The 69,667-nt window shown below is 42.5% G+C and overlaps 6 protein-coding genes across 8 annotated transcripts in view; 2 read left to right on the top strand and 4 right to left on the bottom strand.

Moving 5' to 3' along the window:
* Positions 1–295: 295 nt before the first annotated feature.
* nes (nestin) lies at positions 296–11,068 on the bottom strand. Its single transcript, XM_086114367.1, has 4 exons — positions 10,143–11,068; positions 9,046–9,170; positions 6,890–6,966; positions 296–6,191 (listed from the first exon to the last, which is right to left on the bottom strand). The coding sequence occupies exons 1-4, from the start codon at positions 10,941–10,943 to the stop codon at positions 1,315–1,317; spliced, it is 5,880 nt and encodes a 1,959-aa protein (XP_085970493.1). The 5' UTR covers positions 10,944–11,068; the 3' UTR covers positions 296–1,314.
* A 1,026-nt stretch (positions 11,069–12,094) lies between these two features.
* Positions 12,095–23,541, top strand: capn7 (calpain 7). Its single transcript, XM_086114083.1, has 21 exons — positions 12,095–12,440; positions 12,558–12,666; positions 15,598–15,764; positions 15,975–16,042; positions 16,169–16,396; positions 16,545–16,631; positions 16,724–16,850; positions 16,922–17,007; positions 17,177–17,270; positions 17,348–17,494; positions 17,591–17,697; positions 18,182–18,302; positions 18,373–18,517; positions 18,630–18,729; positions 18,812–18,947; positions 19,080–19,155; positions 19,805–19,950; positions 20,906–20,968; positions 21,097–21,227; positions 21,580–21,672; positions 22,392–23,541. Exons 1-21 carry the CDS (start codon positions 12,339–12,341, stop codon positions 22,534–22,536), a joined length of 2,478 nt encoding a protein of 825 aa, XP_085970209.1. The 5' UTR covers positions 12,095–12,338; the 3' UTR covers positions 22,537–23,541.
* A 6,849-nt stretch (positions 23,542–30,390) lies between these two features.
* Positions 30,391–40,141, bottom strand: sh3bp5b (SH3-domain binding protein 5b (BTK-associated)). The gene is made up of 9 exons (XM_086114306.1): positions 39,874–40,141; positions 38,139–38,201; positions 37,027–37,155; positions 32,940–33,104; positions 32,429–32,559; positions 31,771–31,813; positions 31,467–31,692; positions 30,908–31,222; positions 30,391–30,795 (listed from the first exon to the last, which is right to left on the bottom strand). The coding sequence occupies exons 1-9, from the start codon at positions 39,937–39,939 to the stop codon at positions 30,572–30,574; spliced, it is 1,362 nt and encodes a 453-aa protein (XP_085970432.1). The 5' UTR covers positions 39,940–40,141; the 3' UTR covers positions 30,391–30,571.
* A 2,660-nt stretch (positions 40,142–42,801) lies between these two features.
* mettl6 (methyltransferase 6, methylcytidine) lies at positions 42,802–51,896 on the bottom strand. 3 transcript variants are annotated; one of them, XM_086113015.1, is made up of 6 exons: positions 51,650–51,896; positions 46,083–46,392; positions 45,241–45,375; positions 44,789–44,956; positions 44,236–44,377; positions 42,802–43,073 (listed from the first exon to the last, which is right to left on the bottom strand). In XM_086113015.1, the coding sequence occupies exons 1-6, from the start codon at positions 51,682–51,684 to the stop codon at positions 42,931–42,933; spliced, it is 933 nt and encodes a 310-aa protein (XP_085969141.1). In that variant the 5' UTR covers positions 51,685–51,896; the 3' UTR covers positions 42,802–42,930. The 3 variants fall into 3 exon arrangements, with proteins under 3 accessions (XP_085969141.1, XP_085969140.1, XP_085969142.1); XM_086113014.1 differs by having other exon boundaries at positions 44,789–44,959; positions 51,650–51,893; XM_086113016.1 differs by lacking the exon at positions 51,650–51,896 and adding an exon at positions 47,737–48,178 and having other exon boundaries at positions 44,789–44,959.
* Positions 47,450–51,100, top strand: eaf1 (ELL associated factor 1). The gene is made up of 6 exons (XM_086113017.1): positions 47,450–47,821; positions 48,366–48,460; positions 48,555–48,691; positions 49,285–49,457; positions 49,587–49,829; positions 50,070–51,100. Exons 1-6 carry the CDS (start codon positions 47,719–47,721, stop codon positions 50,117–50,119), a joined length of 801 nt encoding a protein of 266 aa, XP_085969143.1. The 5' UTR covers positions 47,450–47,718; the 3' UTR covers positions 50,120–51,100.
* A 619-nt stretch (positions 51,897–52,515) lies between the features above and the next one.
* Positions 52,516–69,667, bottom strand: part of bmper (BMP binding endothelial regulator) — a 25,383-nt gene continuing 8,231 nt past the window's right edge. Inside the window, exons 3-16 of the mRNA XM_086113013.1 lie at positions 64,984–65,083; positions 60,516–60,598; positions 60,343–60,433; positions 60,166–60,248; positions 59,672–59,771; positions 59,486–59,595; positions 58,831–58,965; positions 58,208–58,312; positions 57,793–57,838; positions 57,557–57,708; positions 57,098–57,299; positions 55,905–56,250; positions 54,847–54,977; positions 52,516–53,918 (exon numbers count right to left, since the gene is read on the bottom strand). Of these exons, the coding sequence (XP_085969139.1) occupies positions 53,737–53,918; positions 54,847–54,977; positions 55,905–56,250; positions 57,098–57,299; positions 57,557–57,708; positions 57,793–57,838; positions 58,208–58,312; positions 58,831–58,965; positions 59,486–59,595; positions 59,672–59,771; positions 60,166–60,248; positions 60,343–60,433; positions 60,516–60,598; positions 64,984–65,083 (1,866 nt within the window). The 3' untranslated portion in view covers positions 52,516–53,736. The remainder of the gene's footprint in view (positions 53,919–54,846; positions 54,978–55,904; positions 56,251–57,097; positions 57,300–57,556; positions 57,709–57,792; positions 57,839–58,207; positions 58,313–58,830; positions 58,966–59,485; positions 59,596–59,671; positions 59,772–60,165; positions 60,249–60,342; positions 60,434–60,515; positions 60,599–64,983; positions 65,084–69,667) is intronic.

Here is a 69,667-nt window from a genome sequence, read left to right on the forward strand (position 1 = left end):
ATCAAGTGATAAAAAGGCCAACTGGTCAACCACCATAAGCATGTTTGTCTCACGTCTGTCGAGTTGTGCCTTACGAAATATGGATAAGCGGTTTGAAAAATGGCTGGATGGGCAGAAAATTCAATGTAAAAATGCTCACTATGTTGACAACATGAATAATTCCAAGTGTACTGTATTAAGACACATTTATGAGTGGGGGGGGGCACATTTTCATTAAGTCTGAGCTAACCCTCAATAAAATGTGTTGTACTAGAATGCTAATTAATTGCGATAAGACAAAAGAACACGCCGAGTATCTTGTCATTAAGTTTATTAGATTTAAATGTACTGCTAACTAAACAGTAAAATCAGTCGATCAATCGTTGAAGCAAAACAAACAGCAGGACAGATTTGTTGGTCAAAAAAAACAAACATTTTTGTCCGCATGTTTTTTTTTTTCCCCCCATGTCAATCGGTCATTAGCATGATCTGGTCTTATTGATCACTGCAAAGAAGTGAAACGTGACCAGCTCAATTGGATCAATAAGAGCTGATCAATGGTTCACCTTCCACTCAGAGGCCTGAAAAACCAAGATTAGCACGGAAGGAAAGAGGAGATGCTGCAAACATCCAGCAAAGTGGACTCATAGATTCAAATTGACACAGTGGTGGTGGTGGCCGTGGCAAGCTAACGGGTGTTTTTTTCAAAAAAGGTTCATTTTCTTGCATGAAACACATTCACAAACATGTGGCGCTATAACCACTGTTAGCCCCCCCCCTTTCTTAGTGCAATCTTAAACATTTTATTTTTAGTTCAGTGAACCCCCATTTTTGGGGGGGGGGGGCGTCAATTTGCGGGGATGCCTTAGGTGAAACGTTTGCTGTATAGGTTAACCCCTACCACATGCATTTTAAGTTTAAACTCTTTGAAAAACATTCAAGACTAGTTTAAGATGCTTCCCTGTCGCTCTCAGTTGTTAGCTTTCTGCAAAACCAGCGTATGAAGCAACATCGTATCAAACATTGTAACCTTAAACACAAAAATAGTCAACCAAAAACATTTCATTTTGTCTGACGAAAGCCTGCTAGTTTACCGCTAACAATAAAATTCGGAACGCTATGCAGAGGCTAACGGAAAAGAGCATAGATGTTATGGTCATCGTAAACCTTAAAACAACTGCTATTTTAACACACACAGAGCAGCAACACATCGGAAGTAATCGTTCATCTATTTTCACAGGCATGTATTCTGTCTTCTCCGAACTCTCACACCAACTATTATTGGTGATTTCTTGGGGTCCTTCTCTGAAATGCTACATTTTCAGAAACACCAGATTATTCATCCCCAGATGACCAGGATTCACCCTCAACTTCCGATTCCTCAGAATGCACTGACACCCCGGTCACATGCTCCTCCTTCTTAGCGGCGCAATCACGGGCAGAACTCCCATTGACTGCCTTCCCCCAGTCCAACTCACGACCAAAGTCCATGTCATGAATCCCAGACATTACCGTGGGGATGTCATCTGATCCATAAGCGGCGGGCACTTCCATGGACGACGCCCACAAGTCCCGCTTGTCTTTGACATTTGTTTTGCGGAATTCGGTCAAGGAGTCCTTCACAGCAAAGATGCCCTCCTCAGTTGCAGTCTCTGGGGAGATCGCAACAGGTTTCTCGTCAAATTTGGGGGCGCCCTCGCCATCGCCTGCTTCTTCATAACCATGAGTCAGACCACATTCTTCTTCATTTTTTGGATGTCTGATGTTAACGTCCTCGCTGGCGCTCTCCGGGACATTCCATTTGTCAGCTGGAAGGGCAGCCCAGAGGTTCTGCTTGTCTTTGTCACTGGTTTTCTGGAATTCCGACAAGGAGTCCTTCATGGCAAAGATGACAGATTCTTCGGGTGCAGTCTTCAGGAAAATCTCAACGGGTTTCTCGCCAAATGTGGCGGCACCTTCACCATCACCAACTTCATCACGAAGATGACTCACAAGAGATTCTGCTTCATCTTTTGAATGTCTACTGTCAACATCCTCACTCGTGTTCTCCAGGATGTTCCATTTGTCTGCCAGAATGCTGGCATCGTCTTCTCCCACAGAATAAGTATACTGCTGGAGGAGACCTTTTTGGTTTTGAGATTCACACTGTGGCTTCTCCAGAAGCTCTTCTTCATCTTCTTCTAAAAAGTCGAGCCCACTAAGGACCTCGCTAAAGGTTTCCTCAGCATGTGTCACCATGGAAACATGAGAGTCAAACTCATCCTTTCTTTTCTCTGGAGCTTCTAGGGAATGTTGAATATCTTGTCTCAGCTTGTCTTCATCTTGGAGATTTCCGCTGACTGGAAAGTTTATCTTGACAGCATCTTGTTGGTTCAAGGTTATATCCAGAACTCCTTCCAAATAGTCATCTGGAGAGTCCAATTGAGGTGGGACAAACTCCCTGAGGTCCAAATCGTCTTCTACTTGGGCATCAGGATCCACGCTGGATGGCACGTTCAGCATGTTGGCTTCTTCTTCTTCCGTGTTCATTATTTCATCCTGAACTTTCTCTCCATCATCTGGAGAGTCCCACTGAGGCTGCACCAAGTTCAGACTGCGTTCCACTTGGACTTCAGATTCCATGCAGGACTGAAGGTACACTTTCTGTGCTTCTTCTTGTTTCAATATTTCATCTTGAACCTCCTTCACATGGTCATCCGGTGAGTCCACCTGAGGAGGGATGAAATCACTGAGGTCCAGATTGCCTTCTACTGGGGCATCAGGATCCATGTAGGATGGCGAGCTCACTTTGTCAGCCTCTTCTTGTTCTGTGGGCATTATTTCATCCTGGACTTTTTCTTCATCATCTGGAGAGTCCAACTGAGGCTGCACCAAGTTCAGATTGTGTTCCACCTGGACATCCGATTCTGTACAGGAAAGCAAGGGCACTTTCTGTGTCTCCTCTTGTCCCAGCGTTCCATGCTGAACCTCCTTCTCTTCTATCCTTATTTTCTCGTCGTAATCTGGAGTGTTCAACTGAGGCGAGATCGAGTCCTCAGGGTCCAGATCATCATCTATTTGGACATCAGGATCCATGCAGGATGGCAACTTCCCTTTGTCGGCCTCTTTGAGTTCTACACTCATTATTTCATTCTCGACCTTCTCCTTATCATCCATAGTCTCCATCTGAGGCGGGACCAAACTCCTGATATCCTGGTTATGGTCCACTTGGATGGCAGATTCTATGGTAACTTCTTGTTCCATGGTGATTATTCGTTCTTGGACCTCCCTCTCTTCCACCTTTTCCTTGGCATCCTCAGTTACAGAGTCCAACTGAGTGTGCACGGAATCCCCATGGACCTGGTCACACTCTACTTTGAGTTCAGTTTTCTTGATGAATTCTTCTTCCATCTTCATCATTCCATCCTGGACCTTCACCACTTCCACCTCCCCCAACGTTTGAGGCTGCACAGAATCCCTAAAGTCCAGTTTGCTTTCCACTTGGACATCAGATTCTGGGATTGTTTCTTGTTCCTTTGCTGTCAATTCATCCTGGACCTCCTTCTCTTCCATCCCTTTTTCCTCGTCGTCATCTGGAGTGTCCAACTGAGGTGGGATCGAGTCCTGACGGTGCTGATCATCTTCTACTTGGACATCAGAATCCATGCCGGATGGCAGGATCCCTATGCCAGCCTCTTCATATTCCATGGTCATCATTTCATCCTGGACCTTCTTCTCATGATCCATAGTGTCCACCTGAGGTGAGACCAAATTCCTGATATCCTGGTTACATTCCACTTGGGTGTCAGATTCCATGATGACTTCTTGTTCTGTGGTCATTATACGATCTTGGACCTCACGCTCTTCCACCTTTCCTTTGGCATCATCGTTCGGAGAGTCTAGCTGAGGCTGCGCAGAATCCCTTAGAACCTGGTTGCTTTCCATTTTGAGTTCAGTTTCCTTGATGAGTTCTTCTCCCATCTTCATCATTCTATTCTGGACCTCCACCACTTCCACCCCCTCCAGAGTCTGAGGCTGAACAGAATCCCTAAGATCCAGGTTGCTTTCCACTTGGACATCAGATTCTGGGATTGCTTCTTGTTCCTTTGTCATCATTCCATCGTGGATCTCCTCCTCTTCCATCTCCTGCCACCTCTGAGGCTGCATGGAATCCCTAGAGTCCAGGTTGTGTGTCACTTGGATGTCCGTCATGACTTCTTGTTTCCGGATTACTTTTCTTTGAGCCTCCTCCTCATCCTCAGGAAGCACCGCTTGGCTCTCATTGGCTGCCTCTTCAGCAAAGTGGCAAGCGTAGCTATCAATGGAGAGGTTTTCCAATTCCTGCTCCACCAGTCGATCCGTCTCGAGCTCCACATCATCGACAGCTGCCGGTACTTCTTCATGCAAATGGTCCTCACTGATTTTCAAGGTTGATTTTTCCAATCCAGAAGCTTCCTGAGAATGTTTTATGTCATTTTCTACCAGCACTCCATGTACTTCCTCACAAAGATCCTCCATGGTTCCAAAGTTTTGGGCCTTGCTTTCGCTCCAGGCAGGTTCACCTACCTCTCCAGTCTGTCCGTCTTGCTCACCGTCGCTGGACTCACTCTCGTCCACGTGTGACGCTTGTGTGTTGGCATCCGTCTCGTCACTGGTGTACCGGATGAGTGGACGCACATCCGCCAGTGTGTTCTCTTGAGCATAGCTGTCACTCTCTAGCTCTGTTCGCCATGACACCGAGACATTTTGGGAGTCCTCGTCCTCTTCATTTAAGTCTTTATCGTCAGAAGGTTGAGAACTTTCTTCACGTTGAAGCCACATCTCATCATCTTGCTTCTTCATTTCACCTCTACTTAGCTCAGACCTTCTTGTTAAGATGTCCTCCTCTGGTTCCGCAAACTGACTTTCTGCTTCTGGTTTGGGTTCACTTGACTCAACATGGATCTTCTTTTCTATCACGCTGTCCCATGTGTCCATCTCTTCTCCATCCGGATACAACATGTCTACTGCTTCTGTCGCAGTCGTGCCCAAGGTGGAGTAGCTTATTTCCTGTTTGATCTCACTCACATCTATGGGGTTGAACTCATTTTCAGAAGACGGACTGCTGGTCCTGGATTCCAGGGTGGTTTCCAGTAATGCTTCTGTTCCAGAACTTGACCTTTGCTCCTGCTCATCTTCCACCGTGCACGGCTCAACCGCAGCTCTTGCAGCAAAACTGAAGATCTCCTCTGTCATTGTCAGAAGTTCTGTTTTTGATTTGTGGGTGCTTGAGTGGTGCAGAGTGATCTCTTTCGGGAGAAGTTGAGCTTCTGACTGGAGCTGGAAGCCGACGGCTGTTTCTTCCTCCACCGGGACACAAGGCGGCAGTTCCTGTTTGTATACAGCCGAGGAACTGATGGTCTCCTCTGTTATTCCCAGAATGTCCACTTCCTGAGTGCCAGATGGCTGCTGATGGATCTCCTCGGTGCGTGGTGGAGCTTCAGACTGAATCTCGAAGGCGACAGTTGCTTTTTCCTCCAGAACACATGGTGACTGTTTCTGATCATTTCCAGCTGTGGAACTGAATGTCTTCTCTGTCATGCCCAGCAGGTCTGATGTAGGTTCCTGGGCGCTTGATTGGTACTCGGTAATCTCCGTAGTGAGTGGCAGACCTACCGGCTGCAGCTGAAAGCCGTTACCTGCTCTTTCCTCCACAGGAAACGATGGCTGCTGTTCCTGATTCCATGGAGCCGAGGAACTGAAGGTTTTCGCTGTCATTCCCAGAAGTTCTGATTTTGGTTCCTGGGTGCTTGATTGGCAGTGACTGATCTTATTCTTCTCTTCTATGATTCTTGACTCTAGCCCTTCACTCACTGGTGATCCTGACTGGACCTGAAAGCCGAAAGACGCTTTATCCGCGCTTTTCCCACCATATTCCTCTTCTGCACGTTCAGCAGGATGTTGCTCATGTTCATCCCCAACAGGAGAAGATAGGGGCTCTGCATATGTCACTTTCTCGTCCACTTCCTGTGCTCTGAACTTTTCCACTGCTCCATCATTCAGTATTTTGGGATAAAGACTTTCTTGCTTGGCCACCATTGTTGCTGTTTCTTCGCCCTCGCGAGCTTGGCTGATGGTTACGGGCTTGCTCCTCAAGGGCGTCGTTGAAGTTATCGGTGCTCTCCTGACTGACGCGACGGTGTTACAGCGAGCAGGTAGTTGGTAATTCCCTCGTGAAGGCTTCACAGGCATGTCTGTGGGAGAGAAGATGCAGTCAATATACTACGGACTATGTTGCTCTTAAATAAATAAAATAAGACCTTACAACTAAGATGTAATTGCATTGCTGTCCAGCTCAATTCCATGGATGTGAGCCATCATTAAAAGCCAGCTCCTCTACAGAGCCCCCACGCTAATGGACACTATTGATTGCCATTTCCTTTCTTACGGTAAAGCCAAGAGGCCATGTGGTGCCTCCTGTTTCATGAATGTCCTCTGCTGCTTCTTGGATTACAACCAACCCCCACATGAAACCCCGAATTTGAATAAAATGGAGGAGCTTGAAGTGAAGGGCTATTAGTTCAATTGATATAATGTTCGGGATGATTTTGCATTTGGGCTCTCACAAGTCGAGATTTCATTGTCAAAGTACATCTTTATGTAGCACTTTACTTAATTAATGCTGCCAAATAATGAGGTCACAATGGATGCTGTACTAAAACACAACCATTTGACTTGTCCCAGCCAAACAGCGACAGGAAAAATTTAGTAAATAACTTTAAAAAAATGTAAAAATAAAAAATTAGATAGCATATTGTAGTCTTGCTATTCACTCTTAATTTTATGAAAACATAGCATATTGTAGTCTTGCTATTCACTCTTAATTTTATGAAAACACCGTCCACTTAGATCCTGCTGTAGACATGTGATGATGACATCCTGGCATTTGTACCTTTCAGTGTAATGTTTCTGGAGTCTTTCAGAAGAGAGACATCGTCTCGCCGCAGGCTCTCGCCATCCAGCAGAGCTCTGCAAAGACAACAGAATAAAAAAGATGCTCAGCTTGGACACAAGAAGCTCTGCAAGGGTGGAGGAAGGAAAGACGAGAGTGTGCAGTCCTTGTTATGGTAATGAAGGAAAGGCTCCTGCTATTGATGACACACGCGCATGCACACACACACAAAAACGCTCTAAAAGGGTCCTCATGAGTAACTGCGATGCGCACTGTGGTATATTTCTATTTTAATTAAAACAAAACCAAATTATTTTTTTTATTTGTATTTATTTGTCTGCATGTTTAAAAGTGATAAACTCACTAAATAAATTGTCGTGCCATGAGATAAAAGAGGCCCGACACGTCGACAGATACTGTAATTTAACAATACTCACGAGCAAGTATTATTTGTCCTCTGCAAAGAACATCTATCAGTGCAGAGGAGTTGTGACCTTCCTTGTTTGTCCATCTGTATCAGTATGTCTGTGATATACTGCCCCCAGGTGGCCGTTGCATGAACACCGGAAGTAGCATCACGATGTCCATTGAAGTGAAGTTAAAAAAATTGAGAAAAAACGTTTAATTCTTCATTTTCTATTTAAAAATATCACCCTGTATATTTTCAAAAAGTACAATATTATAATGTGTTATTTGTATTATTTCTAAACTTTTCGGTGGGGGGAGTTTGTGGCTGGAACAGATTCATGGCATTCCGATTCACTTAAAGGGGGACAGTTGATTTGCGATCAATCCATCACTGTATTCTGAAAAGCACATTTACATTTTTCCTGGATCAATTTTTTTCCCCACAAATGAAAAGGGTAATATAAGCTTTTCCTCAAAATATTAACTTTTTAAATTAGTATTTGTACATGCTTTGCACGATTTTACACTTTGAATGGTCTTTGTAGTGTATTTGACCTACTTTAGGTTTGTTTGTTTGTTTGTTTGTTTTTTGGGAGGGTGTGTGCCAGTTTTATCGGGTTCTTAATCTCAAAGGTCTGATGATTGAGTCATATGCAAATAGTGTTAAATATCATATATCTGTTCCCTGTTGTGATTCTAGAATCCCACAGCTCATAAATGTATGAGCAGTGTGGGTCAATACATGGGGGGGAAGTAGGTGGGCTGGGGTGTTGGATGATGGATTTGGGGATTTTATGATGTGACGGGGCACTGAGGGTGGGGGTTGCACTTTCATGCTCCACAATGGACTGAGGTCATTGGCTGCAGCAGGGCAACTCAGGCTGCTGCTTCAAGGACGTGCCCTTTGGAGTCCCAAACAGCTGCAGCCTTGAATGTCATTTGGCTGGGGAAGATCCAGTTTGGATTGGAGTGACTCGATCACACTTGATCACACGGCCTGGCTTTATACATGTGTCATATCTATTACCGGTGACAAGGCAAACCTCCTCTGGCACGCAGATCAAGTAAAGGTCCCCAATGCTAAAAGTGAACCAGTTGATTTATTGTGTTGTTGGCTTGTTTTGCGAGAGCAGGATACACCCTGGACTGGTTAGCGGTCTATCATCGGGTATATAAAATACAGTGGATATAAAAAGTCTACACACCCTTGTTCGAATGCCAGAAATTACCAATTGAGATATCTTTTCCACCATTAATGTGGGTCTTAACCTGTGCAACTCAATTGAAAGTTTTTTTTCCAAATATTTTCAAGAGGGGAAGGAATGGTCAATAACTTAATAATGTGGTTGCACAAGTGTGCACACCCTGTTACGACCGCAAATGTTGTTGTGTTCAGAATTACCAAATCGCATTTAAATTCATGTGAAGTGGAAGTCAGCACTCACAAGCCACCAATGTTTGTGCCTCTGATTAACCTCAAATTCAGTTTAGAAGTTCTCGAAGCATTTTCCGGAGATTTTATGTTGGGTTTTTTTTGTTGCTTTCTAGCAAAAGCCTAAATAATTTTTGCTAACACTGACTGCTATTTGTCTTATTATTTGACTGCTAAAATTCCACACTAAAAAGTGCTCGCTGAAATGAGTAATGTTGACTTTCCAGTTTTCCCAGCATTTGTTGGGATGTTGACTGTGTTGGACGTGAGATCTTCTCAGGCATTTGGAGGATTTCGTTAGGTATTTATTTTCTACCTGTAGGTGACCACCTCCAGGCCCCGCGACATCTTCTGCTGTAGCAGACCTCGGTTCTCCTGCACCAAACGATCAAGTTGATGGCCCAGATGCTCTTTCTCCTTCTCCAGGCACTCCCAGTGCTCCTGTACACACGACACCAAGTGACAAGATGAGATGGGGGGGTGGGGGGTGGGGGGGGGGGTGCCTACACTTGGTTTCAATGATTAGATGACTCCTGCTGGTCACTTGTTAGACAGTCAGGCGTCCGTGTGCGTTATTCGATTGTTCTTTGGGCTTCCTGAAGAGGAAGAGGACAGCTGGCAATAACTCACAAGTCGGCACAATAGGATACTCTGCCCACTTCGTGGACAGGAAGTATAAACATAGCAGCTGATCATATGTGGGTCCATTTCTTGGTGTGGCATTTAAACCCACTGAAGGAATTCCAGTGATCTTAATGACTAAATATGAGGGTCATTTGAATTGACAGTCAGTAGAAAATTGACAAAAAGGCCAGCAAAACAGTCACAGTAAAACATTTTATTTTAAAAATGAATTGCTCGGCCCCCACTGAAGACAGAAATGCAATCGACTTTCACAACTGGTCAGTGAAGTGCAGTACTGTATTCTTATTCGGTTTTTGCAGGGGGATAAAGAATATATGCATGTGCGCATGGTTATATTTTGTGTCTACACGTTGACGCACCTTGTGTGTTCAAAATCAAACGTGATCACAACGATGAGAAATACTATTTGTTAGCCCATCTATGTCATTTTGCATTGTCTGTTAGCATTAAGCTAGTAGAAGGCAAAGCTGTGTTGTTGTAAATATACATGTATGTGTCATTGATTTAAGTTTAGTTTGATATGAAACTTGAACTAAGAGAGGAATTAAACAGCATCAAGTCTTGTTTTTGTAAAAGTCAAGTCACTTGTATGGCAAGGCACCACTGTATTTGAATTTATTGAGATGCACCTGTATATAGTTACTGGATACTCAATGCACACTTTATCAGATACACCATGCGAATGACATCTAATACAAAACTTTAGCTTTTGCAAATGCTCTTTTGACCTTTTATGAAACAACATTTAGATTATTGTGGTTGCTTCACCTGAAGTGTGTTTATGTGTTGTCTGTGTTCTTCCCTTTGCTGCTCTGCTGTCTCCTCCAGCTGCCTCCTAACATCCCCTTCGGAGAGCCGGTCTCTCTCCAGGGCCCTCAGATGGGCCTGGTACTCATTCTTGTGGTGCTCCGCCTGGCCCAAACGGGCTGCTGTCTCCCTCAGGCTCTCCTCCAGTTGGTCTAGCTGTGCCTGGTAGGCTTCCGCCGTCTCATGCCATGCCCTGGAGGCCTGCTGGCTGAGCTCCTGCTCCAGCTGAAGGAGGTCCAGATTTGGAGTGGTGTGTGGTGGTATCGAATGGCTCAGCATGGTTTCCAAGTGGGCCACATCTGCCTCGTGGTTCCGAACCAGGTGATCCATTTCCTCCTCCAATTGCTTGATTCTCTCCCTGAGCCACCTTTGAGCCCCGTGTTCCTCCTCCAGCTCTTTCCTGCTCACCTCCATTTTCGCCTTGACCTCCGCTTGGGCCAATGCCTCCTTCTGACAGTGCCGCTCTACCATCTGGATCTCCTCACTCAATTTGCAGACCTCCATCTCGGTGTACACCCGCTCCCTCCAGACCTTTTCCAGCTCCGCTCTGGCCCGATGGAGATCTTCTTTCAAACTCTTCTCCCTCACGGAGGCTCCGTGATGGCCGTGCCGCTGAGCTTGGATCTCTTGGGACAGCATCGTGTTCTCCTCTTCCAGGAGCTTGACCCGGCCCAGATAGCTCTGCAGGCGGCGGTTGAGGTCCAGCATTTGGTGCTTCTCCTGGGCCATGTGACGGTAGTGTGCAGTGGGGTGCTGGTCCATTGCGGGAGGGATGCAAGTGGTGGACACTCAGAGTGGACCTGACAAGTGAAGCTGCTGCGAGGCCGTGGGAGCTCTTAAAGGAGGAAGACAAGGAGGGTGTGTGAGTGTGTGTGTGTGTGTGTTTGTGTGTGTGCGTGTGTGTGTGTGTGTGTGTGTGTGCGTGTGTGTGTGTGCGCGTGTGCGTGTGTGTGTTTGTGTGTGTGCGTGTGGAAGGAGGAGACTAGAGGATGAAAGGGAGGAGCGGACCAAGGGGCTTTGGTTGGTGGGTATGGGGCAGTGGGGTGGTGGACGGGGTGAAGTCATCTCTCATGTTAACTCTTTCACTGCTGTGATTGAGAAGAGCGATGAGAGAATAAACTTGTCCTCGTTTCTTCTTGGCCCTGGCAATGTGAAAAGGCATCCGATAAGTAAGCTGTTTGAAGGGGTGGGACTTAGAATCGAAATTGTCTTTACTGATTTAGATTTTATTTATTAAACATTGGACTTTCTCGAGAGTTAATTTCATTTGTCGAACGAGATTGAATTGATTTAGTCAAGATGGCGCCCGAGTAGGCAGCCGTCGGCAAGTGCTCTCATGAGCCTTGCTTTTTTTTTGTTTTGTCACTTTGTGTTTGCTGTTACGTCGTGTGGACCTGATGTGGACTCCACTGTGAGACTAATAAAGGTTTTCTTATCTTAAATGTAATTTGTTAGGTGATCCCCTCCTTTCCTACTCTACCTGAATGCCACATTTAGTTCGATTGCAGAGTTGTGATCCCGGGAAATGCTCATAAATGACGGAAAGTGGCGATGAAGATTCCCACAAACAGAAAAGCGGCCCGAATATCAGCGCGTCTACCCTCGGCAAACCACCTGCTGTAAAAACTTGTTTTTCCTTATTGTAACTGAAGGCCACATGTAGTTTTGCTTGTCTCCCACACTTCGCCTGCGCAAACTGTCTGCCCAGAAACGTGCTTCTTGTTTTGACGCAGAAAACGAATGGCTCGACGTAATGGGAAAGTGATGGCGACAAGAGAGATGACATTCTTCTACATCAACGACACTATGTCACCCTCTTCTGGCCGCCTCCTTGAAAGTTACTGAGTTTGGGCGTTTGCAGTTTTCTATTCTACCCCAAGTTCCTGAACGTCGCGTAGTTTCGACCGCCTTCCCCACTGCGCACGCGCGACACGAGTTTCCGGAAGCAACACGCTTGTTTTTATTTTTTTTGACCCGGCAAACATCTGTCAATTTTGACTTCAACCGAGCAGCGTTGGTCTTAAAATCCGTGACCGTAGTTTTCCATGAACGCCAACATGTCGCCGTCTTGCGTCCGCCTCCGTGAAGTTAGCTGCTGTCCTCGTGAAGGAAATTAACCGTGTTTTATTGTCCCCTGGTCAACAAGTTGTGTTGAGAATGGACAGCATAGCGTTGGAGCTCGACGCGATCAAATTCGCCAAAACGGCGGTCACCTACGACCAGAATGGCAAATACAACGAAGCTGCCTTTTACTATAAGGTGAGTGCGAGGATCGAATGTCGGCTGCATCCTCGTTTGCAATCGATGCGCGACAGTCGATGTACGTGGATGAGTTAAGCACATCGGTGTTTAAGGAGCGTGACTTGTTCGCTTCAGGAGGCCGCCCAGGCCCTCATCTACGCCGGCATGGCGGGCTCCAAGCTGGACGGCATCCAGGACAAAGTCAACGAGTACCTGGATCGCGTACAGACCCTCCACAATGCGTGTAAGACCATCAAAAGCACACACAAGTGACATTGCAAGCTCATCAATACACTAACAAGCATAATAATTATCAACACCCACTTGCTCCACTCGCAAACATGTTTTTTCTCATCGCTTGTCTGCCTTCCAAAACCCACTGGCGCCACTGGCATCGCTTTTTTTCCTCACTGTCTGCCTCGCACACACCCACTCGCTCTGCTCGCAAACTTTTCGTATGCACCCACTTGCTCCATTCGCAAAGCTTTCCCCTCACTGCTTTCCTGCCTCGCAAGCAGGGGCGGTTCTGGATCAATTTCACTGAGGGGGCCGGGCTGGGGCCAGGGGTTTTGATGGGGGGGCACATTCAACCCTGGGCTAAAAAGACAGATTCGAAATCTTATTTGACTTTTTATTTCTTCAGACTTTGAAATTGTAGTCATAACATTACAGTGATGAGAAAAAAACAGTATTAGGAGGGCTAAAATGTCTGCAAGCGTAACAATACGTCTGTTGAGAATATTCAAGCCAGGGGATGATATGGTACCAGCCTGCCGGGGACAAAAATTGCAAATACACTGAAGCTAGATGTTTTACATGCATATAATTATCCAAATTTTAAAAGGCAATGTCTTATATATTCATCCATCCATTTTCCGAACCGCTTAATCCTCACTAGGGTCGCGGGGGGTGCTGGAGCCTATCCCAGCTGTCTTCGGGCAGTAGGCGGGGGACACCCTGAATCGGTTACCAGCCAATCGCAGGGCACACATAGACAAACAACCATCCACGCTCACATTCACACCTAGGGACAATTTTAGAGAGTTCAATCAGCCTGCCATGCATGTTTTTGGAATGTGGGAGGAAACCGGAGTACCCGGAGAAAACCCACGCAGGCCCGGGAGAACATGCAAACTCCACACAGGGAGGACGGAGCTGGAATTGAACCCGGTACCTCTGCACTGTGAAGTCGACGTGCTAACCACTGGACTACCGGACCGCCCGTCTTATATATTGATCCTGTTAAATAAAAATTAAAAGAAAAAGGGAGACTAAAAAAGTTACACACACACACACACACACGCACACACAAACACGCGCACACACACGCACACACACACACTCACAGACACGCGCGCGCGCACACACGCACACACACGCACACACACACGCAAATAGCACTCGTGTCGTGGTAATTTCCTTCTCTGCGGACTGCTTCTCATTTTTAAATGGCGCAGCGCACTAAAGGGTCCGACTAGAATGTTAAATCACGCACTTTGGTTCCACCTTTTGCGTTGGCGACTCGGCACGACTGCGTAATCTGCGCTCGGACGGGGGGCCACAGGGGGGGCCAGAATCGGTGCTACAGGGGCACTGCCCCCCCCCCCCCAGAACCGCCACTGCTCGCAAGGCCCACCTACTTCACTCGCAAACCTAACCGCTTGCCTGGTGCACAAACACGACACACCTACTCCATCATGCCCGCCTGCCTTGTATGCTCCTCCTCACTCCACTCGCAAAGCTTTTTGTTTGTCTTCACCGCTTGCCAGCCTCGCTCACACCTACTGTACTTGTTCCCCTCGCAATCCTTTACGTTTCACCGTTTACGTGCTTCACATGCGCCGTCTCTCTCTCTCTGTCGCACCCACTCGCTTCACTCTCGAAGCTTTCGTTCTCTCTGCTTGCTCGCCTCACACTTGCCATGCTTTGCACATCATGTCATGTACACGAGAATCACACAAGTGGTGACACATCATGAAAAGCTCTCGTTTGTGTGGATGTTTATGGACAATTTTTGGTCTGAAAGATTCACATTTCCTACCTTTTTTTTATTTGTAAATTATGAATGTGATATTTTTGTATCCCAATGATGCTTTCAAGCAGGATATTTGTGCGTGAATGTTACTGTCAGACTTGCCCATCAGGAAGTGTTTGCACAGTGGATGTCTGAGTTCGTTTTTCCATGACTGTCCCCACACGCTTTCGTGTGAGAGAATGCGCGTCACGAAAACTGGGTGGATGACATATTTCTGTCATCGCAGTCAACCTTTCCGGCTATTAGTTCTGACAATGGGGGATGCTTCTTTAAATAAAAGCTTTCTCATTTTCTATTTGTAGAAATTATGTTTTTCACTATTAAACTAAAGAAGCCATTTATGGGCAAATGTAAGATTTTTTTTTTGACGCCTTGGAGTTTTTTTTTCTTTTCACTGAAAAAGAAAAATGCTCCACAATCTGGCCCAACGGAATAAAAGTATCGTGTTGGCCCGAATATAAGACGGCCCTGATTATAAGACGACCCCCTCTTTTTCAAGACTCAAGTTTGCAAAAATACTTTTTGAACACCAAATTAATTTTTATACAGAAAATAATTACAGTACATCTGAAACAAATGATTATAACAATATATTTGAGAGAAAAAGCAGGTTTATTTTGCCTCATTCAAATCTCATTACCTGAACATTTAAATATGTAAACTAAAGTGCAATCACATTCGTAAATGAATGGCTTCTGGTTTTTGAAATGTCATCATAACTTCTCGTCAGCTGCCGAACTTCGACCCACTTTTCTCCAGATTGTTGCTACGTTTCTCCATTTTCTGTTACCTCTTCTCTTTTCTTTCTTACCGCTATTTTTGATGATTCTTCTTCGTGCTACCGCTATTTTTATTTTTATTCTTCGTGACTGGGGTTCGCTTTGGCCTGGGGAGTCAAGTTCAGCATTCGCTTCAATGATATCTGGCGCCATCTAGCGTCGTGAATGTGTATAACGTCTAGACCCCGAATATAAGACGGCCCCCACTTTTTCGGTCTTATTTCAATGCAAAAAAAACCACCGTCTTATATTCGGGCCAATACGGTATGACATTGTGAAAGAGTGGAAATGTGCCATTTACAGTTTCTGCCGGTGCTATTTACCCCCCCGTCTTAAAATTCTCTGCCATGTTCCCACCCAGTGAGCGCAGTGGAGGCGCAGAAGAGCGACCCGCTCAAGTCTCGTCATCAGCTGGACCTGGAGCGTGCCCACTTCCTGGTCACGCAGGCCTTTGAGGAGGACGGCAAGGGAAATGACGACGAAGCCGTGGAGCTCTACACTCAGGCCGTAGAGCTCTGCATCAAGACGGTCAGGATCCGCGTCGCCTTCTAAATGTTCCCACCCGCACGTGGCGCTTCATGTCCTTCCGCGTGTCTCATCGCGGCCTCCTTCCGGTCGCCTCCTCCTTCTTTTGCGCGTCCTGCTCGTATGCCGCGCGTTCATCTGCACGTGTTTCCTCATGTTCTTCGGTATGTGGTGTTCACGGTCTGCTCCGCGTGTCTCTTCATGCGTTGGCAGTCCAACGAGACGTCTGACCAGGCTATGCAGACCAAGCTCAAGCAGTTGGCCCATCAAGCTTTAGACAGGTTGGTTTCACTCGACCCATTTCCCAAACGCGATTGTGAACGGTCTTGCGTTCTGCCGCCCGGAAGTATGTCACAATCCGTTCGTCATCAATGTGACGTGACTAAAGTCGCCATGGTGTCCCTCAGGGCGGAAGGTCTCAAGCAATCACAGTCCAAGTCTGGTCCGTCGCAGACTCAGGACAGGGCGGGACCGTCGGGGGCGAAGGCCAGCTCGTCGGGACCCGTCCGCCAGTTTTTCCCGCTGGGTCCTGACTTTTCTCTCAACGACCGCCCGCAACCTCAGCCCATGAGGGCGGTCCAGTCCAGTGAACCACACGGTCAGCGATACTCGTCTGACGAGATCGAGGTCCTCAGGTCATTTGTGTTCTTCAACTTGTGTTCCGGTTCTTCTCGTAGTCCTCGCTATGTACTCCTCCTGTGTTCCTCCTATCCTACACGTTCTTCTCATGTTTTTCCTCCTTGGACACGTTTCTGCCCGTCACATCCTGGCACCTTTTTGTAGGAGCACGTCGACAATCAACGGCATCGCCTACGTTCCCTTCATGAGCGTGGACCTCAAGGAGCGCTTCGCCTTTCCCGTGCCCTTCTCGTGAGTCGAATCTTCGCCAGGATCCAGAACCACCCGTCTTGTGAGATGTTGGAGAGTCTTTTGTCTTTATTCCCCCCCCCCCCCCCCCCCAGGGACAAATCAGGCACTTTGGCTCTGTCACCCAAGCAGAAAGTCATCTTCTCCCGCTGGGTGCGACCCGACGAGATCTGCACCAGTCCCACCATGATCATGTCTGTGTCCAGCTTCAGCATCAAGCAGGTCTGCAACGGTGATGCTTCCCCGTCGCTCAACTTTGCATTTGGATTAACACGAGCTGCTTCGACGTGCAGACGGTGGTGTCCGACTGTTCCTTCGTGGCTTCGCTCGCCATCAGCGCCGCCTACGAGAGACGCTACAACAAGAAACTCATCACCAGGTAGCTTGAAGTTGTTGTTTTTTTAACTCATTCAGTAGCAGCCAATTCTAGACCAAGTCTGAAAAGACGTTTAAAAACGTCTTTGGGGGTGAATGAGTTCAATTTAACACTCAAGTACACATACAGAATGATTGCTTCAAAAGTCCTGTTCCTTGCTGATGTGTTTCAGCATCATCTATCCTCAGAACCGACGGGGGGAGCCCGAGTACAACCCATGTGGGAAGTACATGGTCAAGCTGCACATCAACGGCGTTCCCAGGAAGGTAAAAGCGTCGCGTAGAAAGAAGAGAAACACACAAACGGATAACCGTGTTTGCGTCTCTCTCTCTCTCTCACGCAGGTGATCATCGACGACTTTCTGCCCGTGGATCGCAACGGCGAGCTGCTGTGCTCGTACTCCAGCAACAGAAATGAGCTGTGGGTGTCGCTCATTGAGAAGGCTTACATGAAGGTGATGGGAGGCTACGACTTCCCCGGATCCAACTCGGTAGGCGCCGTTCACGCTTTCTACGCGTTTGCCTCTCCGTGTATTTCTCATGTTTCTCGTTTTGTTTTTTTTGTTTTTTGCCCCCACCCCCCTCAGAACATCGATCTCCACGCGCTCACCGGCTGGATCCCCGAGCGCATCGCCATGCACTCGGACAATCAGTCGTTCAGCAAGGACGACACGTTCCGCATGCTCTTCCAGAGGTGAGGTCACGTCAACTCTTTGAGCACAGTTGGCATTTAAATGTCTTCAAAAGGATTTTGCCAGTGACGCAATTGTTGTCAGTTACGTTTTTACTCTGGTTTGATCATAAAACTGGAAACGTGTTTTCTTTTAACCCCCACAATGGCCAGCAGATGGCAGCATTTGGTCTCTTTTGGATAAGCTCATCACAATGCTTTAATGTTTGCGAACATGGCGGCCCTTTGGAAATTCGACCGTTAAAAGCAGCTTGTGATTGATCAAAGTGTTTGTCATCTTAACTATGTTCCAAAGAGTGCCGCAAAAGAGAGAAAAGATGACGGCCAAAATTTAAATTTAGAAGTAAGAAGTAATGACCGACTTTACATACATACAAACACTCACATTCTGTACACACATAAGCATGCCGAGCATGCTGCACACGCGCACACTACTAAATACTACTACTACTAAATAGCGTGTAAATAATTTGTAACGTTTGTCCAGGTTCCATCGAGGCGACGTCCTCATCACCACGGCGACCGGCGTGATGACGGAGGAGGAAGGGGAGCAGTGGGGCCTGGTGCCAACTCACGCCTACGCAGTCCTCGACATCAGGGAATACAAGGTTAGCCTCCGCAAAAAAAGCAACAGCGGCACCGGAGTCCTCCTCCTAACCTGCCGCCGCCTTTTTGTAGAACATGCGCTTCCTTCAGCTGAAGAACCCTTGGAGCCACTTGCGATGGAAAGGCCGCTACAGCGAGCGAGACGAGAACAACTGGACTCCAGAGCTCCTCAAATACCTCAACTTTGACCCCAAGACGGCGCAGAAGTTTGATAATGGTACTTTGAGGCTGATGACATTTAAATCGGCCAGGGTTGAACTCGCAGACCAAGATCAGGTGCGCAAAGTATGTCTCGGGACCACCCAAACATTTTTTTTTCGTCCCTTCAGGTGTGTTTTGGATCGCTTGGGAGGACTTGTGTCAATATTATGATGTCATTTACCTCAGCTGGAACCCGTCGCTGTTCAAAGAATCCACCTGCATCCACAGGTTTGTGCGTAAATTCTGAAGCAAGGTCTTCTCACACCAAATAAGCTCCAAATGTGTCTTGTGCTTTCTGGGTGGCATGCAGCAGCTGGGATGGAAAGCAAGGCCCCGTCAAGGACGTCTACAGTTTAGCCAACAACCCGCAGTACAAGCTGGAGGTGCAGTGTCCAGCAGGGGGCGCTGCCGTGTGGGTGCTGCTTTCCAGACATATCACTGACAAGGTCGGACAGAGTGGAAAAGTGACAAAGATTTGGTGTCACGCATGAGGATCAGAATGCTTCATGAAATGTGTATTCTTTTTTTTTTTTTTCTAATGATTTTATTTTATTGATTTATTTATTTTTGTGATGCAGGAGGACTTTGCACAGAACCGAGAGTTCATCACGTTGGTTGTTTACAAGACGGACGGCAAGAAGGTTTACTATCCAGGTCTGACATTCTTCGCAATTATTTTTGCTAAAAAAAGAAAATAAAATAAGACATAGTTGGCCACATTATTGCCAAAAGTCATTTTTATATTTTTGGATAACAAGAAAAAAACTATATTTTTTTAGAATACACACAGGTATTTTTTTAAAATTCATATTGCAAGAAAAGGTTCAACCAGATGGGCGAATGAGTAAGTGAAAGGAAAAAAGACCCCCCAAAAAAAAAAGCGCTGTGGCCGATGCCATTGCTCATGAATATGACATCATGAGTCGCAGTTTGATAAACCACATCGCATATTAATATGACACAGAACAAATGAATAGCGCCTAAATGTGACACACCGGACTTGAACGAGTCACATTCACATGACACGCGGCGCAGTCGTGACACAAAAGCACATGATTGTGATGTGTCGCACTTTATTTTATTTTTGTTGGAGAAGCTAAAAAAAAAAAAAAAAGCTGTATTTTATTGGTTGTCAATTTGCTGTGTTGAAATCATGTCACAGTCCAAGATTTATTTCAAAATATGAATGGATGCCATCACGGTCAACAGGAAGTGGTTCCAACTTGAATGGCGCGCCAAATAAAGTGTGCGGTGGAGGTCCTTTCGATCGCAGACAAATGATATTTTGTTGTGCCCGTTGCAGCCGAGCCCCCCCCCTACATCGACGGAATTCGGATCAACAGCCCCCACTACCTGACCAAGATCCGTCTGACCAACGCCGGGTCGCACACCTTCACGCTGGTGGTGTCGCAATACGAGAAGCAGAACACCATCAACTACACGCTGAGGGTAGGAGGCCTCGCCCGTTCGCTGTCAAAAAGTCGCAGCGCATCAAGATATTTTCTGGCCCGAAAGCTGAAAATTTGTCACCTTCGGTTGAAGATGCGACTTTGACTTGGCAGAAAGCTTTTGGTGCGGAAAGAGAGTTGGCTAGGAAGTGTGAATGCAGCCTGACGTAAGAAAAAAGGGAGAAATCACCACGGGGATTCATGGCAACGTCGGCTTCTCTGGAGTTGTCCGGGGGGTGGGGGGGGGGTGTTTTTGAGAAGAAGTCTCTCCGGTAGTGCCCAAAGTGATCGGCGGAGTTTAGATTTTGCTGTTTCAGCGTTCAGATTTGATCCGAAATGGGACAAAAATTGTCCTTGCCCAATGCCATTTGTTGGGCTGCAGAAGAGTTCTCTTTGCTCTTGTTGTTTTTCGAATTTGATTCACAGAAGTTCAATTCCAAGTTGTGCATTGTGTGCTACCAACACTACTTTTTTTTTTTTTTTTTAAATTCTCACCAATGTGAATTTGGACTTTAAAAAAAACTTTTATTGATTTAGTTAATTATAAAAGCCACCCTTAACAGAGATGATAACGTGTCATGATAATAGTGATCAAAATGATCATTATCATGATGACATTGCCAGGGGGGTGAGGGGGGAAACACGCACACACACACACACACACACACACACACACACACACACACACACACACACACACTTAAGGGATCCAAATGATGCTTTTTTTTTTACTGCAGCGGTAATGGCTTTTGTTACCCGACGAAATTTCACTACTTTGTAACCGTAGAAGAAACCAAAACATGGATGAAAAGAATGATTTAAAAAAAAAAAAAAAAGTCAGAGTGGAGACTCAAATGTACAGTCAGCAAAAGGGGTGTTGATATGCTACGCTAATTGCCAGTCTGAAACCAAACGGAAAGGATTTTCTTTCTTTCTTTTGTGGCCTCTTTCTGCAGGTTTACTCTGGTTGCAAATTCAACTTCTCCAAGATTCCGAATCCCTTCACGCACACCAAAAGGGTAAGCCAACACAAAGCGCAAACACGTTGTGTGCATTTCGGTTTGTGGTTTTGGTGCTCATGTGTGTGTGGGTGTGTGTGTTCATTTTTGTGCGCTTGTTTGTGTTGACGACTTGTTGCGGGGCTCAGATTAACGGCCAGTGGAAAGGCGCGAGTGCCGGCGGCTGCGGCAACTATAAGGACTCGTACAAGAACAATCCAGTCTACCAACTGCAGCTGGAGCGATCCGGTCCACTGCTCATAGAACTGCGAGGTTCCAGGTCAGTGCGCCCCACCCGCCAGATCCGTGTCCATGCAGCGTCGTCGTCATTCGCCCCCCTAGACCGATCGACCCCCGTCGCAGAAAATGTATCTGGGTGCGATCGATAATAGTCACCCATTATCGATGCGCATGTCGACGGGCCGTACTGATGTCATATAGGGGGCGGCGGCAATTTTGGAAAAACCTTCCTCCCCCTCCTTGAACCCCCAAATATTCAATCAAACCGTGTCATCTTACGCCCCAAAACAGTGCTTCCCATTCAAGACGCTCGGGTTTTGGTTCAAAAACTGAAAGACACACGCGTTGTGCGAGTGCTACATGCCGATTACATGTGCTGACGTGTACTTCAGGCAATACAGCGTTGGCTTCGAGATGGTCACCGTGTCGACCGCGAGCGATGGCGGGGCCACTTCCACGTCCAAGAGGAGCAGCGGAGATTACAGGTACGCTAACACTCAAAGGGGCCGCTCGCATTTTTTGGTGGCCTCGGGTTGTGCCACGTCTAAGTACGGCGGTTTCAAGTTCGAGGTGTCTAAAGAAATGAGTCGATCCCTGGGGTGTTTGAACGTTTTTGGTTGAGGGTCGCTGACAGAAAAAGTGGAAGGGCCGCTTTAAAATTTGTCAACTTTTTGAAACACGCTAAAGTCAATCAAGGATGCAATTATTGTTTCTATTGTCGGGTTCATTTCATCAGCTTTCTGTTTAAGGTGCTGAGGCAACTTGTTGAGGATTTTTGCAAGTGTCTGGGGTCGATGTCAGAGTAGATCGAGCCCCCGCCTTTGCTAAACAGAGGCGTTCGTAAGTTGAGCTGTCACTGTATTTTATTTCAAAAGGTTTGAGGGTGTCAACAAGGGTTTCAAATTATAATTTTAAGCATGGTTTAAGGATCCAGATTGGGGTTTCGAGCCAGCTTTAGGCTTTCAAGCCTAGTTTAAGGTTTCAAGCCAGGGGGACAAGTTTTAAACAAGGTCTCAGCAGCCAGGGTCTAGTTTTCAAGCAAAGGTTTGACTTTCAAATCAGGGGTCCAAGCAAAAGTTTTGGCTTCCGTTTAGGACTGTTAAACAAAAAAGAAGAAATACATTGATTGTTGTTGGTCTGCGCTTTCGTGTCCCGTCTGACGGCATCTTCACGCGCGCGCATGTTGTTGGCGTGGTCCCGGCAGATGCGGTTTCTGCTACATGGATTGCGAGCAGGTCCCGGCGGGCGTTTACAACGTGGTGCCCACCACCTTCCTGCCCAAACAGGAGGGCCCCTTCTTCCTGGACTTCGCCAGCACCGCACCCCTCAAAGTGGCACAGCTGCAATGACTGGTCTTGAGCCACGTCACAAACCTGCCAATCACAAGTGGACTCGACATGTCTGCAAGCCAATCGTTTATTTACCTGACTTTTTTTAAAGACAAAATGCTTCCATGACGTGTGTCATGGATTATGGATGTCTGTTATTATGAAGACATTAAATGGACAGCTATGTACCAGTGTTGTGTCCAAGGACCGGCAACCCGAGGCCAAGGCCAAGGACTTGACTCCGAGGCAAGGCCAAGGCCAAGGACTTGAGAAATTTTCCGAGGCCAAGGCCAAGGACCAAGGACTGATTTTGAAGCTGAGGCCTAGCCGAGGACATGTATAAAACAATGCTATCATACCACTTGGCAGGTCTTCATGATTTGCAACACCCCTCCATCATAACCCCTTGCCACTCCCTAACCCTTGAATGAAGTGTTTTTATTCAAAGAGTAGAACAGTCAGGGTACGTGTTATTTATACTGAGAAAAACCAAAATAAAAGCATATGATATACATTTATGAATTAATGTTTTAGTGCAGTAGTTTCTTAATATGAAGTAAGTCAACACTCAACAGGCATGACGTGGCACGGAAGACAAGTTGAGAAATGACTTTGCATAGAAGTCAATCACTGAGTGCAGAAAAAGCGGTAATCTCTGCAGTGATAATTTTACAGTTTACCGGCAGCGAGTCCCAGGGACTCGCGGATCAGAAAAGTATGAGTCCCATTATGCATTGAGAGAGTCTCAAATTTCGAATTTGGAAATTCATGGTAACCTTTTTTCGGTTCCGTCGGATCACCCAATGGGAAACCATGGTAACTAATGTTGGGTTCCGTAAACGTTCATCATGGGAACCCGTTTTTCTATTTTGACTGATATTCATAATCAAGAATTCTGACACTCAAAAGTAGAATGTTTCAAGGGTAAATGTTTGAAAACGATGCATTAACAATGAACATTACATCAGTAGCTGTGTTCTCCAGGTTTATTCCAAAAAATAAATGGATCGAAAACTGGTGTACTCATGTGGCATCATCAGAGTATTTTTTCCAATCTCACACTGCAAAGAATAATTGACTGGTAATCATTAAGACAGGTAAGTATTGATGTGGCTTGTCATCCTCTTCCCAAGACGATGCATGTGTAATCTACGATCAATTTGACGAAAGAATTTAACACTCGTCATCATGAGTTCTACCAACAGTATGGCGTTTTTAGCCGAAAAAAACGACATAGTATATAGTAAGGCGTTTTTAGCCCGAAAAAAACGACATAGTATAGTCAGGCGTTTTTATCCCGAAAAAAACGACAGTATAGTAAGGCGTTTTTATCCCGAAAAAAAACGACAGTATAGTATGGCGTTTTTAGCCGAAAAAAACGACATAGTATATAGTAAGGCGTTTTTAGCCGAAAAAAACGACCATGTATAATAAGGCATTTTTAGCCCGAAAAAAACGACATTATAGTAAGGCGTTTTTAGCCCGAAAAAAACCACCATGTTTTGTTAGGTATTTTTAGCCCGAAAAAAATGACGTAGTATAGTATGGCGTTTTTAGCCCGAAAAAAAACGACATAGTATAGTATGCCGTTTTTAGCCGAAAAAAACCGACATAGGCGTTTTTAGCCCGAAAAAAAAACGACATAGTATATAGTAAGGCGTTTTTAGCCCGAAAAAAACGATGAAAAAAACCACATAGTATATAAGGCGTTTTTAGCCGAAAAAAACTTCATAGTATAGTAAGGCGTTTTTAGCCCGAAAAAAAACGACATAGTATAGTATATTGTTTTTAGCCGAAAAAAACGACATAGTATAGTAAGGCGTTTTTAGCCCAAAAAAACGACCATGGCATTTTTGGCTGAAAAAAAAACAACCATGTATAGTAAGGCATTTTTGGCCGAAAAAAAACGACCATGTATAGGAAGGCGTTTTTAGCCGAAAAAAACGACGATGTATATAGTAAGGCGTTTTTGGCTGAAAAAAAAAACGACCATGTATAGGAAGGCGTTTTTAGCCGAAAAAAAACGACCATGTATAGTAAGGCATTTTTAGCCTAAAAAAAACCTAACATGTATAGTAAGGCATTTTTGGCCGAAAAAAAATGACCATGTATAGGAAGGCATTTTTGGCCCAAAAAAACTACCATGTTTAGTAAGGCGTTTTTAGCCCCAAAAAACCACCATGTATAGTAAGGCGTTTTTAGCCGAAAAAAACGACCATGTATAGTAAGGCATTTTTGGCCGAAAAAAACGACCATGTATAGTAAGGCGTTTTTAGCCGAAAAAAACGACCATGTATAGTAAGGCGTTTTTAGCCCAAAAAAAAGACCATGTATAGTAAGGCATTTTTGGCTGAAAAAAACCGACCATGTATAGTAAGGCATTTTTGGCCGAAAAAAACGACCATGTATTGTAAGGCATTTTTGGCCGAAAAAAACGACCATGTATAGTAAGGAGTTTTTAGCCCCAAAAAACGACCATGTATAGTAAGGCGTTTTTAGCCGAAAAAAACGACCATGTATAGTAAGGCATTTTTGGCCGAAAAAAACGACCATGTATAGTAAGGCGTTTTTAGCCGAAAAAAACGACCATATATAGTAAGGCGTTTTTAGCCGAAAAAAAACGACCATGGTAAGGCGTTTTTAGCCCAAAAAAAAGGCAATATATAGTAAGGCGTTTTTAGCCCAAAAAAAAGACCATGTATAGTAAGGCATTTTTGGCTGAAAAAAACCGACCATGTATTGTAAGGCATTTTTGGCCGAAAAAAACGACCATGTATAGTAAGGAGTTTTTAGCCCAAAAAAAACAACCATGTATAGTAAGGCGTTTTTAGCCGAAAAAAAAGACCATGTATAGTAAGGCATTTTTGGCCGGAAAAAAAACGACCATGTAACGGAAAGCGTTTTTAGCCGAAAAAAACGACCATGTATTTTAAGGCGTTTTTAGCCGAAAAAAAACAACCATGTATAGTAAGGCGTTTTTAGCCGAAAAAAACGACCATGTATTATATAGTAAGGCGTTTTTAGCCGAAAAAAACGACCATGTATAGTAAGGCGTTTTTATAGTAAGGCAATTTTGGCCGAAAAAAAAAACGACCATGTATAGTAAGGAGTTTTTAGCCCAAAAAAACGACCATGTACAGTAGGGAATTTTGGCCGGAAAAAAAACGACCATGTATAGGAAGGCGTTTTTAGCCCAAAAAAACAACCATGTATATTAAGGCGTTTTTAGCCCAAAAAAACGACCATGTATAGTAAGGCGTTTCTAGCCGAAAAAAACCGACCATGTATAGTCAGACGTTTTTAGCCGAAAAAAACGTCCATGTTTAGTAAGGCATTTTTGGCCGAAAAAAACCGACCATGTTTAGTAAGGCATTTTTGGTCGGAAAAAAAACGACCATGTATAGGAAGGCGTTTTTAGCCCGAAAAAAACGACATAGTATAGTCAGGCGTTTTTAGCCGAAAAAAATAACATATTATAGTAAGCCGTTTTTAGCCCGAAAAAAACGACATAGTATAGTCAGGCGTTTTTATCCCGAAAAAAACGACAGTATAGTAAGGCGTTTTTATCCCGAAAAAAAACGACAGTATAGTATGGCGTTTTTAGCCGAAAAAAACGACATAGTATATAGTAAGGCGTTTTTAGCCGAAAAAAACGACATTATAGTAAGGCGTTTTTAGCTCGAAAAAAACGACCATGTATAATAAGGCGTTTTTAGCCCGAAAAAAACGACTTAGTATAGTATGGCGTTTTTAGCCCCAAAAAAACGACATAGTATAATATAGTAAGGCGTTTTTAGCCCGAAAAAAACCACCATGTTTTGTTAGGTATTTTTAGCCCGAAAAAAATGACGTAGTATAGTATGGCGTTTTTAGCCCGCAAAAAATGACATAGTATAGTAAGGCGTTTTTAGCCCGAAAAAAACGACATAGTATAGTAAGGCGTTTTTAGCCCGAAAAAAACCGACATAGGCGTTTTTAGCCCGAAAAAAAAACGACATAGTATAGTCAGGCATTTTTAGCCCGAAAAAAACGACATAGTATAGTAAGGCGTTTTTAGCCGAAAAAAATGACATAGTATAGTAAGGCGTTTTAAACCCGAAAAAACGACATAGTATAATAAGGCGTTTTTATCCCGAAAAAAAAACGACATAGTATAATAAGGCGTTTTTAGCCCGAAAAAAACTACATAGTATAGTAAGGCGTTTTTAGCCCGAAAAAAAAACGACATAGTATTGTAAGGCGTTTTTAGCCCGAAAAAAACGACATAGTATAGTAAGGCGTTTTTAGCCCGAAAAAAAAAACGACATAGGCGTTTTTAGCCGAAAAAAATGACATAGTATAGTAAGGCGTTTTTAGCCCGAAGAAAACGACTTAGTAAGGCGTTTTTAGACGAAAAAAATGACATAGTAAGTTATTTTTGGCCAAAAAAAAACGACCATGTATAGTAAGGCATTTTTAGCCCCAAAAAAACGACCATGCATAGTAAGGCATTTTTGGCCGAAAAAAAACGATAATGCATAGTAAGGCATTTTTGGCCGAAAAAAAACCGACCATGTATAGTAAGGCATTTTTAGCCCAAAAAACGACCATGTATAGTAAGGCGTTTTTGGCTGAAAAAAACCCGACCATGTATAGGAAGCCGTTTTTAGCCCAAAAAACGACCATGTATAGTAAGGCGTTTTTAGCCGAAAAAAATGACATAGTATAGTAAGGCGTTTTTAGCCGAAAAAAAACGACATAGTATAGTAAGGCGTTTTTAGCCCGAAAAAAACGACGTAGTATCGTAAGGCGTTTTTAGCCCGAAAAAAAAACGACATAGTATTGTAAGGCGTTTTTATCCCGAAAAAAACGACATAGTATAGTAAGGCGTTTTTAGCCCGAAAAAAACAACATAGTATCGTAAGGCGTTTTTAGACGAAAAAAACGACATAGTATAGTAAGGCGCTTTTAGCCCGAAAAAAACGACATAGTATACTAAGGCGTTTTTAGCCCGAAAAAAACGACATAGTATCGTAAGGCGTTTTTAGCCCGAAAAAAAAAACGACATAGTATTGTAAGGCGTTTTTATCCCGAAAAAAACGACATAGTATCGTAAGGCGTTTTTAGCCCGAAAAAAAAACGACAGTATAGTAAGGCGTTTTTAGCCCAAAAAAATGACATAGTATAGTAAGGCGTTTTTAGCCCGAAAAAAACGACATAGTATAGTATGGCGTTTTTAGCCGAAAAAAAACGACATAGTATATATAGTAAGGCGTTTTTAGCCCGAAAAAAACGACATAGTATCGTAAGGCGTTTTTAGCCGAAAAAAAACGACATAGTAAGGCGTTTTATCCCGAAAAAAACGACATAGTATAGTAAGTTATTTTTGGCCAAAAAAAAACGACCATGTATAGTAAGGCATTTTTGGCCGAAAAAAACCCGACCATGTATAGTAAGGCATTTTAGCCCAAAAAACGACCATGTATAGTAAGGCGTTTTTGGCTGAAAAAAAACCGACCATGTATAGGAAGGCGTTTTTAGCCGAAAAAAACGACGATGTATAGTAAGGCGTTTTTAGCCCAAAAAAACGACCATGTATAGTAAGGCGTTTTTAGCCGAAAAAAACAACCATGTATATTAAGGCGTTTTTAGCCCGAAAGAAATGACCATGTGTCGTAGTGTAGAGGCACCTGCGCCGGCTTTCGGTCCAGGCTCCCTGGGTTCAAACCCCGCTCAGTCACATGTGAAAATAAAATACACCAAACGCTTTTTTTTTAAACTGTAAACCCTCCCTTGTGCATGCCAAATACGCCTATAGTGCAGGACTGGTGGTGTAGGGGTACAGATGCAGGTGTTTGGTCCAGGCAACCCCGGTTCGAACCCCGCTCAGTGATGTGTGAAAATACAACACCAAACATGAGGTTACTTTTTCCTGCAAACTTTCCGGAGTGGATGTCAAATATGCCTATAGTGCAGAGCAAGTCACAGTCACTGGTGGTGTAGGGGTACAGATGGAGGTGTTTGGTCCAGGCAACCCCGGTTCAAACGACCATGTTTTTTGGGCTAAAAACGCCTTACTATACTTCGGGGGTTTTTTCGGGCTGAAAACGCCGTACTATATATACTATGTCGTTTTTTTCGGGCTAAAAACGCCTTGCTATACCATGTCGTTTTTTTCGGCTAAAAACGCCTTACGATACTGTCGTTTTTCTCGGCTAAAAACGCCTTACTATACTATGTCGCTTTTTTTCGTCTAAAAACGCCCTACTATACTATGTCGTTTTTTTCGGGCTAAAAACGCCTTACTATACTATGTCGTTTTTTTCGGGCTAAAAACGCCTTACTATACTATGTCGTTTTTTCGGCTAAAAACGCCTTACTATACTATGTAGTTTTTTTCGGTCTAAAAACGCCATACTATACTATTTCGGGGGGTTTTCGGGCTAAAAACGCCTTATGATACTGTCGTTTTTTTCGGCTAAAAACGCCTTTTTATACTATGTTGTTTTTTTTCGGGCTAAAAACGCCTTACTATACTATGTTGTTTTTTTGGGCTAGAAACGCCTTACTATATACTATGTCATTTTATTCGGGCTAAAAACGCCTTACTATACCATGTTGTTTTTTCCGGGCTAAAAACGCCTTGCTATAATATGTCATTTTTTTCGGCTAAAAACGCCTTACTATACTATGTCGTTTTTTTCGGGCTAAAAACGCCTTACTATATACTATGTCATTTTATTCGGGCTAAAAACGCCTTACTATACTATGTCGTTTTTTTCCCGCTAAAAACGCCTTACTATACTATGTCGTTTTTTTCGGGCTAAAAACGCCTTACTATACTATGTCATTTTATTCGGGCTAAAAACGCCTTACTATACCATGTCGTTTTTTTCGGGCTAAAAACGCCTTACTATACTATGTTGTTTTTTTGGGCTAAAAACGCCACACTATTCTATGTTGTTTTTTCCGGGCTAAAAACGCCTTGCTATATGTCATTTTTTTCGGCTAAAAACGCCTTACTATACTGTCGTTTTTTTCAGGCTAAAAACGCCTTACTATACTATGTCATTTTTTTCGGCTAAAAACGCCTTACTATATATACTATGTCGTTTTTTTTTCGGGCTAAAAACGCCATACTATACTATGTCGGTTTTTTTCGGCTAAAAACTCCTTACTATACTATGTCGTTTTTCTTCGGGCTAAAAACGCCTTACTATATATACTATGTCATTTTTTCGGCTAAAAACGCCTTACTATACTATGTCGGTTTTTTTTCGTCTAAAAACGCCTTACTATACTGTCGTTTTTTCGGCTAAAAACGCCTTTTTATACTATGTCGTTTTTTTCGGGCTAAAAACGCCTTACTATACTATGTCATTTTTTTCGGGATAAAAACGCCTTACTATATATGGTCGTTTTTTTCGTCTATAAACGCCTTACTATACATGGTCGTTTTTTTTGGGCTAAAATCGCCTAACTATACATGGACGTTTTTTTTCGGCCAAAAATGCCTTACTATACATGGTCGTTTTTTTGGGCTAAAAACGCCTTACTATGTATGCATGGTCGTTTTTTTTTCGGCCAAAAATGCCTTACTATACCTGGTCGTTTTTTTGGGCTAAGAATGCCTTACTATGGTAAATTCTTTTTCAACTAAAAACGCCTTACAAGGACTTGACCAAGGACTTGACGCCGAGGCCAAGGCCGAGGACCAAGGACTGCCCTTCGGTCCTCGAGGCCAAGGACCGGCTCGAGGAATACATCACTGCTATGTACGGTATGTCATTGGCTCACACGGCTGAACTTGATCCTCAAGTTCGGGTTTCAAAGTAGCGTTGAAACTAAGGTTAGGGTTTTAAATTAAGATGTTAGCCCAGGATGAAGTTTTCAAAGTAGGGTTTTAAACAGTGCAACATTTATTTAACATTCCCTGACATGACACCTTCACGACATTTGCTGTCAGCTTCCATCTTCGAGGACTAAATCAACAAAGATGCTAAAGAGGATGAGTTTTTTTTTTAAAGGACATTTTTGTTTCTATCAGCGTCAATCCAAATGTTCTTTTGGTGGTTCCTCACAGCCCTTTGACCACCACTGCCTTCTGGGTAAAGTTGTCCGTGTTTTTGGCGTCGCTGCGTTGGCGTCGCAGGTTGAGGAAGCTGAAGCGAGCCTCCAGGTTGAAGCTCCTCTTGGTGGCAGCCATCGCACTGCTGCCGTTGTTGTTCTGGTTGTTGTTGTTGTTGATGATGAGGGCCGGCCCGTTGTCCAACGTCACCTCGGCGCCTTCCGCTCTCTCACCTGAGACGGAAGAGGTAACACTTACTCGTCAAGTCAAGAAAATTGAATCTGGACCAAAGTATGAAGAAACCTAAAATATATCCGAGACTTTCTCCATCCACCGGTCACTCACCTCTCTCCAGGTCACACTCGGGCGACGACGCCCCGCTGCATTCGCTGCGAGGGCCGAGCACGGGCGAAATGAGGCCGAAGTCCGACAGGGAGACGGAGCTGGGCAGCTCCAGGCTGCAAGGCCTGGTGGGAGGCGGGGAGGAGGAGGAAGAGGAGCAGGATGGAGTTGGTGACGGGCAGGCGGAGGAGGAGGAGGCGCAAGACGAAGACGTGGAGTTGGCGAAGGAACACGGCGACTGGAGTTGCTGAGGGCTGCTGGGCGACGACTTGAGACGACAACTGGAGGAGTTGTCGTCGTCAAAACACACCGACATCACTGTGGGGAGTTGATTGGAGGAAGAGAGAAGAAATTGTGAAATACTTGCCATTTTCCTTCTTTCAAATTTAACGGATCTCAAACAAAAGTGTGGACACGAGTGGAGTTACCCTCAAAATAAGCAGGAGGCAAAAAATAATCAAGACATAAAATTAAAATAGAAGAAATAAAATCAAAATTGCGGGACCGTAAATCTGTTGTCGAATTTGAGGCACGAGCAATAATAACGTCTCATTTATCTTACTGGAAATTCCATCGGAGTCCATCTTGATGCCGGACGACGGCTCCCCACCGCCGCCAAGGCATTCGCCCTCTGCGCCTACGCCCCGCCCCCGCGGGCCCATGACGGAGCTGCGCCGCCGCTCGTGGATCTCGACCGAGATGGCCTCCAGGTTCCCGAGGGCCGCCTTGTACTCGGCCTTGGCCTGCGACAGCTTGGCCTGATGTTCGTCCACAATCATCTTCAGGTTCTGCGCAGTGGAAAAAAAAAAAAAAATTAACATCAAAAATGGAGGATTGGTTTTGAATTCAAAGAAACCGTTGCATACCTCTAGCTGCAGGTAGAACTTGGCCTTCATTTCAAAGTAGGGCCTGTGGAAAAGGAGAAGACATCAGAGCAAGAAAATACAGAGGGAGGGATTCAAACATTTTTTTTGTAGTAATAAAAATCGAGTCAAAGTCAATTAATCAATGATGTTACTGATTTTTTTTGTCAGGACTGTATCGCGGTTGGACCGTTTTCCCCGCCAAAGACTGGCTTTCACGTCATTTCGACAGACCGGCAGAAAGAGTCAGACAGAGTCAATCAAACATCAAAAAAAGGCTAACAATGAGTAATTAATCATGTCAGCGTGATCAAAGGAAAAAAAAAACGCCAAAAGTTGAGGCTTCACGACACAAATGTCAGGAGGTATTTAAAAAAAAAAAAGAATTGAGGAGAAGTGAAGAGGTAGTTATGAAGGATAAACGATAACTTCTTTCTCCCAGTCGCACTTGAACGCACCTACATTCCCAACAATGAACGTGAAACCCCGGAAGTAAAAAAAAATCAATTTAAAAAATAAAAGCTATTTCGCTGACAAAAGATGAACGTGAAGGGGAAGTCTGAAGACTGCCAGTGAAATTTCAAAATAAAACCATTAAAAAAATACGATGGCTTTTTCTCCCCCCGACCCCAAAAACTGAATCGTTTTCCTTGTTTATTACTTTGACTTATTGATGGTGCGTTTGAGTTTCTTCTCCAGCTGCTTCATGCGAGCGACGGCCGCGGCGTGCTTGGCCGCCGTCTCCTTGTGGGCCACCTCGCTTTGGACCTTCTCGTGCTCCGCCTCCATCACCTGCGAGCGCCAAACGCATACCCGTCAACTCATACGGTTTAGCCATCGTTCATACGGATTTTGTGGTGAATCTTACGTATATGGCCGTATCGCACAAATCATACATACAAATCAATAGTATTTATTGCATACTTCGGCCAGACATTGTATTATGGAGATCTACAATAAATATCATTGAAAATTTCGTGGGGTTTTTTTTCTGCCGTTATTTTGACATATAAAATGCTTTGGTATGTTATAAGGATTTTTTTTTTGCTCTTTATAAGGATTTTTTTGGTAGTTTATACAGGTTGGCGCTCCGAAACGTTGACAGGTATGCAAACGCAGCTCATCAGCACATTGGCCGCACAAAATCGTGTCGTGGAGGCGTGAATGCTGACCCTCTGCGTGGCGTGGTTGAGCATTTCCTGCCAGGCCGAGTCAAACTGCCGGCGGTCCTCCTCTCGGAGGCGCTGCTCGGCCAACGAGATGGTCTCTTTGGCGGCGCAAAGGACCTCGGAGGCTCGCTGGAAGTCCTGCGTGGCCTTCTGGGCCTCCAGCTGGGCCTGAAGCAGGCAGACGGGACATGTTTCACGCCGGATACAAACTGCTTTTTAAAAACGGTATTTTTGTATGCCGCTTCTACCGTTCTGGAGTCCAAATGAACAGATTAAAAAAGTTGACTGTTGATTCAGTTCTACATCTGCCGAAACGCTGACATCATCACATGCTCGCGCTAACTCAATTCGTGTCGCTCGTTAGCGTGTCGGCCGGCGCAGCGTGACGCCGATAATCGCCGCCTTGTTGTTGTGGTCATGTGCTTGGAAGGCGACCGGCGCCGACCACCGTCGTCTGCGGGGGCAGTCATCCAGCTAAAGCAAACGCTGACGTCTCAAAAAAACAAGTCGGGGCAAAGTCAGCTGCGCTCGGATTTTAGCGTGACCGTGATGTTGTTTAATGTTTGGGCGCCAGCAAATTTGACCGCTTCGTAAATCAAATTTTTCCGTGCGGAAATAGCACAAACAATTTTAGCAAAGGCTAGCAATGCAATGCTTTTCTTCTTGGTACCGGTTTGCCCTCACGGACATGCTCGCTTATAATTATATCGCCATAAATTTTGTTTTCAGAAATAACTAAAGAATCTTAAATTAAATTAAAGATTTTCAGCAAGTATTAAAAAAACAAACATGAATGCCGATTTGATCATAAGACGGAGCAATCTATTGGAAGAATGTATTTATTTACTGTGCAGTCGGTCAACCTCGACTTTTCTTTTCACTTCTCCTCTTGAAAACATTTGAGGAGGGGGGAGGGTTGTTTTGAGTTGTACAGGTTAGAGGTCAAAATGGTGGAAAATATTTTGAGATCATTCATCTTGGACTTATTTTTCTTCTTTTTAATATGTATCACAAGAACCTGGCATTTGAACAAGGGTGTGCAGACTTTTATGTCCACAGTCCATGTGATATTATATCCCAGGCCCTGTGTAAAAGAATGACCGTACTCTTGCGTGGAAATTGTGTAAAACAGATTGTCATTGACTTAAGAGTTGTCATGCAAACACACACAGACACACCCACCCCAAAAAAACAAAAAGAAAAAATAGGTCAAGGAGAATGACAAAAGAAGGAAGTGGGATGCGTATTTTATCGCGGGGAAAGCAGCTCGCTCGGCACTTTCACTCGTTAGCTTCGCCGCTGACCTAAATGAGTCCAGCTCACATCTACGCCTTTTCTCCCAGCATGCATCACACCTAACACATTGCTAACCTCACAGTTTGTGTGCGTTCACCGTCGTGACAATTTACGCTTCAGCACGGTAATCGCTATTAAAGGGGTGTTCGCACGGCCCACATTTGCTCCGGCGCTGCTTTGTTGCGATATAGTTTGCACCGCAGCAAATTGTGTGGAGCGTTCACACGTACAAAGCCGCTGAGCGTGTCTGCACCGGCACAGCGTCGGTGCAGCCCCACTTGCGTTCACACGGCAGTTTCTGCAGCGGAGCAAAACGACAGAAAACAAATGAGCTGTCGTGTCGGTTCTTTTTAAAACGTATACACAACTCAATGCACGTCCTTCTCCTTCTCGGTCTCCGTGCCTTCTGCTCGAGAGTGACCGCCCCCGAAAACGTAAATCAACGATGAGTTCAATGACACTCAGAAAATAATATAATGCGCCAAAAAGAAAATCAAGAGAGGAAATCATAAAATAAATTATATGGGGGGCGGGCGGTTGTGAACACGCAACAAAGGAACAAACTACACAAACAACTCCGAGACAGTCCAGTCTCCTACAAAAGGAAAGATGTTACCAGCCAAGTCTTGTGTCGTTATTAAACAAACACATGATGGAAGTCCGACAGAGCGCGAAAGCAACGCGTTCTCGCCGTACGTAAACTCTTCACAAGCATTTGCTCTGGAGCAAATTTAACCCAGTTGCGTTCACACGTGCAAATTTACACCGGTGCTGCTTCGCAAACAAGCATTTGCTCCGGAGCAAATTTTTAAACCACCTCCCTGAGGTGGATCAAATTTGGTCCAGTGTAAGCTGTTTTCCGGGGCTACGCCGGAGCTAATTTGCACGTGTGAACGCTCTACTGGGGCAGCCCCGGTGTAGCACCGGACCAAAATCTTGCCGTGTGAACACCCCTTTAGACAGATGGCTCAAACTAAATTCATTGTATTTTTTTTTATTACTATTTTAATCATTAAGAAATCAAAAGCAACTCCACAAGATTTTGACCAAACGTCTCATTCTGAAGACATTTCGCCGATATGCAAAACTACAATTCAGCTTTTTTTTTTTTCCAGGCTGAAATGAGGTCAAACGACTTTGTTTCCGAACGACGGCGCCACGTGCCGTTATCTCCGTCCACACAAGCACCGTTTCTTATCGCACTGACGGTGATGGAAGATGACAGAAGCGGAAAAAAATTAGACGGCGAAGCATTGAACTATAATTTGTAAGCGGAGCGGAGACAAGGGGCCTCAGTGCTGCGGCAGAGATATTTTTATCTGCCGCAAACTGCATCAGGGAGTCGTGCCGAATGGTGTCAAGGTTCGTTTGCGTGATGCCATGCGGACGATCAAAGACATCAGACCGAAACAACAAAAAAAAACTTGTGATTTTTAGCCAAACCCCAGACATGCAAAAAAAAAAAAACACTTCAGAGACCACAAGGACTTTATTGTCATTGCGATGAGCTTCACTTGACTTTCACGAGACGCGCAATAAATCTCCAAGCCTTCTGGAGGGTCAGCACAAGGTCAGTGCCTGGCGACACGTTCTGTCGAGTCGCAATTGGAGTGATCGCGCTGAATTCGCTGACGATTTCTCATATACCCGAACGTAGCATTGAAGGCGGAAAGCGACGGTTAACGTCCTCATTGAGCCCAAATAATGCGACTAAACTGGGACACTCTTCGAAGGTAGTCAGTCACCTTGTGAAGCTTTGACAGTGAAATGTTGTTAGCCAGCACTTTTTCAACGACTTTGGTCTGAATGTACTTTGCAAGGACAGGTGGCGGCAACCATAAAAATGTCAGCAGGAAGAACAAAACGAAACAAAAAAAAGAAATAGACAATAAAATCGACAGCAGGATCATGCGCTGGACTTATTCATCATGTCTGGTTTTAAAAAAAAGTCTACAGTGGTACCTCTACTTAAGAATGTCTCTTCATACAAAAAGTTCAAGTTACAAAACGCCCGAACAGCAAAAATATTGCCTCTTGTTACGAAAGAAATTTCAACATACGAAAGGTAAAAATACAGTATGGGCTGCTACTCCAGAACGGATTAGGGCATTTACATGGAAAACGCGTCTCTACTTACAAAATGTTCTAGAAATCTCTTCCAGACCCAATTAATTTCATAAGAAGTACCACTGTAGTCTGTTTAATTCCGCTAGCCCGTCAAAGACGTTTTGCAATATATGTTAGCCTTCAGCTAGAGGCCTTTGGTTCATCGAAATGACGGGGTTTTGTTGACACATTTTTGTGCTTCTACGGTATCATTCATGTTTTATTCTCTTTGTTTTCGCTGTCAGATTCAAACAGTAAATGTAAACTGGGAGGTGTCCCTTCACGCTTGCCATACTGTCCGGAGCCGGAGGCTGAATAATGTACGCTACCACAGTGCACTCGCCAAATAAAACGACATCCTCTTTTTACACAGGGGTGACTAAGTAACGGCTTGAAGCGAAGGAAACATTTCCCCCTCCCCTCAAAAGCAGCAATTTGCAGAAGTACACATAAGTACCGGAACTAAAATATGTGGTACTGTTTCATTTGTGATAGCGAGGTGTTTTTTTGTTTTGGGGTTGTTGTTTTTTTACAGTATACACGCAATCTCAAAAAACACAACCTGCAATGAGGAAGAAGGAATCAACTACCTACCGTGTACTTTCCAGTTTTAAACTAACTTCTGCATTTCATAAGACTTTCAACTTTTTGATTCAAAGAAGAACAAAAAGGAATCCTAATAACCGACCTGTCGGGCCAGACGCCGAGCCTCCCAATACGGCTTGGATTCGTCCACTGACTTCCCGATCTTGTTGAGCAGCTCGTCCAACTTGACGGTGGCCTCCACCAGCACCGAGCGGAACTTCTGACGGGCGTCCTGACGAGAGCAAACAAGTTACTTCAGTGGTTCTCAAAAGTGTGGCGTGCGTACGGTGAGTGATTCAAGGGCTCCCTCTAGTGGTATGTGAAAGAATTGCTGAAAAAAATTGTTATCCATGCGAGAATGATTCAAACATTCTTTCTTCCGGTCACCAGATATGCGTTCTCATTTAGAACTTTGTTTACTAACATTTTTTGAGGTGCAATACAATTTTATTGAACCATTATTCATGTACATCCCCGCCATATTTAATTATTTTACAAATTTCTCCATTGTGAGACAAATAAAGGTTTTTCTTCTTCTTCTTCTGACATGCACTTAATGTTGGTTGATTAGGTAACGCAAGTCGAGCCGATAGTGATCACGTCTACTGCTGACTTCACCAAGACTTCATTTGGTAATAAAAGTGGACTTTCACCTCTTTTATAATATGGCTGACCTACAAGCGTATAAACTCGAAACGTGGTACAAATTGTATTCTCCCGCCGTCCTTGCAAATTCATTTCATCTCGCAAAAGACATGAGAGCAAAGCGACATTCACATATTCAGGTTTTTGAAAGTTCAAGCCGCGGGCGCACGTAATCGTTTCCGTAACTGTGAAAAGTCGAATTGTGTTGGCCAACAGTAAACAAATAACTTTTGGGGACAACCTAATAAAGTGGCTGTGCTTTCCAGTTCTGCTTCATTTGTTATTTTCACGAGTCATTACTGTAGACTGAAAAATAAGACTTTGTGTTGCAAGGTCAAGCTAAATGGATTTTAATTCAAGAATTTGGGCACAGATTTGTCGAATCATGGTGGAGGAGATTGTCCTGGTGCTGAATGAGAAACAACTGAGAAGTGATTTTTTTCTATTTTTCTTCGAAGCACGTTGAGCACTTGATTCTTGCTTGAGTTTGACGCTGAGGCACATCCATAAAGAGTGCTTATAAATCTCATTGCGCGTTGTACGTGGCTCGCTGCGTGCCACCTCACTGACCTCCAGCGCAGTCTCGCGTCGGTTGATGTCATCCGATGACTGGTTGAGTCGCTCCAGCTCGCCCTGCGAGACATGACAGAGACCAACGTGTCAAATCTTCATCTCTCTACGTTGAATCAGAATGACCGTGTTCCTTTACTTTACGGTTTTCCAGTCCGCCCCATTTTTATTTTTATTTTTTCTGGCGAATGGATTTGTTTTGTTTCTATTCTGTGAAGTGGATTTGGAGCTGCATCGCAGATCAAAGTGACACTGTGAAGGGTTTTTGCAGAGCGTGTTTGTCCGTTGCGGATGACAAAGCATGAAATGTTAAAGAGCAGAGACAGAAATGCGCAACCAGCAGGTGTGTTAGCAGTTCCTCTTTCAGCCACCACGCAGAGGAAGTTTTTCTCAACTTCCCTTTTTTTTTCTTTTCACAGAATTACACCGAAAACTAATTTTTTGTTGCACCTGGTATGTCATGAGACATGTGTGGTGTATTCTGCCATCAAATTTATATGCTGAGAGTACAAAGTCAAACTGTCATTTTTGTCTGTAAAAAAAATTGGTGGAAGCTTTCATTGGTCAGTTTTGATGTTTGGGTAAAATATTTCATACTTTGAAGTGCCTATTTTCTGAGCAAATGGCTTTTTAATTCATGTTTGTTGGAATAAATTAACCCTGATGTGCTGTTAATCATCAATTTTCACTTTTGACTGAATTAAACTTTTTAGAAAGAAGTTTGTAATAAGGGCTGAACAAGCTATCGTTTTGAGATCGAAATCGTGACCGCAAACATGATTTTATGATTTTTTTTTTTAAGCTTTCTTGAGACCACCAATCAGAAGCAGTACCAGTACACTGTACTACCCGGAAGACAGGTCACATGAACCAATCAGCTCTGAGCTGGTGAAAAAAAAAGTGTCATGTTCCCGTCTTGCTCTCACAGTTTTTGCTTTCCCTGGCTCTGGTCAGTTTTCACCCCTGATTTTGGCAAGACATTTGGTAAAGGTGGCAGTTGCCACCCAATAAAACCGCCCATGCCATTACACACCACTGCATGACACTTTGAGTCTTGCTTGATCAAATCATTTTTAAAACCTGGAAAAAGGACTGCCTCATCCGACAGCTCTTTGGTGTCCTTACATAATTAGAATTACAGCTTTTTTAAGTTTTTGGTGGTATGATGTCATTTTCTTTCATGTTTGTAGATGTTGTGATGACGCTAAATTGCAAGAAAAATGTCAATTCAATCCAAAGCAAAATTCAATTGTATTCTAAAATCGTTAAGCCCTAGATGGATGAATGGATAGATTTTTTAAAAAATATATTGGAGAGAGAAAAAAAATCTCAAATACTGGATATAAATCCATGCGTGTCGAACCACGACCACTATACCGCACTGTTTATTTTCATTTATTTACTTGCCTTATTTTCTTCCCGATTTTTATTCGAGTTTTATGTCCAATAGATTTTAATTGAGTCACAGATTGAAATCCACTGTTTTAAATCTTTAAAAATTTCTCATTCACTGTCACATTATTGTAAGTATTAGAGTATTTTAGCGACATGTCAAGTGGATTTTCTCCATTGGGTCGACAGCTATTCATTCTATTGTCACCCAATATTAATTCGGGAATGACACAAAATGGATGACAATCATGTGTGCAAACGGCTTTAAGACGTCGTTGGACAACTGACAATGTATTTGACGTTTTAGATTAAAAGACGAAAGGAGAGCGTCGTCTGTGTCAACCTGGATGCGGGGGTCCACATCTTCATCGACATAGTCCGTCTCGTCGTCACAGCGATGGGGCTCCATTGTTCGAAACCCAACCAAGAAACGGCCGACACGACGTCGTGAGATGGTCAACAAGTCTGTCCGAAAAAACACATTCCGTTGGGTTTGTTTGTTGCTTCTCTGCGAACACGACGGGACCGAAGCGGGCCCGGACTATTCTCTCCGTTCCGACCTCCTGAAACACTGCTCTTCAGTCTTCAAATCAATGAATCCTCCTTTGTGAGATTGTTGACCCGCCTTTTCCGCTTCTTCCTCGATTTGACAGCTCATTGGTGCCGTCAACCAGATGACGACTTCCGGTACCGCCTTCTCATTTGCATACAGACCATGCATTGACATGCTGATTGACGTCTTAAAGCCACAGTACACATTTAATACTGGACGCTTCGTGAGGCACGCTATCGAATGAGATCCAATCCAAAAAATGTCTTCGATATTCATTTGACATTCTTTTTTGATTGTTTTTCATAACTATGGAAGCGTATTGCATTCAGTCGAGGAAAAAAAAATTCTTGGGAGTAAATTTTTGGGGCTTTTAAAAAATATATATATTACGGTATATATTTTTTCAGTTCTTCAGAACATTTTTTTTTGAATGACAGAAAAAAACATGACCTGGAAAGATGGATGCTACTTTTTTTTCTTATGTGGTCTTGAACCTTGTAATGCGATCACCTCACACGCCAAACGGATAATGACTCCCTATCAGGAGCACAGTGCGACCATTGCTGTTCTTTGGATTGGGCCAAAATGTACCATGACACCAGACAATGCATACTGTACAATATTATATGTACGTTTTACTTCGCATGGGATTCTTGTTCTTGCAAACAGACGACGCTTTGTCATGGCACAGCTGCATTTCTAGGGCATCTCATCCAATTCGAAGGGCTCCGAAATGTGGAACACAGTTTACAGGGATTAGCAACACTTGCATATCGTCCCCATTGGCAGCCACACACAAAGGATTGAAGAATGTCAAAGGACATTTGTCAAGAGGCCTAGTAACAAGATCTAAAAATACACACACCATTGTGACCCTTTGCACAGTCTAAGGGAAGCGATGTATCAAGTACTGTACATAACAAGGCTTACTTATGAAGGACACAAAGCGATATGCCTGAACACTGAACAACATGTTCATTATTGTGCTCGTTAATGAGTGATTGGTGAAAGACAAAACACATTTTCACGCTCAAAAAGAAACCCAATATGGAGGCTGATCTTTTTTTTGCATCATCCCATGACACATCAAAGACCAAAATAAAATAAATAAATCAGTCAGTCTAAAATTGCCTGCAAGGTGTTACTATGTACCCCCACCTTTGTCTACTTTGATTAATATTGTGTTTGTGGAATAAGAATTCAGCAGCAAAATACACCTGTTTTTATCCATCTCAGGGGCGGCCATTTTAATCTGACTACCGTGATTAGAATAGCATGGCCTCTGCTGAAGACCAGCCTTGAGATTTGGCTGTTAATTTGAAGACACTTTGTAGTCCACACGCTAATGGAGGCATTAAATCTGCTCTGATTTCTGCATATCTATGTTAATCCATCTGACTGGGAACTAATCGTTTGGATCTTTCACACTCTACTGACCCCATGAAAGACAACTTCTCTTTTCTATTTGGGGATTTTACATGATGAGCTACATAAGCGGAAAAAAACACACCTTCGGTGCTCTTCCTACGGGTGGGGAATAACAGGATGTGTGTTTGCGGTAACGTGACTCAGGCAGGAAAGCAGACAGGAAATGTCTCCCCCTTGTTTGACTCCAAGATTGTGACACGGTGAAGGTGACCTGGGGGAAAAATTACGAGGACGAGTTGAGTCAACTGCGTTCATAGCGTCACGCTTGTCGAGCTGCCGTTGTTTGTTTGCTCAATCGCCACACCCCAATTTTGAGTCTGTGTGTGCTGTCATGTGGCCTAAATGTTGGTGTGTTGATTCTAGGGGAGTGATAAAACCTGTACGGATTTTTGGACCACTAACAACTAAATTTGTGGCTGTACAGGTAGATATAACGATACAGTGTTTGTAGAAAATAAATGTAGTTAGATATCTAGCTGGGTTGATGTACGGATAGATAGACAGCTGTATAGCTACAGATTGACGTAGCGTCTAGCTAGATGGACCTGTAGAGCTATAAATTGACATAGCGTCTAGCTAGTTAGCTAGCTGGACAGTTGGTAGATGGACTTATAGCTCGGTAGAAGAGGTATAGATACTGTAAATGTTGCCAAGGGGTTAGATATTAATGTCTGTGTTTTAAATAGGACAATAAAATAATACTTCTACACAAACTGTACGCTGATGTCTTCACATCGCAGCTAGGTCTCGTTTCCTCAGTATTGACCCATGAAAATAAAACTATTTCCAAAAGGTTAAGTGTGTAGTCATTTTTGTGGGATACGCTGACGGATCGATAGCGAGTACAAGGTTGTAAGACATGAAAGTAGTCGTAGTTGTCTAGATGGACGCCGTACGGGTATTTGATCGATAACGCAACCACACTATGTAATGTTGTAACTCGGGTTCACTAAATGCTGAAACCTGCACATGCTGCGTTTTCAGAAGTGTTTTGAGAAAGTTATGTAACCGCAAAGAAAGTTTCAGGCAGGGCTGGTCACATGACCTATGGCCGATTTTCACTTCCTCTCAGCTTCCCCGGGATGACCCCCCAGGAAACCGTCACTCAACTAAAACAGAGCCATTTCTTTTTGCTTTTATATTTCCTGCCATAACATGAATATGCCATCCTTTCGACATGGGCTCCATTAAAGTTACTTGTGGTTTACAACTCAACTCTTATTTAAAAAAATATTAAAAATTGACAGCTGATGGATATGTTCCAAAATGAAGTGAAACATTTACAGTGAATATTAAACAAATGGCAATTTTATGTAAAATATAAACACATTTGTGACTTTAAACGTGAATCGTCCTTTTTCACAATCATTTCGAGAACTTTGCGACCATTCGGTGTCTTTCTCCGTGTAAGCAACGGCCTCATGATTCTCTTTTGGTGAACTTGGCCTGCAGGAAAACTCTGGGAACGCAAAGTCCTTCTTTCTTGTTGACCGTCTCCCTCTGGACGTACTCGATGGTGATGCAGCAGAAGCCCGCTTCCGAGAAGAGTGCCGCCAGGAAGTCTGAAAACACGGATGCAGCGCATGCTGGGATGAGCCATTGATATGATTGTTGGCATGCGCCTAAGATGAGAACTATAGTCGACGCCAATGTAGACGATGACGACGTTGCGTGTCATGGGGTTACGTAACATAGCAACACAGCTGAAATATGTTTCAGCGCATTTTAATTTTTGATTGGTATATTATTTTTATTCCAAGTATTTTTGTATGGTAATTTTATCATGATTTTTTTTTTTTTTTTTTACATTTTTGAATGTACTATTGTTTCAATATTTGCACTTATTTCCCAATATTGGGGCTTTTTTTTTGCTAATATTTTTCTCGTAGAACTAAATTTTTCAGCCTAATATTTTTTTCATGTTTTTTTTCCTGGTAGATTATTTTAAATAATGGCTTGTATTTTGATATTGATTTTTAATGTTCAGTATATAATTTTTAATTAATGCTTTTTAAAAACATTTTTAGTTATTTCTGGCTATTTAAAAAATATTTCCCCAATATATTTTTTTGGGATTATGTAGTATTTGCGATTGTTTTTTTTTTTTCCAACTAAAATTTGCAAAGAGTTGTAATTATTTCTCACTATTTGGATACTTTTAGCTAATGTATTTTCCTATTATTTTATATTTAATTCCCATTTTTTTGCAGATAAAAACTATACTACTTAAAGCATTGATATTTGAAATTGAATGATATTTTTTTTAATTGTAGTATTTTGCCAATATATTTTGAGTTTTGCATTTGCAATATTTATTTTATAATATTCTTAGATTTAGACCCGAATATTTTAATGTATTTAATATCTGTTGAATGTTGTTGCCTAATTTGTATTTATAAATATTGACCTTTTTTTGTGATAACATTTTAAATTCTCATAACTTTATTTCTTTGCGCATTGTCCTATTTTTCATTTTGTTTGGAAAGCTAATGACAATTTTTTTTCTCCAATTTTTTGTGGACATTTCTGCATTCTCTGACATTGTCTTTTTTTCCTCCTATATAATTTGATCATTATTGCTTCATGTTTTTGTTTTTGTTTTAAACAGTGTGCAAGTGCGCCTAAAGCTTTGACTCATTTTGCTCACGGTAATCATGACATAAAACTCCCAATTACAGTGAATGCATATGCGAATGCTGGTCTCTTAGCAATTGATGTGCGCACCTTTGGAGAAGAAGTAGGATCTGGTTCCATCCTGTCGCACGTAGAAGTTATCTGCCAGCTTGCTGCTGGCTTTGAACCTCCGCATGGCGTGATCGTGCACACCATAGTCTCGGAAGAGAACGACGCCTCCGTCTTTCAGCACCTTCGGGGAGAATGGGGAAGTGACGCTTTGCTCATCATGTACCGTGAACTCCAGCGGGATTTTTTGCCAATCATTTTTTAAACTGGGTTTTTACAGTATACAGGCAAGTCTGAAGTGAGTCCTTTAGTGTAGTACCACAACATTTCTCATCAAAGTGATAAGGCATGCGTTTTTGTTTCAAACAATCTTTGTTGTCAACACAACATAGTTGGTCGACCCCCCCCCCTCCCCCATTTATACAAGATCTCTAAGAATTTCATTCCAGCAGGCAAATAAGAAAAGGCCTTGTGGGACGGGTAAAAATATTTTTCATGTGGTCTCTCTATAGCGCAGATTTTCAGCTCGCGCTGACCCATGGATCTGGAGGGTACACTGTATTCAAAATGGCCAAAACCACAATCACGCTCGTACCGTGTGGATGTTGCGCACAGCCGACGGCATCTTGTCAGGATGGATGGCGGACAGCACGAAGATGAGCATGGCGCTATCCACGCACCCCTCAGGAACGTTGTCCCGCAGGTCGTCGCGGGTGAGGTCGCATTGGAAGACGGCGCAGCGCTCGGGATGGCACAGGGGATTCTTCTGTCGGCGAAAAACAACAAACTCACATCATACCGCCTCTGCTCTTAAAAATATGTCATGAGGCACATTAAACATGCGTTTGAATGTGATTGGCGAATGGTGCACACATCAGAGTTGTTTGTTATCCTCATTCAAAAATATATCGATATTTTTTATTTCACACAGAATGGTGGAAATTTTTTAAATGACTCATCTTGGTCTCTTTTCTTAATATCACAGAAATCTGGCAAAGGTGTGGAGACGTTTTAGACTGTAACAGAAAATAAGTGACACTGGCTCACTTTGACAAAGTCAACTGCTCTGGGTGAGAAGTCGCAAGCATAGACAAAGATGTTGCATTCTTCCTCCAGCAGAGGAAAGATGCAGTTCCCCACGCCGCATCCCGCCTCCAGCAGGACTAACTTCTGTGAGTCAGACTGCAAAACAAACATGATAAAAAAGAAAAAAAAACATTTACATATTTAGTTGTATGACTTCGATTGTTTTAGAAGCTGTTGGACTTCAAGGTGCAGCTAAACTTGATGCGCTCTAATACACTCTTTTAATAGTCAGTTGGCAGCATTCGGCAAACTGTCACTGATTTTGAGAATTTAAATGCACAATAATGACTAAATTTAAAGAGGAACGACGTCGTACATGCCATTATCAATTGTCAAGCTATCAAGAAGCATAATTGCACCAAATTCCAACTAACGACTTAAACAATTTGTGGAAAAAAAGATTTTACCACTACAATCACATGAAAACAGGTACGACTCCTGTTGATGTCATCAACAAAGGGTGTTGTAACTTGCTGCATTGACTTTGTTATATTAACTTCGGCAGATTTGGGAGGGAAAATGTACTTGTCAAAGTCGTATTTTTACGCAATATTGTACTTGGGTATTTTGGCTTAGAAGAAAAGTGATTAAAATATGACTGTTACATTTTCCTCTCCACCACAGATCATTTGCACTTATTCACGGCAAAATAACGCTAGGTTGCCTGTCACGGCAAAATAATCACTGCGTTTGATATATTCGTGCTTCAAATGTGTTGGTTTGTCATAGACCTCTGTCACATGAATGTTTTTTTTTTATTCCAGATGTACGGTATTTTTGTGGCTTGATTCCTAATTACTCACTTGTCTGCACGTCTTTAGCTCGTCGAACTCTCTACTGGTCCAGTGTCTGTCTTTGAAGAAATTGGTAGCGTTCCTTTTGTAGAACAAGTCCCAGTTCTTCTGTGCTTCCCTCTCCAGCTTCATCTGCTTGAAGGTTGATACCAATTTTTGCTCTCCAACAGACTTCCTCTGGTTAGAGACTTCTGGTTTGTTGACTTCATCGTCTTTTACGCCGTCGTCTTGATCACAAATTGTGACGCTCTCCCCAGGGCTTAAAGTTTCATTCTTCGGCGCGGCCATGCTGCAGTAAAAGCGTCCCGTTGATGGTGTGCTATAATGCAAACATTTTAATAATAAATTGCTACAAAGAGGCAAGAAACGACGCAAAAATTAAAGTCCAAGAAAAAAAAGGTGCTTTGTCGGCACCCAGCTCCATGTTGTGCAACATTTTACATGATCCGTGGAAAAACGAGTCCCGGAAGTCACAAATACAATCAACCATCCTAGGCTCTGCCTCAAAACGAGGCCACGAAATATTTTTTTTAATATATAAAAGGAAATAATTACTTTATGTATGTTATTTACGATGCTAAAATATTCTCATGAATTTGCATTAGGATGTAACGTCGTACAAAAAGTCAGTGTTCAAATTACACATACGTTAATCTTTCCCGATGGTCAAATTAGTTGTATAAAAAAAACAATTCCGCGCTTGAAAATACATGGAAAGCCACACACGTATACTTATATTTCAGTGTGTTTTAATGTTTAAAATCATGTAATTTTATTAAATTACGTGAAACGTTGACGCCCAAGCTCGTTAACACGGCGTGCACAATATATATTTTTTTGTTATGGGGACGATGAAAACATGTGGGTTGTGACCCACTCTCATTAAACTAAGTACTGTATACAGAACGTGTAGGAAATTGCAATACAGAAATGGTATGAAACCACCAAATTACGCCAGGGAGGTCACAATGGGTGTGATGATCAGAGTGGAGCATCTGATGTCGACGTCACATCACACGTCTCCATACGTTGTGAAACGCTTAAAACCACAACTATGTGTTTTAAAGTCTTTTTTAAATGCATATTTGATGCACCAGCAGCTGTTTTGTGTATAAATATCGTTAAGGTGGGAATAACAAATAAATATACTTTGCCTACATAGGTCGGACCACGTTGTGAGTATAAAGATTTTGATCCTATTTATTAGAGAAAATACCAAAATTGACAAAACACCATACTGGACTAAAAAAATTAAATACAATACCAATAACATGATTATGACAAGGCAAAAACATTTAAAGAAATTAAAAATACTATATTGAACTATGTTAGAAAAATATGAATTATATTTTTAAACAAAAAATATGCCTTGTGTGTCCGTATATATAGTACTGTATTTCAACAAAGAAATGGCAAAATCCTGTAACAAGTGTGCAATGACAAAGGATTCATTCATTTTTGACAACTTGGACAAAACGCGGAAGTGTCGTGTTAGTGACGCACGTATGTTTTGCTAGCAGTTAGCCTCGTGGCTAACGTCGCAACGGACTTAACAAAAATCGCTTATATAAAAAGCTTTTGTTCGTTTTTGTGTGTCGAATTTGTAATGAGCGTTCGGCTCCTGTGAAGACCAGAAAGAGAGAAGATGAACGGAAGTACAAACCCGTTGCTGGACAAAGAAGAACATGTTTTAAAGCTCGGGGAAAGCTTCGAGAAAAGGCCCAAGTCCTCCTTTCATACCATCAGATGTGAGTCAACACCCACTGCACAACCACTTCTTACAATACATCCTTATTCTATCCCATCTGTTCAGAAAATGAGAACATAATCAAAATGGTGGTACGTCATTGCATCATGCTTATTTGTTAGGTGGCCATTTGCATTGTCGTACACTGTTGGGGAAAGAAAGAGGAGTAAAAAGCCAGTAAGAATCTTGCTGGTGAAAATGCAAAAATAGTATTAAAAACGACAATCTTGCTTGAGAAAAACAATTGGCAGAAGAACAAAAAAACGTGAAAAAATATTTTTGGACATTTAAAAAATAGTAAGAGATGACAAAAATTTGTGGAAGAACTGACAAACTACAAAAGTAAAAATGAAAACACTATCAGACCCCCCCCCCCAATATATATATATATATATATACTGTATATATATATAAAACAATTTCAGCAGCATAAAGTTAAGCTGTGCCCCAACTCCCAATTTTGTTCAACCCGGTACTGCTATCAAAACAGCAGATCCGACCGACAGTTCTGTCACTCATTGGATTTTTTTATTTGATTTTTAAAGATGATTTCAAACCGGCGTCCATCGACACCAGCTGCGAAGGGGAGCTGCACGTAGGCAAAGGAGACGAAGTCACCATCACATTGCCTCACATTCCGGTACACTACACTCGCGCGTGCTGTAGTGTGTAGTCACTCGAAAAGTGTGGTGAGTTTATTTGTTTTGTTTTATTTATTTATTTTTGGTCGTCAGGGCTCCACCCCACCCATGACGGTGTTCAAAGGCAACAAGCGGCAGTATCAGAAGGACTGCGTGCTCATCATCAATCACGACACGGGCGGCTTTGTCCTGGAGAAACTTAGCAGCAGCATCCAGGTCAAGAAAACCAGGTGAGCACGCCACCGTCTGAATTTAGAGTTGCGCGCCGTCGGTGTAGTGCCGAAAATGTGCTGGGCAGTACTGTGGTCAATTGGAAGAGATGCAGCATAAATAACGAGAAGAAGTGACATAGAAGGTCCCCTACTAATCTCCCAACGTCATCGTTGCTTTTGAGCGGAGACAATATATGCATGTGATGGTTGTATGCTCAGTTTGTGGCGCTGCTCAGTGTATGTTCAACATGCGTGTTGAAGTTCTATACTCACACACACACATAGGCAAATTGTAACAGAAAAGTAGACGACAAGGACAATTGGGGAATTGGGGAAAAAAGTGAAACCAAATAAATAAAATTCAGAGTCGTCCCTCGGTGGAGGAATATTTACAAAACGGAGACCTCAAAAGCAAAGAAAAATGAATTAAACCTAATTGCCACAAGATGGCACCAGAGTAACCGTTGCTGTGGACTGAACAGAAAAAAATGAGATTTTCAGCAAATAATGGGAAATAGGTTGCGTAAAAAACCATTAAAAAAAGTTTCTATCCCGCTCCTCATAAATGACGTTTGGTCAGCAATAATGTTGCCCGTGACATGTTCGCTCAGGGCTGAGGGCAGCAGTAAAATCCAAGCTCGCATCGAGCAGCAGGCGGTGCGGACCACCCAGGCGGGACCTCAGTTTCGGGCCCCCACTAAGCCGGGCACCACCGCCAAGACATCGCCGTCGCCCTCGAAGGACGACCCCTCGCCTGAGCCGCAGCTCGACGATATCAAGAGAGGTAAAGGCGGCCACGCAAGGACTGCAGTCACACAACTTGCCAAATTGAGACCTTTTTTTTTTAAATGCAAAATCCAGAGTGATCAAAAGTGCAGAGTCTTTTTTTTTTCTTTTCCCCTTTATCCCACAGAGCTGCGAGCCGAAGTGGACGTAATCGAGCAGATGAGCAGCAGCGGTAGCAGCTCGTCCGGCTCGGCCAGCGCGTCGCCCAGCCCTGGCAACAGCAGCGATGATGGCGGCGGAGGCGCTTGCGAACGCGACGGCAACCGCCCTCTGGGCCAAGTCCCCTCTACGCCCCCCAGCCGCCACTCCCTCGCCAACGGGGGCGCTGAGCGGCCGGCGGGCGCCAACCACCATCTCATCAACACACTCAGTGAGTGTTGAAGTTGCACTATTCACCAACATTCAATTAACTGAATGTCAAGATGACAAATCAGGAACAACGAAAACATTTTTTGTGATTATTTATTATACATTTGCATAATGTGTATGTGTACATTGTTTTTAAAGGATATGTATTTATATACATTTATGGTATATTTTTATTTTTAAAAACATGGGAAAATGTCTCAAAGCATTTTTTTTCTTTTCTGCCTTCTGACGACGGAAACAGGAAGTGATCTTCAGCTCAGTGAGTCGGGCAGTGACAGCGACGATGACTGAACCGGACAGACGCGCACTGACGGACTCAACTCACTAACGCCGGCGTGACTGTACCTTTACTTTTGTTTTCCCTCCTTTGGTCCCCCACATCTGCAGTAAGATAGAGTGTATTTTATTTTCAGATGTCACATATTTAATTTTGTATAAGAGAGAGACTTTATGGATGGAAGATTATATATGAGAGCATGATTTATTTTCAATACATTGTTATTGGAGGTACAGCCTTAGTTAGGCTTTTAATAAAAAAAATACTTTGAAAAGGGAAAATAAGGTTTTCGTTCATGTTGTTTGATGACACTTTACAGTCCAAAAGTGTTAAACCACTGTTTATTCAAAAATTTTATTTTCCTAAAATACAGTCAAAAACCAAGAAAACCCAGTCTATGAATGAGTTAAAAAAATATTTGTTTTTGTGGAGGGAGGAGCTCATTAAAACAAGTTTTAAAAAAGTCACAAGTGAGCCAAAACTAAATTAAATGAAAATTTTTAAAAAAAATGCCGCAATTGAAGGCACAACAGTTAAGGGAATCATTAAGTGTAATCAGTTATTTGTTTTAAACAGAATAAAAAAATCTTGAAGACATTCAGGAATTGATGATGGATGGATAAAAGCAGCTCATTTGAGTAAAAAGCTTGACATGCTTAGAAGCCAAAAATTGATGAGACATTGAAGATTTTTCGCATCAGATGAGCTACACAAACGTCCCTTTTTTAATAATAGCCAATTGAGATTATATTAGACTTTAGTTTTAACAGGAATTTGACATGTTTATATGCGGCTTTAAAAAAAATAATTCTCATTTTTTTTATTAACTTGTTCTCATTTGTCTGTTGGTACTCATCAAGGTTATTCTTGGTATTTTTATTTCAGTGGTGATTTTGTGCAAAATGGCAGCTGAGAGAATCCTCGTGTTGACACTTTGGAGCCGCAGCTCATTTTGTCGTACGGAAGAGTATGTTCAAATAAAACTTCTGAAAGAATGTTTGTTGCGGTCATATGTTCAAGTTGTGTGTACAGTACTAGAACCTTAAGCTGGCTATCAAGAATATTGAACAAATGCTTTAGCGACATCATTTTCGAATATTACTTCAATATTCGTACATTTAGTACCGTAGAAGAATGACGTGACTGTTTCCAGTCAGTTTTTTTTCACTACTGTTTGACAATTTCAGCATACTAGTAATACAACTACACGTTTCGCGTGAACTCGACTCCTGCAAGCTCCTCGTGAAGTGCACTGGAGCACACAGTTGCCAACTATTATCAAATAAACGCTCTACAGTTTTCCAAATACGATTTATTCAATATCCTTATTGTAGTTTAATATTCCTGTACAGTACACTCTGTCCTCACGAGCAAGACAAGTTTGGGCACGAATGTTTTGAGTGCTAAGCACACTGGTTTGACAAAATACTCATGTCTAGTGCTGCACAGGTAGTCCTAGTAATCCGCAGAACCAATAAAACTAATAAAGCTAACAATACCCACACTGACTATTCAATAGCACCCAAAAATATAGTTTGACTTACTTTTGGATGACTTCATTTTCTTTCCACGGGGTCATTCAGCTGCGTTGAGATTTCTGTCCATGATTGCTTTAGTTATGTTTGTGTGCATTCCTCCAAATCAAAATACTGTTTATTAATTATCTTACTATACCATCATAAATCAAACGAACTAACTAAACGCGCGGTTGACGAAAGTTTCCGTCCAAAGTGTTCCTTGAACAAGCGCACCTGTTGCAATTATCTAAGCACGTTAACCAGGAAGTACGGGTCAATATACTTTTCGAGCGAAGCAGAACTTTCCCCCCAAAATAAAATAAAACAAAAATAAAATTCTTCAAGATTGTTGTCTTCGTAGAAAATACACGTTAAATACACGTGTATCCATTTATTTATACGAAAACGGTATATGTCAACGCAACACAAGTCGAAACATCGATTATCTTTGATGGCTCTCGGGCGACATCTTGTGTCGATAAATGATGTCGAGGAAACGCCCAAACAACTTTCCACAAAGGCATTGTTCAACCAATTTGTTCAACATTCCAGTTCTCCTCCTTGTCCAACAAGACGATTCAATACTAGTAGAACAACTAATTAGTCACACGAGTAACACTGTTGTATTATGCTAGTCACCTTTTTTTTCACTGCTGCATGACATTTGTTCATGTTTAAAGGACAACTTTGGCATACTATTAGGTCCATTACTAGTTGGGCAAAGCCATAGTTGACCTCTGCTGGTTAATTATACTATTAGTGAAGTACTAGCTCATACTAAATTGCTAATTTATGTTTTATATACAGTATACATCTATATTTTTATCCGTCTGCATGTATAATTCTCGCTCGTGGTTTGAATGATGGAGGAAAGAAAGTGGTACAGCGTGACATTGGATAAAAGATTATATTGTGGCTCTTAAATAACGAGGGTAGAACAATTTCCACAAAGACGCTACAGTACTTTTCAACAACAACAGCACACGTGTCACATTTGGGCACACAGAAGTACACACAACACATACACATAAATAGCTTTTTGTTTTGTCCTCTTACAGTGAACCCCCGCTGATGTCGCCCAACGCACATCCCTGCACAGCGATTGTCTTTTGTACGCGTTTTTACAATATAAATACTGTACAGTATTGAAAACATACACATTGATGACAATGCAGGCAAAAGTACATGACATAAAATAATTACAATGTCACCATCAGGCCTTGTTTGTTTGCTACACTTTCAGCTGAAATGGCCACATAATAGACAATCTGCCATTTTAAACATATTTTTTGTTTTATTGCTTTTTAATTTTAAAATGGCATCATTGAGTTTCTCTATTGGAGAGCAGTAAGCCATCAAACACTTGTTTTGGAAATTATTAGGCTATCATATGAAATTGCTCCCTTGTCTAAAAATTGGTAAACGATCATCTGGTAGAAAAGAAAAAAAGCAAAGCAAACAAACAAATAAAAAGTGTTTTGTACTCAAGGGCCATTATTTGATTTTTAAAGGGGGCAGATGGGCCAGCTCATTTGTGCATCACGTTGGGGGTGAGGGGTGATAATTTTGATAAATTGTATTATTTAACATTTTTTAATTATATCTACTTAATAAGGCCAATACAATTTTTTTTAAAGGTAAACCGTGTAAAGCAAAAAAACATGACTGTGACTTTTCACACACCGCATCTAAAATTTTTTTACCAATTGCGCGTGGGTGTGGACCGCGTCCCCCGCGATCGACGGAGGTTCACTGTAAGTCATTTTCTTCACTGTGCCCTCCTTGCTTGTGCTACCACCTTTGCTATATAAATTAACAGTATCAACACATGACAATTGTAGAAACGCTCCTGATAAATCTGTTTTTGCTTCTAGTACAAAAAGCTCCTCGTCCTCTTCGGAGACGATCAGCACGACTCAAGAGTTCCGTGAGGTTCCGAGATGACAAGGTCCTGCCGCAAAATTCCTCTCCTGAGTGTTTGTTCAATAAGGATTCCTTGGACCTTGAGTACCTTTGCCGCAACTCATCAAGTCCGAGATGCGTTTTAGAATTATTTTTTATTTTTTATTGAGGGGTTATGAGGGGGTCCGAGAAGTCCTTGAGCGGCGCCTGTGTCACCGTCCGGGGCAGGCCAGGGGTCTGATGCAGCGTCCCTGAAAGAGAACCAGATTGGCGGGGCAGTGGCAGCCGGCCACGCAGGGCTTGTGGCACGGCCCGATCTCGTTCCAGTTGTCGCAGGTTTTGGTGCAGCCCGGCCCGCACGTGTCGTACACGGCGCCGTGTTTGCACTGTGTGGCTGACAAAAAAAATAAAAAATGGAAAATAAGTGTCTGTGTACTAGTTCAACATGCATGCAGGCTTCAAGTTGTTTTATTTGAGGAGTCATGCAATGCAAAATCAGAAAAGTCAAGCGGAAAAAGTGCAAATGCTGCTCAATGTTATTATCATTTAACTATTAACTCATTTAGTACCAGCCAATTCTAGACCAAGTCTGAAAAGACGTTTTAAAACGTCTTTGGGAGTGAATGAGTTAATATAATAAATGACTGAGGAAAAGTTAAAAAAAAATAATTAACACATTTGTATTTACATTTGATCATTTATGAATGTTTTCGTATTTGTGTAGTTTGTGTCTTGAGTTTTGTATCCAGAGCCTAATATTTATGTTTTTTTTTGTCAATAGTTTTGTTATTGGATGTTTGTGTTTTACTGTGTCGTGTATTTTTAAAAAAATATTTATTTACAATATTATTTCACCCTCAGACATTTACAACATTGTAAAATATTTAGGATTTAAAAAAAATATTTGTATATGTTTTCAGATGTTGGAACTAATCATTTTTAAAAAATGTTAATACTTGGCTCGTAATATTTTTGCATTTTTGTTTGACATATTTTTTCACTTTTTGAAGCTTTTTTTCATTTTTTCGAATTTATTTATATTTTCAATCTAATATTTGTAACATGTAGGTTTTATTATTTTGTTGTTCAGCTAAATATGTTTTTTTCTCCAAAAGAATATTGTGTCAGTGTATTTTTCTAATATTTGTTTGTTGTTCTTCCTTATCTTTGGTATTTATTCCCTAATCTTTCACATTTTTTTCTCAAATATTTTTTTTCCATATAGTACTTTTAAGAGCATGATCACTTTATATGCCCGCCAAAAAAGAACAGAATAGAAGACAGATGCGTTGTCGCATGCATCGGCGGGTGCGTTGACTCACCCATGCAGGCGGCGTCCGGCCTCCACACGACGGGGACGCCCTCTCGCTCGCACGCTCGGCTGTAGGCGATGAAGGACTCGCAGTAACAGTTCTTGTGCATTGGACACTCACACATATCCGTCACACACGACCTACAACGGTAAAAGACAAAGGCTCATCATCATCATGCTAAGTGCGTCATTATGAAAGTACAGTACATCCGTGACACCTCGGTTTCTTTTTCTCACGGTTCTGTTTTCGGTCTAGCCAGCAGGTGGCATGAGCGGACTTCTGTGCACACCTGCTGCCAATCTATGATTAGTACACTCTGTATTTAAGGACCCCTGTGCTGTGCACCTGTTGTCGGAGTATTGCCTTTGCCTTGCTGCTTCCTTGCTCATAGACTGCTTTTGCTATAGACCTCGTCGTATTTCGCTTTTGAACTCTCGGTACCAAGTATGTTGTAAGTATGGTTTTTATTTTGTGATTGGGCTTTCGCTTGCGTGTATTTGCTACATTGTTTTTTGTTTGCCTTCACGGTTCTTCTTTTCCTCCCTTGCCTTTCGTGCAAGCGCTTTTTGTTATTCGTTTTTGTGCCCTCTGGTCCTTGTTTTGACCAGCACTTTATGTTACTTCTTTGGCAGTGCGATTTTTGTATATTAAACCCTTTTTTGCTACGGAGACCTTGTCTGGTGTCTACACTTCTGGGATCCCAACTTTATTCGGCTTGCCCGAAACGTGACACTTATAATTTCATAGTTTGAATTTCAACTGGGCGGCCCGGTGCTCCAGTGTTTTGTGGCTCGATCTGGCAACCCGTCAGGATTCCCATTCTGTCTCTCACTGTTGGTTATTGTTTTTTTTATTTTTATGTCTTTCCGATGGGTTGTAAGTGTCGAGTGAATTTTGTTGCTCTGTACTCGTGAGATGCGCAGTGAAAAATAAATAATGAAATGGAATAAATGCGATTCCGTGTCATTCCAAAACATTCAGGTTTTAAAAATTGTTTAAAAAAAAAAACAAACACTTCAAAAGTCCGTGGGAAACTATTACACGTCTAATTATATTTGGGGCGTCACCTGTAGAAGGCAGCAAAGTCGACAACGCGGTGACACTTCTGGAACTCCCACGACTTGATCTTCTGACACTCGCGATGGGCGCGGAATTTGACCTTGACGCTGCCGGGACACAGGAAGGAGGTTGGGCGGCGGTGCGGTGGCGGCTGGGCGCACAGCTCGTTGCCGTCCAGCGCGCGCCACGACTCGGCGAACTCGTCCACGTCGAACTTGAAGTGGCCGTCGCCGCCCATGGTGTCGTCGCGCTTGTGCCCGTTGTAGTTGCCGCACAGGCCACAGAGGCGCCCACGCAGGTGGGGGGCGGCCACCACCTCCACGAAGCTGTCGCCATCCCAGGTGATCTCCAAACCTGTCAACGGAAAAAAACAAGAGGAGTCTTTGCATCAGCTGTATGCCACTGTCATCTTTTTTCTATTTTTTTGGGCTGTCTATATTTACCCTGTAATTGTCGATATAATCTGTCTAATATAGCTGTTTAATTTTTAATATTTTAGAAAATTTCATCTAATTTTTTTTAAAATCATATTTGTCATTATTTCAATTTGTATTTTCGTCCGGGTAGATTTTATTTTTTTATATTTTTTTTTTGGTGCAACTTCTTTTTTGTCCAATAGTTGTTTTTATTTATATTTCTCACATGAATACAAATTCTACTTCAAAATGCATATTGTGAAAAAAATGGTGTGTTGAATTTACTCAATTTTATTTCAAGTGGTTGCATGAAATAAAATCACATCGCTCCAGATACGTTTTACTTGTAAAATGTATTTAGAACCAGATTTTATTTTTTTGCAACCACTTGACGAAACACGCCATTTTTTTTTGTTGTTTTCATTTGTTATGATTATATTATTTCAACTAGTTTTTTCACCGTTTTTTTTTAAAGAATGCATTTTTTGTGTAATATTTTGGGAGATCTTTTCTGATTTTAATAGCTCATCCGACACTTTTTGTCCTCCTACTTTCATAACTTTGCTGCTGTAAATTGGGAATTTCTCCATTGTGAGACAATTAACTCATTCAGTACCAGCCAATTCTGGACCAAGTCTGAAAAGACGTTTAAAAACGTCTTTGGGAGTGAATGAGTTAAAGGTTTTCTTATTCTAATTATCATATTTTTGCCCTTCAAAGACCCAACTATTTCGATAGAAACATTGAATACTCCATTTCCCATCGTCTGTTGTCTGTGAACTGACCAACGATGGTGGTGAGCTTGAGGAGGTACCCGTCCAGGTCAATGTGCACGCCGGGCCCGTGGTAGGGAAGCGCGATGCGGGTGCCGTTCCTGCGCACGGTCAGGTGCTGATGTAGGCCCAGAACCAGCCCTCCTAGATGCACCTCCACCGACTGGGTCCAGGAGAAGGAGCGGGTGCGGCGGGCGTTGTTTTTCACCAACACCTTTGGAGGATGACACGACATTTAAGGCGATCAAATGTATTGAGTCACGCGTCCAAATCTGTACTCATTTTGTAAGATGACATAATATCAACACATGATCTTTAGGGGCAGCTAACAAGGTGAATTATTTTTTGATTATTTTTTCCGCAACCAATCATGTCGAGCCATACGTCATATTAAAAGGCTTCACAGGTGTGTAATTATTCATGATGGATGACGTCATATGATGACGTCGGAGGAAAAATGTGTGATCGAACCGTAAAGCTGGAGTCGCCGTTGCTGAGGACACCACCAGCGCCGCCGCCACAGTCCTTGGTCAACACATACTGGCACGTTCCCTGGAAGTTAAAAGTTCTCCCGTCGAAGGTGTTGTAGTGCGGGTCGCCAAACACGGTGCACACGCCGGGCTCTGCCGTGGGACAAAGACAAAGCGCCGTTCAGAAGACGGCGACCGACGGAAGCGCCAAAGGGACGAGCAAGTGAACTTACTCACTTTCAGTGCAGACTGGACAGCAGCCGGTCCTGTTCAGGATCTTGTTCTGGTGGGCGGAGCAACAGGAATGCGCAAAAAGCAACAATTTATAACAATGGATGGATGAATGAATGAATGAATGGGTGACAGGTGAATCGTTGATATGAAAGAAAGAATGATGGATGAATAGGCAGATGTTCGGATGGATTCATATACAAATGATGAATGAATGAATGAGCGACAGGAGGACACGATATGGACAGAAGAATGTCAAGAACAAATGGGTGACGAGACAGGAGCATGATTGGATGAGAGTGAGGATGGATGAAAAGCAAAGTGGGTCGATCGGTGAATGTAGGATGAAGGAATGAATGAGTGGATGGATGGGTGATGGATGAGCTTGATGCCGAGTGGCCAAGAAAGGCGCGTCACTCACGGAGGGGCAGCTGGTGATGGGCACGCACTGTTTGGGCCGGCACTCCACGTTGCCTTTCACGCATGCGCACAGCGTGCAGTTCACTGACGACCACATGTCTCCTTCCTGCGGATGGATGAGTACACCACAGATCAACCGTCCGTCCGTCACCCGTCCATTCATCATGCTTCCGTGATCATCCAGCCTCCTGTCGCCGACGCATCCATTCATGGAGCCATTCCGCCATCCATCTTTCTGCCTATCTGTCAGTTCATCCACTCATCCGTGGACTTGTCTGTTTCATGCCAGTCATCACTCCACCCATCCATCCATCCATCCTTTCTTTCTTCTGTCTGTCATCCATCCATGACTTTACATACCAAATATCCACTTGCCCGTTCGTATTATCAATCCATAATCAATCTATTCCCTAATTAACTCATTCAGTACCAGCCAATTCTAGACCAAGTCTGAAAAGACGTTTAAAAACGTCTTTGGGAGTGAATGAGTTAATTCCTTCTTCCATCCATCAAGCCACATCGCTTCATCCATCCATGATCATTCGTCTCCATCCATCCAGCCATATTCATTCTCCCACACACATACGCCCATCTCCATCCATGCATCCTCGGAGAGGATCTCACCCTGTAGATCTTGTTGCGCACTCTGCAGTACTTGACGTCATCCACCTTCACGTAGGACAAGCAGTCGTCACAGCAGCGGTCGCCGCGACAACTGCCCGGACGTGAGCAGCGCCTTGTGCACACCACGGTGGAGTCCTGAACGAGGACAGAGGACGATGTCAGAAGGTCCAGAGTGAAACCTCGGTTCACAACTTGAGTGCATTCCAAAAGACCGTTCATGAACTAAAACGTTGAACAGAAGCAATTTTTTTCCAATTGAAATAAATGGAAACAGAATAAAGTATGCTTTGTTTTTATAGCTACAGTGGTACCTCTCCTTACAAAATGAAGTGGTTCTGAAGAAATTTCTTCACGAGAAAATTTTGGAAGTAGAGACGCGTTTTCCATGTAAATGCCCTAATTTTTTCCAGGCCCCCCCCCCCCCAAAATTCAGACATAAATTCCTCAAGCATAAAAATGCATCAAAATATGTAACAAATACATGTTACAATTTGACTATTGCACAATAAACGAGAGAGTAAAGAATAAAAATGATGGTCATTTAACATGTGTCCTCGTTGTTTTTTGCCCTCTTTAGCGCATGTTCTCTCTCAGAAGTAGCTTTTACCTAGCGTTTTGTGCGCCGTCGACGAAAGTGAAAACCTTCAAACTTTACCTTGCAGGTGCACGTGGTGCAGTTGTCCTGTACGAAGGACGTGGCGTTCTCAAAGACCTCGCTGTGGAACAGACAACTCCCCTGAGACAAGTCAAACACCTTTCGCTGACCTGACGCACCCAGACGACAATCATTAGAGTGACACACACACACACACACACACACAAGAGAAGATTTGTGAATTACCAAGACACTTGGGACAGCATTGTTCGGGAGGGGTGTGGCTGAGGTGAGCAGGACAAGAAAGGACGGGACAGGCCTCCTTCACACAGAGAGTGCGCCCCCCCTGCAAAAGCAGTGACACTTCGAGTCAAACAATGAGAAACACTGTTGTCAGGTCCAGATGACCACGATTGCAAAATCCCTCTGTGAATTTCAGATAACAGTCAAACAACATCATAGACAAAAGCCCTAATTGGTATATTCATGAGTTGTAAAGTGGGTGTCATGACGTGCAATATTTGAAGGTGTCGAGTATTCGTGGAGGCTGCCGAGACCTGCTACTGATACTTGGGGCAAAAAAAATAATCTGACATTAAATACATGACCAAATCCTATATTCATAAGAAGTCCTGGCAAAGTAAATCATTTCGTGACGGTCGTAAAAAAACAAAAAAAAAACAAGGACTCCCGTGTATATCTGTTTCTGTGAATTCCAGCGCATGATTGCTCATACTCACAGTGCATGTACACTTGATGCAGGGTTTGCCTTCCGGACTGAACTCCTCCTTTTCTTTGTACAGGTGTCCCTCGAAAATGCAACCTGGAAAAAAAGAGACGGGATTACAACAAGCGCTTATTTATGGCTACTTTTCGTTCTTTCGGAAGCTTGGACTTGGCTTGGAGGTTTTGCTCACTGGGGCAGGTGGGGCAGCACTTTTTGGGATGGATCTTAGGGTTCTTGCAGTGGACCACACATTGCACTTCTGCTTCTGTGATGACGCCTTCCTGTCAGAACCAGGCCGTAAAAGTTTTATGTCAAAATATGCATCTATATAATATCTCCATCTCTCTATGGCTTCTCACAGACCTGACAGCGTCGGGTGATGCAGGGCTTGATGGCGCTGGTCCAGGAAACCGAGCTGTTGTAGGATCGTCCGTCCAACATGCAACCTAAAACGACAACGGTGTGTTGGGATTTCAAATATCAATAACAGGACGTCACAGTGAACACACATCATTTTCAGAAACCCAGTACAAAATTGACGCTGAGCACACGGATTTTGCATTATGGCAACCTGCGGCTCTTTCATCCTAATGTCGCGGCTCTGTGTTGCTTGGGAAAATAAAGAATAAATGTCCGATGGAAGTGCGTGTTATTCGTCTCACAAACGTGGATCACTTGTGTTCTCTGACTGTACACTAGGTGGCAGTGTTTGTTACGAGGTCATGGCGACTGATGTTTGTTGTTACAAATTGGTGGTGTGCTGTTAAAAGCCAGAAAAGAAAATAAGAGTGTTTGGCTGCACTCCGGCTTTGTTTTTATTTTTGCCTCGCGACACCACAACTTCTTTCTTCAGACCTCGTGCAGTTTCGGTGACCAGTATTTGCATTTGCCTGATTCAAAGACGTTAGCGAGCGCTTGACGTGTCAGCAGGCACATTTGACAGTCGGCATGCGCGTAAAGCCCAGCGACACCAAAACTGCACAATATCTGAACAAAGTATTTTATTTGTGTTTGTATGATTGTACTTGTAAACTGTAAGATTGGTGTGATCTCGAAATACTAAAATAACATTATTTATATATTGTAATTTTTTTTGTCGCTCAAAATATACGTCACACTTTCCGACAGTCCGGCAAATCGCCGGAAAAAATATACATTTGGAGTCCTGTCGCTCTTCGGATCCGCTCACGCTTCGCAAACGGCAGCTTGTTGCTGATTTGCAGACGCCGTGCGCCGAGGTTCAAGAGCCGAAGTGTTCCATTAAGCGGGTAAAATGAGGCTCCAAGATTAAGGCTCCATTAAGGCTCATACTTTACCCTTAACCGTGATATTTTTACAACTTTTGGTTTGTATCGGGATTATATACTTCCACACCCTGACACTCTTGTGTCAATTTTCTCTGGTATTCATAATGGATATTTATATACCTTTCTCTATTTATCAACTTAGTTCTGATTTATCATTATATTTAATGTTTTGAATTTATCATTTTAACTCTGATTGATGTAGGTTGTTTGTACTATTTTTTGGAATTTGTTTTTGAACTCAGCAAGCGATTTACTCATTTTCAGGTCCGTTTCGAGATTATTCCACAGATTAACGCCTTTGATAGATACACTTCTTTGCTTGATGTTTGTTCTTGTTTTGAGTTTTTTGAATAAGTTGGTACCTCTTAAATCATAGCTGCTTTCTCGAATTTCGAAAAACTTCTGAATGTTTTGGCAGAGCAGGTTATTGTGTGCTTTGTACATTAATTGGGCGATTTTAAAGTCAACCAGGGCATACAATTTCATCGTATTTAATTTGATAAATAGTGGATTTGTGGGTTCCGTATATTTTGATCTATTAATAATTCGAATTGCTTTTTTTTGTAGGTTGAGAATAGGGAGTGTGTTTGTTTTGCAGGCATTTCCCCATATTTCCACACAGTAGGTCATATATGGTAATAATAATGAAGTGTATAATGTGTACAAAGATCTCTTATTTAGCACTTCCTTGGTTTTGTAGAGGATCCCTACGGTTTTGGCTATTTTTCTTTTTACGTTATCGATATGTGGCTTCCAACATAGTTTTGAGTCTATTACTAATCCGAGAAACTTGGTTTCATACGCTCTTTCTATCTCAATTGAGTTTACCATAATTTTAGCTTGGTGTTTGATTGGTCTTGTGCCAAAAACAATTAACTTCGATTTTTTCAGGTTAAGTGACAATTTATTTCTGTCGAACCAGTTTTTTAATTTGTTTAATTCGTTTTCTACGGTTGTCAGGAGCTGTTTCAGATTTATTCCAGAACAGTAGAAAGTTGTATCATCAGCAAATAGGACACATTTAAATTGTTTTGAGACCTTGCAGATATCATTTATATATAAGATGAATAGTTTTGGACCAAGCACTGACCCCTGAGGAACTCCGTGAGTGATTTTTAGTTGATTCGTTTTTTTATTGTTGAGTTGCACGTACTGATATCTGTTTTCTAAATAACTTTTTATCCATTTATAAGCTACACCTCTAATGCCATATCTTTCTAGTTTTTTCAGTAATATACTGTGATCTATTGTGTCAAAAGCTTTTTTTAGATCTAGGAAAACCCCAACAGTAAATTCTTTGTTGTCTATATTAGTGGCTATTGCTTCCACAAACTCCATAACTGCCATTTATAGCAGATAGATCTAAGATAGCACAAGAATGCGACAGAAAATGAAAATATTTCTAATAATAAACTCCAGTACAACTTTTTTTTCCTCCATATCATTTCCAGCTGTCACATTCCAAATCACTTCAACAACAAATCCGCGTTTACAATATACGTGAATACTCACCACAATCTCAAATAAAATTAAGTACGAGACACAGACGCACGCACGCACACGCACGCAAGACTTTGTGGCTTGTCCATTCAGCGCTAAATAAACAGCCTATTCATTTCCTTCATTTTACAGTAAATGGACCGGGATCAATGCTGCACTGCGCCTGCCAATGAAAACCGATCCCAATAATTGATTTGCTTTCCTGAGTCTGAAAATCAAACCAAATCCCCAGTCAGCTGAGGGGGGAAACGAGTACCATTTGAAAGCCCAGCCTCCCTGGGAGCTTTGGATCAGCTTCATACACTCAAGACTCCTTAACATGACCGACACGGCCATGCGACGACTTCCTGCGCGGAGCTTCAGAGTATGTTTATTTGAAAACGGATACAGTAGATAGTAAGAGTATTTCAGAGTTAAGAGAAATCATATACGGAGGGCATCACGCGAATGATCAACATATCAAATTACCAATATGGATAAAATTGCGTCTTAATGGGCATATGAGAGGATGGAGAAGGATGTATTTCGCACAGAATAGCGTTCTGGAAGCCATGCGCGTCCTTTATTTCCTGCCCAAACCTACTCAATAGCATTTACTCTTGCATGAGTAAGCTGCATATTGGTGTCAACAGCACATTTTAATCAGTGATGGCTTTATGTGTATTTTTTCGAGCACTGATTTAAAAAAAAAAAAAAAAAAGTCTTTCCTTTTTTTCCCCCCTTGTGCATCAGGTTTGTGAGATATTTTCATTTGAAAATGTTGTCTACAAAAAGATTGCACAACTTCCCCCTGCTGCCGAACGAACCACTTTATCAAGTACAACTTTATTGTCAAATGTGTTGTATGTGCAACAGACAGCACAGATGAAATTTACTCCCTCTTAAACCGACAACAAGAGGAGCCGCTGCGGGTGCCCGCGCCGCCATTACTCATATGTATTAAGAATAAAGAGAAAAAAACGGTGACAGACTTAAAACAGAGCAAACATTTTTTTAAAAATCGAGTTTACTTGTGACAACCATTAAAAATGATATCATTTTCCATGGTGACAGGTTGACCGAGGTCTGTCGCGCCCCCCAAATGAAGTGCTCCCTCATAAAGACTGTACGAGGTGTGTTCACCACATGGCCTCATCGAGAGAATAGGAAGTGACATTCCAACACTTCCTGCTAGCCAGTGAACTCTTCAGGTGGTCCAGAGTGTAAAAAGCTTCAATTGGATGGACTGTAACATTGTACTTAAGCGTCGTTAGTGTTGATATCTCAACTTCATGTGTCACTTATGTCAGAGTTGAAAGCGCTCGTTGAGCCGTATCTTTAATTAGAAACAAAAACAAATGTATATTTTATTGTAAAGTTTGACAGGACGCAGCGGATGACATCAACATCATGTCAACAATGAATGATGTCATAGCCAGCTGAAGTTTATGGAGGGATATAAATACTGTACACATGACTATTACACGGAAGCTGATTGGAAGCCAATGATCAGTTTCTGTTTTTTAAAAAATTTTTATGCTATGTGCATGTTATGATTATAACTAGGGCCCGACCAATTTTTGATTTTCACATTAACTGCCAAGCCACAAGACATTCAAACAACAATACATAAAACAAACCCCACTCTACAAAAATACTACGACTACAAATAATAATAATAATAATAATAATTGGCTGATTAATCGGTTATCGGTATTTCATTCCGCCAAATATCGGTAATGGCATCTTCAAGCAAAAATACATAAAACAAACCCTACTCTACAAAAATACTACGAGTACTACTGCTACGACTACTACTAAAAAAAATTGGCTGTTAATCGGTTATCAGTATTTTATTCCGCCAAATATCGGAATTGGCATCGGCCTAAAAAAAAAAAAAATCGAATTATAAAACTAGCCCCTTAATTCACAATTGATAACTCAAAAATGAGTCAGTCTCACCTTTACAAGAATACAAATAAACATTAGGCCGAGCTCCGTCTTAATTACTAAAAAAAAAAACAACAACAAAAAAACGTTCTTACCTTTACACCTCTCGCAGCATGCGCCGCTTTGTTTCACCACCAGGGCGCAATCCTCGGGCACCGGCGGACATTTCTCCTGTTTGCAGTCGGCCTTGCCCTCCTGCCGGCCGCAGACGAGACGAAGGAGAAAGGAGAAGGAGCCAAATGGTCAGGGTGTTGTTGTGTTTGGTTAAAAGAACATTTTCAGGTTAAAATGAGATGACACACCACAGGACTTTATCATTATTATTATTACTATTCCTAGTCGTGAGGTCATCACAGTGAATCACTAACATCAACGCGGGCTTCACTCACATCATTTTCCAAAGCATACACCGTTCATCCGCAATAATTTGTGTGATGCTCCCTTCATTGCAGATGAAAAACAATTTGGAAAATAATAATAACAACGTGGACTGCCACTTGTCATTTCATGACAAGTGAGCATACAACAGTCATGGTTGAAATCAGGGTGGCCCTGCAAGCTTTTACATTTCCAAGAGTCTTGTAATGTAATTTTTTTTTTATTGGTACCATGACTTCAAGTGACTTCCATTTTATGGAAGAAACCATTTTATTTTTGAACCCCCCCCCCCCCACCCCCAACAACACCATGTAAATGTGTCCGTTTTATACCAGACTGCAATAACACTCACCTCTGTGTTAAAGCATCAGCATTTTTTTAAAACATCATCAATAAAAATGATGGTGTGGAAAACGTGGCTATAAAACAAACCAAAAAAAAAACAAAAAAAACATCCCGGGCAAATAACTTTTAATTGTAGTGTATCCTGGTAGTAAATAATGATTACGGAGGGTCTAGCGTTTAAGGAGCAAGAAGCATCTTTCCGTTTGGTCACTTTTAGTGGGGCCAAAACGCCACATGAGCTCACTTTGCGGTGAGCCATCGTGGTTCAGACTCTGCGGATGAGTCGACTCGTGTCTTTCATGATACTACGTATTGTTTTCATTGAATTCTATTTGGGAAATAAGATCATTCGTGCAGTAGACGGCTAATCGTCATCGGCCCCATAAATTCACTGCTGAGGGCACTGACTTCAAAATGACTTGACGTGTTTGTGTGCAGAAGAGGTTCGTTTTGGCCTTGAACTCCATAAAAACAAACATTTCGAGGGGCGTTGTCCATTATTATTATTATTATTATTTGTAATTTGGGAACGGAAACTCCCAGAAAATTTAGCGGTAATGCACCTCGCGTTGAAAGTAAATCTTATACTTCTTTGAAGGGCCGCAACTAACGACGACTTATATTGGCCTTATTTCAAGGTATTGGGTACTCATGAAGAATGCTGATACCAGCCACCAATACTCAAGGAAAAAAAAAAAAGTCTGACGCTGATGAATTGTTTATAACTGACGAGTCATCTGATAATGGATTAGTTATCAATGAATTGATTCAATGTTGCACCTCAACTTCCATGTGAAAAATAAAATGAAAACATCCATTCATGCATCTACAGTATATATCTGTTATTTTTTTAAACATGCTTTTCCTCAGTAGGGTCACGGGGTGTCAAGCCATTTGACCACATGGTCAGTGACTCCAATAAAAAAATCAATAAATCATCTAAATGTGGAGATAAAAAAAATCATCATCAAAGCAGTCAAATTTGAGGACATTTCAAACGTCTGTGATGTTATTCGATACGAAATATAGCCAATTTGTGACTGTGCCACACCCATCCAGAAGCATTTGTTATTGTCACTGACTCCATCCCCAGAAAGGGCAGTATCTTGATCCTCTTTAGTTGAACCGCTGCTTTTCTGTCATGCGGTTTGCGCTTTATTGTGTTTAGTTTACCATGTTTGGGATTATGCTGCGCCTTGCCGGGCGCTTAACGGAGCTGCCGCACTCATACAATGGCAATTTGGTGACAAAAAGTGGAAAGGTAGACCGGATTTTAGACTTGCAAAAAGCAGGTCTAAGTTGCGGTGCAGGCATACAGATTCGGCGCTGCGCAGATATGTGTGGAGAAATGTCATCATATTTCATTCACGATTATAATAATAATAATAATAATGCATTTTATTTAAAAGCGCCTTTCATGCCACCCAAGGACACTGTACAGACAATAAGAAAATACAATGTAAAAATTAGTAAACGAGATATTATATAAAAACAGGACATAAAATCATAAAAACATAGGAAATGGAAGAGCTATGTGTTGTAGGCAATCCTGAACAGGTGTGTTTTTAGACGGGACTTGAAAGTGGAAAGAGGTGTGCAGTTTTGGAGGTCCGGAGGTAGGTTGTTCCAGAGCTTTGGAGCAGCGTGACTGAAGGCTCTGGCTCCCATGGTGCTCAGTCGGGCAGGGGGCACTGACAGGCGGAGGGAGGACGAGGATCTGAGGGAGCGAGAGGGGATATGCACCTGGAGAAGGTCGGATAGGTAAGGAGGGGCCAGGTTGTGGATGGCCATATATGTATATAGAAGCAGTTTGTAATTGATGCGATGTTGAACAGGGAGCCAGTGAAGCTGTTGGAGAACGGGGGTGATGTGCTGCTGGGAAGATGTTTTTGTGATGATGCGAGCAGAGGCGTTTATGACGGCGGCGTGGTAAAATCCATCCATGCTAAATTCCTTTAGCCTGTTTATGGCTTTTCACATGATATGTTATCATTAAGCCTTCAGACTGTCATAATATGGAATGATATGGTTTAGTTTGACATCTTTTCAATGCTATGCCTCTTATTTGGAGACCTATGTGAGGAAGGAATATTGAAAAGTGTGCTGTAATTAGTTTTGGTGTGTTCTAATCAGTCTGAATGTGCTGAAAGGACGTCGGAGGAGTAAAACAACTTACTATAGAAAAAAAAATAAACATTGTCTCTCTATAACACCAATTGTCTGGGTTGGAACGTATCCCCCGCGATAAACGGGGTTTCACTGTATTGTACTACTTGTGTCCAAGGTCGTGTCCTTGTTTCGCTCCTGTCTTCTGTTCACACAAAGTGGCGTTAGTACATGTGACCTAAACAAATAGCCCCCCCCTCCGTAAACCCCGAAGTCACCCTTCCATGGGGTCCCTTGTCTACAGGTCAGAGGTGGTAACGGGTCATAACGGCTAACAAACACTCGACATACCGCGACAAGAAGGCTGCACAGCTGGATGGCTGTCTGCCGCCACCGAAGAGCCCACCCCCAACCCTCCGCCAGCCGCCACTACCAACAGCACCACACACACACACACACTCTACATCTAGATTGAATTAAAAAAAGGAAGACATAAAAATCTGACTTCTGTAAATGTCACCAAGCAATGTCGCCTATAATTAGATTACATTTCAACCACCAATGAAATTACACACAGGTCACATGGCATCGTTCCATTGGGATCCCATAATGTGTAAATGTTAATTGTTTTATGGGACATTCAAACTTAGACGTCGGTGACAATAGTTAAGCAATGCTATTTCCAACTACAGTTTACAAACGGCAGGATGTGTACCCTCTGACAGTAAGCAGAAACCAACATACATACTGTACATTGTTTGGATTACATTTACATTTCTATTAATTCAATGCTGCTCTTTGGTTTTGTTTGTGCTTTGTTGGTTTTACTACATGAATTACTGTCGTGTATATTTGTGAATTTTCTGTTGAGGCAATTTAATATCCCAAGTGATTAAAAAAAAGCTAAGTATCTATCAATTATCACAATTCAGCGAGGTATAACAATAAAATCCCTTTCAAATAGGAAAAACGTGTTGTATGCAGGCAGTCAAAATAGACGGTCACCACTGTGTTTTGTCCCTGAAAGAGCACGATACAGATGCAGTTTATAGGAAGCTAAGCTCATGAACGCCTGCAATGGAGCCTGCTAACCACACAAATTGAATGACAAATTACAGTGTGTTTCTTTTTTTCAAGTCCAAGTAGCACATGACATCAACACTGGCTTGTTTGGTCATACAATTACCTGTTGATGTTGACCCAAAGCAGGTGCTTGAGCGATAACGAGCGATTTTTATTGCCGCAGAGCGGCGGTGGACTGACAACAGGTGCCGCGATGCATTTTGGGGATTGTAGTAGCAGCGTACGTTTCAAATTAAATGTACCACAAATACTATTATTATTATTAATAATAATAATTGTTGTCAATTATATAATTTATTAAATTATTACTATTAATGTTGCTTTTATTAAATGCGGTATTTCTATTTTGGCATCGTGACATAATCACTCTCACTCAGTAATATGAGTCAGTTTTGCAGTTGTACCTCTAGGGGGAGACAATGGCCAATGTTTCTGGCCATCTTTTTTTCCCCTTTTTTTTAAAAAATCCCATTCTTCTCTCTTTCCCCTCTCCCATCACTCTCCTCCTCCTCTTCATCCACAATTTGCCCCCAATCTATTGCTGCCCTCTCCCCGGCCGTGAACTTTCACCTCCTAAACAAACAGGTCGGGACCCCCTAAACGGTACAAGAGCCACAGTAGCTTCAGGGAAAGGAATTCCCCAAACGGACTCACTTTTTCCTTACTTCCGCCAGAACCCCCCACCCCCACCCACTCACCCCTGAAAAAAAAAAAGGAAAAAGGAAAAGTCTTCTATTCAAGTGTGTGTGTGTGTGTGCACGTGCGTTTGAGTGTGTGTATAGGCATCTTAAGTCACAACATTACAGACAACAGAGCTTTCCACTTACATGTTGCAAAAGTAGTAATTTATCCACATGTTGAACATTT

The sequence above is a fragment of the Hippocampus guttulatus genome, chromosome 6, assembly GCF_054856545.1.
Source record: "Hippocampus guttulatus isolate MCC_2025c chromosome 6, RoL_Hgut_1.0, whole genome shotgun sequence".
Taxonomy (NCBI): domain Eukaryota; kingdom Metazoa; phylum Chordata; class Actinopteri; order Syngnathiformes; family Syngnathidae; genus Hippocampus; species Hippocampus guttulatus.

Excerpts from the sequence above, each read along its gene's own strand:
- eaf1 (XM_086113017.1), top strand. The coding sequence starts at position 47,719 with ATGAACGGAAGTACAAACCCGTTGCTGGACAAAGAAGAACATGTTTTA. Across the intron at positions 48,461-48,554 it reads TCACATTGCCTCACATTCCG|GGCTCCACCCCACCCATGAC; the intron begins GTACACTACACT and ends TTTGGTCGTCAG. Across the intron at positions 49,830-50,069 it reads CCATCTCATCAACACACTCA|GAAGTGATCTTCAGCTCAGT; the intron begins GTGAGTGTTGAA and ends CGACGGAAACAG.
- nes (XM_086114367.1), bottom strand. The coding sequence starts at position 10,943 with ATGGACCAGCACCCCACTGCACACTACCGTCACATGGCCCAGGAGAAG. Across the intron at positions 9,171-10,142 it reads AACACATAAACACACTTCAG|GAGCACTGGGAGTGCCTGGA; the intron begins GTGAAGCAACCA and ends TCGTGTGTACAG. Across the intron at positions 6,967-9,045 it reads CTGGAGGTGGTCACCTACAG|AGCTCTGCTGGATGGCGAGA; the intron begins GTAGAAAATAAA and ends TTGTCTTTGCAG.
- sh3bp5b (XM_086114306.1), bottom strand. The coding sequence starts at position 39,939 with ATGGAGCCCCATCGCTGTGACGACGAGACGGACTATGTCGATGAAGAT. Across the intron at positions 38,202-39,873 it reads ATGTGGACCCCCGCATCCAG|GGCGAGCTGGAGCGACTCAA; the intron begins GTTGACACAGAC and ends CATGTCTCGCAG. Across the intron at positions 31,814-32,428 it reads CGCACCATCAATAAGTCAAA|GCCCTACTTTGAAATGAAGG; the intron begins GTAATAAACAAG and ends CCTTTTCCACAG.
- mettl6 (XM_086113014.1), bottom strand. The coding sequence starts at position 51,684 with ATGACCCCGTGGAAAGAAAATGAAGTCATCCAAAA. Across the intron at positions 44,378-44,788 it reads CTGTGCGCAACATCCACACG|GTGCTGAAAGACGGAGGCGT; the intron begins GTACGAGCGTGA and ends TTCTCCCCGAAG. Across the intron at positions 43,074-44,235 it reads ATCCTACTTCTTCTCCAAAG|ACTTCCTGGCGGCACTCTTC; the intron begins GTGCGCACATCA and ends CCGTGTTTTCAG.
- capn7 (XM_086114083.1), top strand. The coding sequence starts at position 12,339 with ATGGACAGCATAGCGTTGGAGCTCGACGCGATCAAATTCGCCAAAACG. Across the intron at positions 17,271-17,347 it reads TCAACGGCGTTCCCAGGAAG|GTGATCATCGACGACTTTCT; the intron begins GTAAAAGCGTCG and ends TCTCTCACGCAG. Across the intron at positions 18,730-18,811 it reads GAATCCACCTGCATCCACAG|CAGCTGGGATGGAAAGCAAG; the intron begins GTTTGTGCGTAA and ends GGTGGCATGCAG.